The 63904-nt window shown below is 42.4% G+C and overlaps 1 long non-coding RNA gene across 1 annotated transcript; it reads left to right on the top strand.

Moving 5' to 3' along the window:
- The first annotated feature begins 13290 nt into the window (after positions 1-13290).
- On the top strand, positions 13291-33120 carry LOC130284737 (uncharacterized). Its single transcript, XR_008847129.1, has 3 exons — positions 13291-13357; positions 23150-23252; positions 33044-33120. It is a non-coding gene; the product is annotated as an uncharacterized LOC130284737 (long non-coding RNA).
- Positions 33121-63904: the final 30784 nt, after the last annotated feature.

The raw sequence follows: 63904 nt of genomic DNA, 5'->3' as shown, positions 1-63904 counted from the left end.
GCAGCAAGGATCGCAGTCAGGGGCAACGGCAGGAGATCTGGAACACAGGCTAGGAACACACAAGGAAACGCTTTCACTGGCACAATGGCAACAAGATCCGGCGAGGGAGTGCAGGGGAAGTGAGGTATAAGTAGGGAGTGCACAGGTGATAACACTGATTGGGCCTGCTGCGCCAATCAGTGGCGCAGTGGCCCTTTAAATTGCAGAGACCCAGAGCGCGCGCGCCCTAGGGAGCGGGGCCGCGCGTGCCGGGACAAGACAGACGGGGAACGGGTCAGGTACGGGAGCCTGGATGCGCATCGCGAGCGGGCGCCTCCCGCGTCGCGAATAGCATCCCGGCTGGGAGTGATATTGCAGCGCACCCGGTCAGCAGGTCTGACCGGGGCGCTGCGAATGAGAGGATGCTGCGAGCGCTCCGGGGAGGAGCGGGGACCCGGAGTGCTCGGCGTAACAGTAGTGCACACAGAGACATCACTGATGCCCTGTGCGTGCGCCCATAGAAGAGCGGAGCGGAGCAGTGAGGAGGACGCGCGCGCATGGTAAGTCACCAGCAGCACGTCATCTTCATTGTTCCGACCACTGCTCCTCTCAGGTCCTGTGACATACTGCTATGGCCCATAGGCCATAGCAGTAGATCGTGACCCCGGACTGGAGGAGCGGTGATCGGAACACTGAAGTGGGGCAGTAAACAGGCAAACAGCCTCCAGCCATACACTTTATATGGCTGAAGGTTGTATGTTTGTGGGGGAACTATACTGAACCTAATGTGGGGGACTATACTGCACCTAATGTGGGGGAACCATACTGCACCTAATGGGGGGAACCATTCATATTTCCCTCAGAGCTGTGATTGGCTGCCACCATCCGGCCAATCCCCACTCTGGGCGGAAAATATGAATGAGTGATATTCTATTCACATCACTGGCCGGATTACAGAGCAGAGATGCGAGTGCTGCATAGATCTGCTCCGCATCTCTGTTATATTATGGACGATCGCATGCGGGTGTCAGGAGTGACACCCGGAGCGATCTGTTTATTAGTACAGGAACTACTACTCCCATCATGAAACAGTGTGTTCCATGCTGGGAGTAGTAGTACTACCTAAAAAAAAAAAAAAATGTGAAAAACTGCTGTCACGCCCCCTCACATAGACTTGCATTGAGGGGGGCGGTCATGATGTCATGTGGGGGGCGGGGCTATGACATTGCAAGCTCCCAGCACCGGCTCCAAGTTTGTTTCAAACGCTGAGCAGCGGAGTCCCCCTTTAAGTCGTTAAACACAGCTCAGGCAAGATAAGAATGTTAGATGTGCGTGTATAGTTTTTTGCTAAAATAATGTAACTGGTTTTCTTCGGGGGGGGGGGGGGCGCCGACACATCGCCAGGGGCACAAGGAGCAGTAAGTCGCCTCTGTATGTAGGACCAACACTGCACCCTGTCTTTGGCCCCTTTCTTCGTAAAAATTTAACTCCGTTCCCCCACTTGATGACTTTTCTGTCCACAAGATGGCGTCCTGCTTCCTCCATAACATTACACTGTGCTCAAGCAAAGAGCAATGGGACTGGCAGAGTGAAATGTATGGTCACATGCTTCTCCACAGGAGGCCACCTTAAAGACAGGTAAGTTGTCCAGCCAGTACATAGGCATGGGGAAATTAGGGAGTGGAGCTATATTTTTACAACAAACATAGCCACAGGCTACCATAATAGCGAGAAGGTGCTGTGGCACACCAGTTGAAAGACGCGGTCCTAGTAAGGCCAGTGACGTAGCAGGGGCCCCCGCAGCCAGCCGTCTAGGTAGGGGCCCCCAGCCAGCCTGCTGCTTTTTTTTTTTTTTCCTTTTTCCTTTTTTCCTTTTTGTCTTCTAAAAATCATAACTCTTATATATTGGGCTTGTTTTTGTGTTACCAATTTTCCTTTGTAATGACAGCACTCATTTTGCCATAAAATGTTTTGCGCAAACAGAAAAATATTATGTGTATGGGGAAAGCAAAAAGAAAACTGCAACTTTGCACGTTTTGAAAGGCTTCGTTTTTCTGCTGTACACTTTATGTTTTCTTTGTTCTGTGGGTCAATACGATAAAAAAAAAATCTCAAACTTTAACAAAATGAGTATGTTTAAAATCTCTCTATGTTGACTCCTATACCTTTCTCATTTTTCCACACACATGTATGAGGGCTTATTTTTTGCGCCGTGATCTGTAGTTTTTATTGGTAGCACTTTTGCATAAATGTAATGTTTTAATCGCTTTTTATAAAAAAAAAAAAAAAATTTGGAATGTGATGTGACAAAAAAGCAGCAAATTTAGACTTTTTTTTAATGTTTACAGCGTTCACTGTATGGGATATTTAACATTGTATGTTGATAGTTCGGACATTTACGCATAATTTAAAAAGAAAATTTAATTGGGGAGGGTCTTTTTCAAATTTTTTAACAGTTTTTTACACTTTTTGTTACACTCTATGAGGTAGATTTATCAAGAGATTTAGAGGTGTTTTTTTGCTTACAAAAGTCACAGACTCACACGTGCGCCTAAGCAATTTTTTGTGCGATTTTTGTGTGTAAGCAAAAAATACCAATCAACCCTACCTATAGCAATTTTCAGTTTTCACTTTGCAGTGGTCGGGAATTTATCAAGTGCGAAAGTTGTACGTAAGCAAAAAAGTCGCAAGTGTAAGCCAGATCAGACCTTTGACAGCAATTTTTGTGTGACTTTTGTGGGACCTTTTGCGCAGCTCTGCTCCCTGACCACCCGCCCGCATCTATCACCCACCCGCTAGGTATTGCAGAACTACAACCCCCAGTATCTGGGGCCTCCTCATTGAGTCTTGCAGAGGGACCCCCAAATTTATTGTTGCCCCACTGGACATGCCCCCCCTCCCACCACACACCAATCACCTCCCACCACCACAAGGGAGAGACACCCCCCCTTCCCCCGAGAGGATTTCTAACAGTCTTTGAGCTTTTCATTAGCACTTTGGATAGGGAATAAGATGTATAAAGCTGGAATAACCCTTTAAATCTATTTATTTAGCCACAAAAAAAAAAAAAAAACTTAGCAAAAATCCTAAGTAAACAACATAAGTAAACACAGATCACAGGCATATTCCCAGCGCCAGAGAATGGTATGAGATGCGGGGATAGTTTTCACAGGCCTATAATCTCCCTTTAGAAGAAAGGAGTGAAGTAAAGAGTGTGGCCCCGCAGTCAGCTCTCACATCCCATCCATTACAAGTCTCTGATGCCCCAATAACAAAGACATTGCTCTCATTCCTGAGCCGCCTTACCTTAGGGCCTTTGTTAGAGACGGATATTGTCAGGTGGAGCACATTTGAGAAATTACACAATCGGCAAACGCGAGCCAGGAAAAATGTTTCTACGCACAAGAATATAGATGTTTTCTAGCAACCAAACCAGAAAATAAAGCATTACTAAAGCCGGGATTCTGAAACATGGTTGTTCTTAAAGAGGTACTCCGCCCCTTGACATCTTATCCCCTATGCAAAGGTTAGGGGATAAGATGTCTGATTGCGGGGGTCCCGCCACTGGGGACCCCGCAATCTCCCTTCGGCACCCGGCATTCCTAAAGAGCGTCAGGTGCAGCGCCTGGGGTTTGACACGTCATGGCCACGCCCCCTCAATACAAGTCTATGGGAGGGGGCGTGATAGCCATCACGCCCCCTCCCACAGACCTGCATTGAGGGAGTGTGGCAGTGACGTCACGAGCCTCCGCCCCGCATCGCCAGTCATCCGGCACGGAGCAAATGTCTGGGTGCTGCAGCCAAGATCGCAGGGGTCCCCAGCGGCGGGACGCCTACGATCAGATATTTTATCCCCTATCCTTTGGATAGGGGATAACATGTCTAGGGGCAGAGTACCTCTTTAAGAACAACCCTGTTTCAGAATCCTGTAATGCTTTATTTTCTGGTTTGGTTGCTAGAAAACATCTATATTCTTGTACATAGAAACATTTTTCCTGGCTCGCGGAGTACCCCTTTAAGCTTATAGGTGTGCTAGTTGAGTTCCAGTGCCTATAGCGACACCATACAGAGGGTGGCACGTCTCTTCTTCCTATTAAACCACCAATTTCACAAACTTTTGAGGGTGGAAGCTTAAAGGGGTACTGTGGAGGAAAAGATTTTTTTAATCAACTGGTGCCAGGAGATTAACCCCTTAGGGACTCAGCCCTTTTTCACCTTAAGTAACATAGTAACATAGTTTATATGGTTGAAAAAAGACCAGAGTCCATCAAGTTCAACCTATAACCCAAATGAGTCCCTACTGAGTTGATCCAGAGGAAGGAAAAAAACCCTCATACTAGAGGTAAAAATTCCTTCCCGACTCCAAATATGGCATCAGAATAAATCCCCGGATCAACGTTCTGTCCCTATAAATCTAATTTACATAACCAGCGATATTATTATTCTCCAAAAATGCATCCAGACCCCTTTTGGACTATTTTACAGAGTTCCCCATGACCACCTCCTCAGGCAGAGAATTCCACAGTCTCACTGCTCTTACAGTAAAGAACCCCCATCTGTGCTGGTGTAGAAACCTTCTTTCCTCTAGACGTAGAGGATCCCCCCTTGTTATAGATACAGTCCTGGGTATGAATAGATGATGGGAGAGATATCTGTACTGTCCCCTGATATATTTATACATAGTTATTAGGTCTCCCCTAAGCCTTCTTTTTTCTAAACTAAATAACCCTAATTCTGATGATCTTTCTGGGTACTGTAGTCCTCCCATTCCCCGTATTACTCTGGTTGCCCGTCTTTGAACCCTCTCTAGCTCCACTATATCTTTCTTGTACACTGGTGCCCAGGACTCAGCCCTGTTTTGCCATCCTGACCACTGTCACTTTATGCATTCATAACTTTAGGATGTTTTTACCTTTTATTCTGGTTCCAAGATTGTTTTTTCGTGACATATTCTACTTTAACATGGTGGTAAATGTTTGTCGTTACTTGCATCCTTTCTTGGTAAAAAATCCCCAAATTTAAGAAAAATTTCGCATTTTGCATTTCTCTAACTTTGAAACTCTCTGCTAGCAAGGAAAGTAGACATCCCAAATACATTATATATTGATTCACATATGTTTACTTTATAATTGCATCATAAAGTTGATTTTTTTTTACTTTCTGAGGACATCAGAGGGCTTTAAAGTATAGCAGAAATTTTCAAATTTTTCACGAAAAATTCTAAATCAGAGTTTTTCAGGGACCAGTTCAGTTTTGAAGTGGATTTGAAGGGCCTTCTTATTAGAAATACCCCATTATAGAAACTGCACCCCTCAAAGTATTCAAACTGACATTTAGAAAGTTTGTTAACCCTTTAGGTGTTTCATAGGGACAGCAGCAAATTGGAGAAGAAAAATCAAAATCTCCATTTTTTACACTAACATTGTTCATGTAACCCATTTTTTTTCATTTTTGAAAGGGTTATAAGGAGAAAAATCCCCTTAAAAATTGTAACCCAATTTCTCTCGAGTATGGAAATACCGTATATGTTGACGTAAAGTGCTCTGAGGGCTCACAACATGGCTCAAGAGGGAAAGAGCAACTGTGGGATTTTGGAGAGTGAATTTTGCTGAAATGGTTTTTGGGGGACATGTTGCATTTAGGAAGCCTCCATGGTGCCAGAATAGCAAAAATACCTCCACATGGCACACTATTTGGGATACTACCTCCAGCCAAATTCTCTCTCCAAAAGCCCAATTGCACTCTTTCTCTTCTGAGCCCTGTAGTGCGCTTGTAGAGCACTTTACATCCACATATGGGGTATTTCCATATGTGGATGTAAATAGAAATAGAAAAGAAATGGGGTTACAAATTTGGGGGGGCTTTTTCTCCTATTACCCCTTGTGAAAATGAAAAATGTGGGGTAACACCAGCATTTTAATAAAAAAAATTAAATCTTTCATTTGCACGTCCAACTTTAATGAAAATTCTTCAAACACCTGTGGGGTGTTAAATCTCACTGTACCCCTTGTTACATTCCGTGTGTAGTTTCCAAAATGGGGTCATATTATTTTTTTGCGTTTATGTAAGAACCGCTGTAACATCCGCCCCTGTACAAATCACTAATTTAGGCCTCAAATGTACATAGTGCGCTCTCACTCCTGAGCCCTGTTGTGCACCCGCAGAGCACTTTATGTCCACATATGGGGTACTTCCATATTTTATTTTTTATTTTGTGTAGTGTAGTGTTTTTAGGGTACATTCACAGGCAGGGGTACAAAGGCAGGGGTTTACAGCGAGTTTCTCGCTGGGAGTTCGAACTGCGGCGGAAAATTTGCCGCATCTCAAACTTGAAATATAGCAGGGCTCTGAAGTGAGAGAGCTCCATGGGGATTTTTACATGCTAAATTAAGGATTTGCACAGGGGCAGACCCGGATGCAAGTGTTACAATTGCCTCCGCCTCCACAAATACCCTACAGAAATGTTTCCCAACCAGGGTGCCTCCAGCTCTTGCAAAACTCCCAGCATGCCTGGACAGTAAATGGCTGTCCGGCAATGCTGGGAGTTGTTGTTTTGCAACAGTTGGAGGCTCCTTTTTGGAAACACTGCTGAGACGTTTTGAATTTTTATGGGGGAGGGGGGGCTTTGTAAGGGTGTGTGTATGTAGTGTTTTACTCTTTATTTTGTGTAGTGTAGTGTAGTGTTTTTAGGTTACATTCACACAGGTGGGGGTTCACAGTGAGTTTCCCACTGGAGTTTATGCTGAGGTGGAGAATTTGCTGCAGCTCAAACTTGCAGCAAAAACTTACTGTAAACCCCCACCCGTGTGAATGTACCCAGTACATTCACCTGGGGGGGGGGGGGGGTGTGCACAAACCTCTCCAGCTGTTACAAAACTACAACTCTCAGCATGGACTGACAGACCGTGCAAGCTAGGAGTTGTAGCACACTGAGGCACACTGGTGATGAAACAACAAGTTAATTTCTGTTACCTAACTCTGTGTTTCCTCACCAGTGTGCCTCCAGCTGTAGCAAAACTACAACTCCCAGCATGCACTGATAGCCAAAGGGCATGCTGGAAGTTGTAGTTATGCAACAGCTTGAGGCATGCATATACAACTCCTAGCATGCCGAGACAGCAGTTTGCTGTCCGGGCATGCTGGAAGTTGAAGTTTTGCAACATCTGGAGGACCAGAGTATAGAGACCACTGCACAGTGATCTCCAAACTGTGGCCCTCCAGATGTTGCAAAACTACAAATCCCAGCATGTCCAGACAGGAAATGGCTATGTGGGCATGCTGGGAGTTGTAGTTTTGCAAGATCTAAAGGGCCACAGTTTAGAAATTCTAAACTGTGGTCCTCCATATGTCCAGGCCACTTACCCAGATCGCCGCCGCTGTGCCGCCGTCACCATGACCACCGCCAGCGCATGACATAACCACCACCGTCGCCGCTGGATCTTGTGAGCTGCACCATTCCCTCCCCTCTGCCCAGACACCCATGGGTGGGCAGAGTGGGGGAACTGAACTTTAACCCCCCTGCCCCCTTCTGAGATTGGTCGGTCGCTCCTGACCGATCATTCTCAGGGATAGGAGGGGTGGCCCCCCTTCCACCTATCTCCTATCCTTTCAGGGAGACCGGGGTTGTGTCGGACAGCCCCGATTCCCCTTATTTTCCAGGTCACCGGAGACCCGTATAACCCGGAATTGCCACAGATTTGTGGTGATTGCAGATATGGGGGGTCTCAGGAGCCCCTTCGGCAATGTTACGGGATGCCTGCTGAATGAATTCAGCAGGCATCCCGGTCTGGTCCCCGCCTGGCAAGCGGCGGAGACCAGAATTCCCACAGGTATACAGGTACGCCCTGGGTCCTTAAGAATAGGTGATGCAGGGCGTATGCATACGCCCTGTGTCCCAAAGAGGTTAAAGAGATGTGTAAATGACTTCGATTTAAAAATCTTAATCCTTCCAGGACTTATCAGTTGCTGTATGCTCCAGAGCAAGTTCTTTTCCTTTTGGATTTCTTTTCAGTCTAACCACAGTGCTCTCTGCTGACACCTCTGTCAGGAACTGTCCAGAGCAGGATAGGTTTGCTATGGGGATTTGCTCCTACTCTGGACAGTTCCTGACACAGACAGAGGTGTCAGCAGAGAGACTGTGGTCAGACACAAAAGAACAACTCAACTTCCGCTGGAACATACAGCAGCTGATAAGTACTCGAAGGATTAAGATTTTTAAATAGAACTTTCTGGCACCAGTTGATAAAAAAGAAAACAATTCTACCGGAGTACCCCATTAAATATAGTGCTAGCATCTGCAGGATCTTGCCTGGTGGAAGGAGCATACAGGAAAAGCCCCTGCTTTTACAATCTTGTACTTACTGTACAGTGCTGAAAAATAGGCAGCTGTTCATTCACAAACATTCTTGAGCAGGGGGACCTTGTGAGCACTGCAGGATTTCAGTCCCTCGCGGTGTAGTGTGTTTTCAATTGTTTTCTTGGTGACTGTGGTCCCAGCTGCCTTGAGATCATTGACAAGATCCTCCCGTGTAGTTCTGGGCTGATTCCTCACCGTTCCCATGATTATTTATACTCCACGAGATGAGATCTTACATCGAGCCCCCTAATGAAGGAGATTAATAGTTATTTCATGTTTCTTCCATTTGGTAATAATGGAACCAACTGTTGTTAACTTCTCCCCAAGCTGCTTGGCGATGGTCTTGTAGCCCATTCCAGCCTTGTGTAGGTCTACAATCGTCTCCCTGACATCCTTGGACAGCTCTTTGGTCTTGGCCACGGTGGAGAGTTTGGAATATGATTGATTCCTTCTGTGGACAGGTGTCTTTTATACAGGTAACAAGCTGAGATTAGGAGCACTCCCTTTAAAAGAGGGTCAAATAATGTTTTCCCTTCACTGTACACTCTTTTCAGACGGTGCTTCTACCCCAGACCATGCTCCACATTTCTGACAACACAATGCTTCTGAACAGTTTTTAGTTAGTTGCTGTACTTCATTGCTGCAAAATACAATAATGACATGTTGTGTTGCTGCCAAGCCAGTTAGTCTTTCTATGTATCACCAGTATTGTACATCATGCTCTTCATTCTGAGAATACAGAAGAGGAGAATGACCGGATCGCTTCTGTTCTCCTTTCAAGGGGTACTCCGGCGCTATGAAATCTTATCCCCTATCCAAAGGATAGGGGATAAGATGCCTGATCGCGGGGGTCCCACCGCTGGGGACCCCCATGATCTTGCACACAGCACCCGTTAGAATCAGTCCCCGGAGCGTGTTCGCTCCGGGTCTGATTACTGGTGATCACAGGGACGGAGCGTTGTGATGTCATGGCTCCGCCCCCGTGTGACGTCACACTCCGCGGGGCACGACATCTGCCACGCCCCCTCCCATAGGTTTGTATTGAGGGGGCGGAGCATGATGTCACACGGGGCGGAGCCGTGACATCACAACGCTCCGTCCCCGTGATCGCCGGTAATCAGACCCGGAGCGAACAAGCTCCGGGGACTGATTCGAACGGGTGCTGCATGCAAGATCATGGGGGTCCCCAACAGCGGGACCCCCGATATCAGGCATCTTATCCCCTATCCTTTGGATAGGGGATAAGATTTCTTAGCGCTGTAGTACCCCTTTAAGTGTCAGTGGAAGCTCAGAAGTTCCTGATGATTTATGCTCTGCCATTCTGAGATCTACAACGAATACATTGAAAGCCAGATTTATTCTACCTGTAACCTTTTAGTTGTGTTGCAAAGTGACTTCCCCTGATCTTTTCTGTGTGATAAGAGTGGTGAGCGCCGGCGCCAGCCCACCAACATCCATGGCTCAGTAAAAAGCAAACTGGCTATTTATTATATTGTGGACTGTAAAGCGATAACATGCTCCATATTGCTGCCCCGTCCCCACTACTCTATACTACAGAACTACTACAATCAGGGACGTCAGGCATGGGTCACTGGACATGTTTGTTCAGCCTTTGGCTGTTTATATAGTTTATACTACCAAACACCAGGACTCATCTGGAATTGTTCAGATGGAAAGTACAAGAGAACATTAAGTAAACCTGTGACTGGAAAGTTAATGCATTCCCTGATGAAAAAAAAAAAAATCTTTATTGTTCCAGCAAACAAAGTGGGGGATTCATTCATATTTCATTTTAAAAGCATTTTTTTCAGTGGGCCCACATAAGACACAGGTAAACATATTTAACTCCAAATACAGGGATCAAGAAATGCACCACAATGTGTCGCACATTCTGCTTTTGCCCAGGAAACCCTGCGGCAGTAAGCAGCAGCAGCACTGGATCGATGGAAGATAAGTATAATCTTTGTTTTAAAACATTTTTACTCCACCCCCACAACCTATAACTTATCTCCTATCCTTTGGATGGGAGATAAGTTATCTTTCACTACAGAACTCCTTTAACTACTTTTGGAACCATTTAGTGGGTTAAAGCAGGTGTACATTTTTTTATGTATGTTTTTTAACGGGTCAGGAGGTCAGGTATGCTTAAAATAAATAGATAGATAGATAGATATGAGATAGATAGATAGATAAACCAAATGAGAGCAGCACATCCCCAGACAAAAGGTGCACGGGTGCCGTCAGCCAGGAATCAAGGTCCAGGACTCCACTTAAATAGTTCCAAGAAGGCAGCAACAACTCCAGTTAAAGTGCAAAAAAGCGGTGTTTATTCACACAATGTGCAGCGACGTTTCGGTTTGCTCACCAAACCATTTTCAAGCAACAAATGACATGACTGGTGGGGTTTTATGGTCACACAGGACCAATAACATCATTATTCAATAAAGTGCATATATAATTCACAGTGTACAATAGCATATAAAAAGTGCAATGTGCATACATATAGGGAATATACATACATATTCATGTGCAAAACATTATATATAAAAGTGCATATCATATTAAAAAATATATATTCCCATTAATTAGTGATCAATTGCAGCTGTGTATTCATATCAGATGGGCGGGAGGGGGAGGATCCACTCACCATTCTTGTTATGCAAGCACTGTATTCCATAAGAATAAGTAGATACAAAGGCAATACGTTTGTCAACTTTTTTAGTATGTCCCCCTGTTGTCAATAAAGAAGACCTCTCCAGTGGTAGTACCTTCTCTTTGCTCTCCCTAACTACCCGGTATGGGTAGCCCCGTTTTTTGAAGTCCTTCATCATTTTATTCAGCGCTGGCTCAATTTTTTCATCCTCACTAATTATCCTCCTTGCTCTAACCATCTGACTGGTTGGCAAGGAACTGATCATATTTCTGGGATGGTGGCTATCGTATCTAAGTGTGAAGTTAACGTCTGTTTTTTTTATGAATAAATTTGAAACAAGTGTGTCATGTTTAATGGAAATAGTGGTGTCTAGAAACTGGATCGATTGGTAAGATGCTGTAAGAGTTAATTCAATTCCAGGTATCATCTTATTAAGGTCCTCATGGAACTGATTTAACTGTTCCATATTCCCTAGCCATATCAGGAAGACATCATCTATGTACCTCCACCACTTCAGCACAAGGCCGAAGTGGGGAGATACATAGATGTGTCGTTACTCCATGTATGTAACAAATAAATTGGCGTAGGTGGGGGCCACGTTGGTCCCCATGGTGGTCCCCACCTGTTGGATGTAGAAGATATCGTTAAAAGTGAAGTAATTGTTGGTCAATACTACTTTTAAGAGATCAATAATGAATTCCTGTTTGGAGATTGAGAAATAATCTTTAATTGTGGACCTGACAGCCTGTACACCCCCCTCGTGTGGGATTGAGGTGTACAGGCTGACCACATCAAATGATGCCAATATGGCGCCCTCTGGAATTGTCAAATTTTGTAGTTTTGTCAAAAAGTCGCCTGTATCCCTAATATATGATTTAGCAGCATATACATAGGGCCTAAGAATGTTGTCCAAAAAAATAGAGATATGACTGGTTAAGGACTCCCTGCCAGACACTATAGGTCTGCCAGGGGGGTTCACTAAGGTCTTGTGAATTTTAGGTAATAAATACAATTGAGGTGTTATAGGATGTTTAACGATAAGGTAATCCATTAATTTATTACCTTATCGTTAAACATCCTATAACACCTCCCTAACTACCTCAGGTAGTTAGGGAGAGCAAACAAAGAGAAGGTAGTACCACTGGAGAGGTCTTCTTTATTGACAACAGGGGGACATACTAAAAAAGTTGACAAACACATTGCCTTTGTATCTACTTATTCTGACGCATGGAATAAAATCACCTCCATCATGAGGAAGCACTGGCATATTTTGGGTAATTGTCACCAAAATGTTCCCGAATTTGCCAATCCTCCCCTCATGTCATATAGACGCACACCTAATTTGCGTGACAAGGTAGTAAAATCAGACGTCTCTCATGCATAAACTGCTCCTATATGCAAAAAGCTTCCGACTTTAGACATCCCTCCACTTTGAAAACATATAGAATAAATTTCTATTTAACTTGTGACACTGATTACGTCATATATGTCCTTAAATGTCCATGCAACCTCTTATATGTAGGGGAAACTACATTAAGTGTCAAGATTAGGATCAACCAACACAGATATTCAATTAGAAAGAAAAGAACAGACTTACCGGTACCATGTCATTTTGTAGAAATGGGACATAGTGAGAAAGATTTAACGTTTACAATCATTGATCATGTACCTCCATCCAAAAGAGGAGGAAATCGCACCGCCGCTCTCAAAAAAAGAGAGCTGTGGTGGATTTATGCATTAGATACACTCAAGCCTAAAGGTCTTAATGTCGAATTTAAATTAACACACAAAATTTATAATGCCTAATTATCCAAGACTTAGTTTCTGTATTGATAAGGATTTTATTATGTACAAGTTTTTATAACACATTTTCTTTTCTCTTGTTTCTACAGATGGTGCTGAGGAAGGGATGGACCACTCAAATATTTTATTTATTCACTGTTTCCTTAAAAAATTCTCGTTTATGCTAACTTATTGATTAGGTTGCCGGGCAGGTAATGTCTTATATCATATAAATTATTTAATGGCTATTTTTCTCAATATGCGTCGCATGGCACATTTGCACCCGGTGTTTGTCGCCTAAGGCAACGTCACCGGTAAGCTTTGTGTGGTTTCGGCATGTGCGACATTGAATTGCTGCACTGCCGTTATGCCCTGTGCAGATTGCAGACGTTAGAGATTGCTGCCTGGCCAGTTTATGCATTTGCCCTTATGCAAGGACGCATGTGCGCCCTATACTGAAGCGTCGCCTGGCAACCCAGTCATGTGATCGGCCTCGTTTTGAGACCAGTTCCGGTTCTTGCTGTAATGTACCGGATACGCTACAAGATGGCGTCCTCATGGAATACAGTGCTTGCATAACAAGAATGGTGAGTGGATCCTCCCCCTCCCGCCCATCTGATATGAATACACAGCTGCAATTGATCACTAATTAATGGGAATATATATTTTTTAATATGATATGCACTTTTATATATAATGTTTTGCACATGAATATGTATGTATATTCCCTATATGTATGCACATTGCACTTTTTATATGCTATTGTACACTGTGAATTATATATGCACTTTATTGAATAATGATGTTATTGGTCCTGTGTGACCATAAAACCCCACCAGTCATGTCATTTGTTGCTTGAAAATGGTTTGGTGAGCAAACCGAAACGTCGCTGCACATTGTGTGAATAAACACCGCTTTTTTGCACATTAACTGGAGTTGCTGCTGCCTTCTTGGAACTAGATAGATAGATAGATATGAGTTAGATAGATAGATATGAGATAGATAGATAGATAGATAGATATGAGATAGATAGATAGATATGAGATAGATAGATATGAGATAGATAGATAGATAGATAGATATGAGATAGATAGATAGATATATAGTAGAAGGAGAGCAGCACCCAAAAAAAACAAAAATTCGGTGCACGCAGAGTCCAGACCCGGGTCAGGGATCCATGTGTAAGCAGAAATTGGAAATATCCGCAGCACACTGAGTAGTAAAATTCAAACAAGTTTTATTCCATCATAGTGGGGGTGTCCAGAACAATGTTTCAACCAGCTCCCTGGTCTTTTTCAAGCTCAGTATACAATGTGCACAACACACAATTTATAGGGGTACTAATCAAGTACCAAGATAAGTGTCAATCAAAGCATAACATCAAATACAGTATAGAAAAGAATCACTCACAAAATTACGATCAAATACATCGTACAAAAATAGTGAAAATATGCAAATCAATCCATCATTATTTCAAAAGTGTACATAAATACTGTGCTATGTGTACCAATACCTTAATAGGTATCTGATTGTATAAATCAGACACCTGTGTAAAAATTAAAAACAAAGCAGTTGCTAGGGGAAGCTCACTCACCCGGACAAACTCTGGCTTGTAAACAAAGAAACTGCGCGTGCGCGGCGGCCCACGTCGCCGTGCATAGCGCAACATAAGAGGTAACTTCCTGTTGTTGTCTATGGGCGGATTCAGAGCACGTCCACTCGACAACTTCCGCTTGCATGGGCGTAATCAAAGCGCGTTCGTTAGCATGGCAACGGACACCAACCTCCGAGAGCAAGTCCCGAAAGAAGGCATCAGCCACGCACGCGCAAACGGTCCAGTCTACATGTATGGACAGATATGGGAACCTAATAGCCTTAATGAAATAACAAAATCCCTCATAGAGAATAGCACGAAAATAAAAAATAGAAAATAGAAAAGTATATATAATATCTAAAAGAATTAAATAAGTAAAAATAAAAATAATAATAAATTATAATATTAAATAAAAATTAAATAATAAAAAGAAAAAGAAAAAATAAAAAAATAAAAAAATAATGATTAATGGTAAAATAATGTGAAAACTGATAAATGGCATATTCAATAGTCCGAGGGTGTCCTAGATACATTAAGAGTGGTGATACCACTGCCTGGCAAAACCTGGGTTCGATATTGGCGCATGCCAAACAGCACAGTTGTGACGGATGGCATACACCATTGGGTTCGTGTCCCATCTCACCCAATTCCTTGGTTGATGATATGGACACATCACCTCTATATCTCCCAGTGGACCCTCCAGTCACATTATGCCCAGGTACCCACACACTCAAGGTCCAATAGCAATGGACCAAAACAAGTAAAACCCTTCTAAGGACTGATAGCACCCAGTACTTCACACAGAGTTATAGGGATAAAAATAAAAATAAATAATTATAAAATATGAAATAAAAAATAAAATAAAAATAAAAATAAAGAATAAAAGTAAGAATAAAATATAAAAAATAATAAATTGAGAAAACAGATAAATGAAAAAAAAACAATAAAACATAAAAATTAGAAAATAAGATGGAATATTAAGATAAAGTAAGTAATAGGGGGAGCCTAAAGTATTACTTACTTTATCTTAATATTCCATCTTATTTTCTAATTTTTATGTTTTATTGTTTTTTTTTTCATTTATCTGTTTTCTCAATTTATTATTTTTTATATTTTATTCTTACTTTTATTCTTTATTTTTATTTTATTTTTTATTTCATATTTTATAATTATTTATTTTTATTTTTATCCCTATAACTCTGTATGAAGTACTGGGTGCTATCAGTCCTTAGAAGGGTTTTACTTGTTTTGGTCCATTGCTATTGGACCTTGAGTGTGTGGGTACCTGGGCATAATGTGACTGGAGGGTCCACTGGGAGATATAGAGGTGATGTGTCCATATCATCAACCAAGGAATTGGGTGAGATGGGACACGAACCCAATGGTGTATGCCATCCGTCACAACTGTGCTGTTTGGCATGCGCCAATATCGAACCCAGGTTTTGCCAGGCAGTGGTATCACCACTCTTAATGTATCTAGGACACCCTCGGACTATTAAATATGCCATTTATCAGTTTTCACATTATTTTACCATTAATCATTATTTTTTTATTTTTTTATTTTTTATTTTTCTTTTTATTATTTAATTTTTATTTTTTATTTAATATTATTATTTATTATTATTTTTATTTTTACTTATTTAATTCTTTTAGATATTATATATTCTTTTCTATTTTCTATTTTTTATTTTCGTGCTATTCTCTATGAGGGATTTTGTTATTTCATTAAGGCTATTAGGTTCCCATATCTGTCCATACATGTAGACTGGACCGTTTGCGCGTGCGTGGCTGATGCCTTCTTTCGGGACTTGCTCTCGGAGGTTGGTGTCCGTTGCCATGCTAACGAACGCGCTTTGATTACGCCCATGCAAGCGGAAGTTGTCGAGTGGACGTGCTCTGAATCCGCCCATAGACAACAACAGGAAGTTACCTCTTATGTTGCGCTATGCACGGCGACGTGGGCCGCCGCGCACGCGCAGTTTCTTTGTTTACAAGCCAGAGTTTGTCCGGGTGAGTGAGCTTCCCCTAGCAACTGCTTTGTTTTTAATTTTTACACAGGTGTCTGATTTATACAATCAGATACCTATTAAGGTATTGGTACACATAGCACAGTATTTATGTACACTTTTGAAATAATGATGGATTGATTTGCATATTTTCACTATTTTTGTACGATGTATTTGATCGTAATTTTGTGAGTGATTCTTTTCTATACTGTATTTGATGTTATGCTTTGATTGACACTTTTCTTGGTACTTGATTAGTACCCCTATAAATTGTGTGTTGTGCACATTGTATACTGAGCTTGAAAAAGACCAGGGAGCTGGTTGAAACGTTGTTCTGGACACCCCCACTATGATGGAATAATTCTAGATAGATAGATAGATAGATATGAGATAGATAGATAGATATGAGATAGATAGATATGAGATATATAGATAGATATGAGATAGATATGAGATAGATAGATATGAGATAGATAGATATGAGATAGATAGATAGATATGAGATAGATAGATAGATATGAGATAGATATATATGAGATAGATAGATAGATAGATATGAGTTAGATAGATAGATATGAGTTTGATAGATATGAGATAGATAGATAGATAGATATGAGATAGATAGATAGATAGATAGATAGATAGATATGAGATAGATAGATATGAGATAGATAGATATGAGATAGAGAGATTGATAGATATGAGATAGATAGATAGATAGATATGAGATAGATATGAGATAGATAGATGAGGTAGATAGATATGAGATAAATAGATAGATAGATATGAGATAGATAGTTATGAGATAGATAGATATGAGATAGATAGATAGATATGAGATAGATAGATATGAGATAGACAGATAGATAGATATGAGATAGATAGATATGAGATAGATAGATAGATATGAGATAGATAGATAGATATGAGATAGATAGATAGATAGATAGATAGATAGATATGAGATAGATAGATATGAGAAAGATAGATATGAGATAGATAGATAGATAGATAGATATGAGATAGATATGAGATAGATAGATATATAGATAGATATGAGATAGATAGATAGATATGAGATAGATAGATATGAGATAGATAGATAGATAGATATGAGATAGATATGAGATAGATAGATGAGGTAGATAGATATGAGATAAATAGATAGATAGATATGAGATAGATAGTTATGAGATAGATAGATATGAGATAGATAGATAGATAGATAGATATGAGATAGATAGATAGATATGAGATAGACAGATAGATAGATATGAGATAGATAGATATGAGATAGATAGATAGATAGATATGAGATAGATAGATAGATAGATATGAGATAGATAGATAGATAGATATGAGATAGATAGATATGAGATAGATAGATATGAGATAGATAGATAGATAGATATGAGATAGATATGAGATAGATAGATAGATATGAGATAGATAGATATGAGATAGATAGATAGATATGAGATAGATAGATATGAGATAGATAGATAGATAGATAGATAGATAGATAGATATGAGATAGATAGACAGATAGATAGACATACACAAGAAGATGACTTGCTGGTAGAGGCGAGCGGTGAACATCTGCTGATCACAGACTTGCATGCAGCAGCATAACTTTAACCTTTTCCTTCTCTTAATTGTACAATGATCGTGCGTGCAACAGCAAGAAAGATTAATCTTTATAAGTCCATTTTAATGAATTTGATGGTTTAAGATTTAATTAAAAGCATTAGTGTGAAAGTACAAGAAGCTGTGTGTGCCTTTCCCTGCATACACCACTTTTAATAATGCATCTATAAAATGGTGGCAGTAATTTAATACTATGGCTTTTGGGTTTGTAACAAAACAGGATATAATTTCCAGTGTGTGCCTAAGGTTTAGATGCGTTGACTTAGAACAGATGTATATAGGCAGAAGTCTTGACAGGCCATATGTGACCCATTGCACTCTTACAGGATACTTATATTTATGTTTTCACCCTCATAGATGTGTCCTACATATAGGGTCCTACATATAGGGCAGGATGACTTATTTTGTTCATTCTTAGCTGCGTTCTCTTTAATAGGTACTTTGCCCTTAGACATCTTATGCCCTATCCTCCCTGCTGCACCCGGCCTTTGTTTAGAGCGTCAGTTGCAGCGCCCCCTCAATGCAAGTCTATGGGAGGGGACGTGTCATCCCGATCCTCTGTCCCGCATTACCAGTTATCCGGCATGGAGCGAAGTTGACTCTGTGTACCGGATGCGGGACCCCCGCAATCAGACATCTTATCCCCTATCCTTTGGATAGGGATAAGATGTCTAGGGGTGGAGTACCCCTTTAATGGTGAAGTTACATTGCTAGCGTACATTCTCCTCTGTTAACATAAATAGGATGTACAAAATAGGGAGAAGGAGCCAATGTACTCCCAAGTGGTGAAACCTCCACCTATCAGACGTATATCTATATATATATACTATTCTTGGTAGATAAGCTATAAATATCTAAAGTGGGGAAAACCCCTTAACTTTGATTAGTCCTACCAATATCTACATTACACACTGTTTCTAAAATCAAGTCATTTTACTACGAACATTGGACACTATGCTGTTTTAGGCATTTCTATGACCAGATATAGCTTCACACATGCTTAAAGGGGTACTCTGCTCCTAGACATCTTATCTCCTATCCAAGGATAGGGGATAAGATGCCTTATCACGGGGGGGTCTGGCCTCTAGGGCCGGGGTGCTGGGCCGGAGATCAATGGGGTCCCAGCAGCCGGACCCCTTGATCAGATAACTTATTCCCTATCCTTTGGATAGTGGAGAAGATGTCTAGGGGAGGAGTACCCCTTTACCTCTTTCAAGATCATGTTTACTTTTTCTTTTGCAATTTAGTTTTTTCCTCCTCAACTTCTAAAAGCTGCAACTTTTAATTTAACATATACAGAGCCATATGAGGACTTGTTTTTTGTAGAACCAATTGTACAATATAACAAAACCTTTTTATTTTACCTTACAATATATGGCCAAACTGAGAAGCAAAATTATATGTGGAGTGAAAATAAGAAAATTTTGATGCAAGTTCTACTTTTAACAAATAAAAAAAAATTCTTAAAAAAAAAAATGAACTTTTTTTTTTTTGCACTATAATTTGCTGATATATGTTGTGACCAAAAATCAGCAATTTTGGCATAATGTATTTTGTTTTTTGTTAACGTGGTCCACCATGCATATAACGCTATATGTTAATAGTTCATACAATTATGCGTGCGGCGATACTGAATGTTTATTTTATTTTGTTTACTTTTTTAGATTTGAAAAATAGGAAATGAAGTTAACTAGAGGAAGTTTTCTTGAATATTTTTGAAAACATTTTCTATTTATGTATTTTTATTTACACTTTTTAAGTCCCTTGAGGGAAATGTTATAAGCAATCATTAGATTGCTTATAGTGTTCCATGCAAAACTGGACTACAAAGAAATGGAGGGCTCAGCTCTTGTGCTTGGCGGGTGCTATTGAGTGCAAACCATGAATTACAAAACAAAAAAAAAGAGAGATTATTAGGTATGAGAGAATCAAATATGACAATTCCGAATTCATTACAAATTTCAGGAAAAATTTGATTTGCAATGAATCCGAATATTGCTCATATTCGATCATGCGAATCGCTTCATTAAACTCCATTTAGTGAGGATCCACATGTGAGGACATGGGGCAAGAAATCCTGGGAAGGCGGGAACAAGGGTTGACAGGATGACCCTGAATCACCTGCAGCATGCAGCCTATCAGCAGTTAGCCACCCCTGTGATGTCGCAGCACTATATAATCAGCAGCCATCTTGCAGCCAGTCACTTCAGACATTTAATTGCAGAGAGAGGGAGAGGGACAGGCAGTGCTATGTGTTGCACAGAAAAGCATTTTTACAGCAGCGATTCACCTCCCAGTCACATCAGCGTTCCATTGCAGAGAGGGACAGAGAGCAGTGTGTTGCACAGAAAAGCTTTTTTACAGCAGCGATTCACCTCAAGCCCAAATTCAGCCTAGAAGCACTGATAGGGAAGGGAGTGAGATTGAGGAAGGAAATGCAATTTTGGGTGTAGTACACAGTGACTGTGTGCTGCAGCACTGGTGTGGATAACAACTGAAAAGTTAATAGTAGCCAGCCAGTTAGGGTGAGCAGAGTACTAAAAGCATATTGTCCTCTATTAAGTGTAACCTGTGAACACATCTTAGTGGTGTACCATTTTGTTCCTGTTAAAGTCTTAAGGTCCTCGATACTGTGAAAGGCCAGGCAAAAGTACACACCTGCTGGTGTTGTAGACAAATACTGTTTTAAGCATACTGGAGCGCATTGTCCTCCCCTCATAAGTACATACCACATACGTACATCTAAGTGGTGTACTATTTTGTTCCTGTTAAATTCTTAAAAAATATCTTTAATCTTTTCAATTGTGAGGCCCATGGTCTCGTCAGGCTGCCGCCAACTCCAGGCTGTGTCATTCAGCCACTATAAGGTCTCCTCATGCTGCCGCCAACTCCAGGCTGTGTCATTCAGCCACTATATGGTCTCCTCATGCTGTGACCAACTACAAGCTATGTCATTCAGCCACTATATGGTCTCCTCATGCTTCCGCCACCTCCAGCCTGTCACTGTGCCGTCATGTGGTCTCCTCATGCTACTGGCACATTAAATAAAACTTTTAAGGCTCATCTATTTGAAATCTTCAATTCAAATGTTAAAAAACTATCTTTAATCTTTTCAATTGTGAGGCTCTATGGTCTCGTCAGGCTGTTGCCACCTCCAGGCTGGGTCATTCAGCCATTATATGGTCTCCTCATGCTGCCGCCACCTCCTTGCTGTGTCATTCAGCCACTATTTGGTCTCCTAATGCTGCCAACACCTCCACGCTTTGTCATTCAGCCACTATATGGTCTCCTCATGCTGCCAACACCTCCATGCTGTGTCATTAAGCCCCTATATGGTCTCCTCATGCTGCCAACACCTCCACACTGTGTCATTAAGCCACTATATGGATCCTCATGCTACCGCCAACTCCAGGCTGTGTCATTCAGCCCCTATATGGTCTTATCATGCTGCCACCAACTCCTCTTTTTTTTCCATACAAAACATGGATCAGTTCAATCTGTGATGATGTCGGTCATTTTAAGGATTAAATGACCGACATCATCATGATCGAGGATATTAGGCATTAGCAGCACCTGTCATGTATGGGATCGACTCCGTAGTCTGCACCGTATGGCTGTTGCAAAAGAGTTAATCTCATAAGAGTTATTATGACTATTGCTAATATTGTTGAATCGCTCACAAATTAATTGGTAAAACTTTAAAAGTAGTAAAATATTATTGGATTTAATTAAGGTTATGACACTTTAAGGTGTGTCCTTTGGAGTTGTATGATTGATTACTAATATTTATTGTGTTTTACTTATACAAATATACAAAATGTTTACTATATTTAAGAAATGTCAGGGGCTTGTCCCACAATAAAATCTATTTTCTTATAAATGAACATGTTTTGGGAAATAAAGTTATTTTACTAGCTTTTAATGATCTTTCATACATTCATTCTTACCTTCTGCTTCTGATGCAAACTGCCTTGTCTTCCTTAGCCAATCTTCCTGATCAAGACACTCTAGCTAGGAATTCAGCCAACTATATCTCACTCCCAGTACATCTTCTTGACTCTAACCCCTCCCACATAGTGGAAGAGAGATAGTGTTGACTGAATTCATTTGTAGAGTGTACACAGGCATAGGAAGTCTGTTACTGGATGTACACCAGACAGGAAGTTGTGCTAATGAAGACAACAGAGCGGGAAAAGATTGCATCAAAATAAGTAGGAAATGTTATAGACCACAAAAAGGGTGTAAAATAAATTTATCAATTTATGTTAATTTATTAGACAGTTGAAAATAGGTTTATCGCCAGCCAGCACCTTTAAAAGAGACCTACAGATAAAAACACGCCCTTTAAAGGGGTTATCCAGGAATAGAAAAACAGAGCTAATTTCTTTACAAAAAAAACTCCCTGTCTGTCTCAGGGATGGGTGTGGTTCTGCAACTCAGTTCCATTAAAGTGAATGGAGCCAAGTTGTAATGGCACACCCAACCTGGAGACAGACATGGAGCAGTTTTTGAATGAATTTAGCTCTGTTTTTCTATTCCTGGATAACCCCTTTAAATGGTTTTCAGATGCATTGTTGTCAAGAAGGCTCTGTCTGAATGGGTATAATGAAATATGACCTAGCTGGCATGACTAGTGGTGGTTATATGCCTATAGGGGACATTTGAGCATTGTGTTGTTTACAAAAAAGGAAGGTTGTAGCAGCACACTTGGTCAAAAAATTGAGGCTCTTAGCGCACTTTTTGATCAAAACGTGAGTGTTATGAGTTTTAGACTCATAATACATGTTAGGGACCCATCCGAAATGAGGCCACCTCCGAGTGGTGGATGGGGGGACACTTTTTGATCAAAAAGTGCGCTAAGAGCCTCCATTTATCTGCCACAGCAGCGTGTACCCGTGTATCAGGTAGTTGTGCTGGCTATTTTGTGTGGTTTTTTTTAGCATTGTATTGTTATCAGAATATCTCCATAGGCTTTGGTTATGTAAACTCAAGTGATCACGGCTCAAAGTTTTTTTTTCTGGTTGGGTTTATTTAAATAGCAATTTTTCGGGATACTATGACTAGACCAAGAATTTCCATGTGCGTAAGCTACTAAGCACTTCTAATAATTCAGTCCTTATGTTTTCTTTCAGAATAGGGTAAGGATCCACTGTCTCATTGGTCCATATCGTCCTTTGGTCCATATGACCAGAAGAGATCTCATAGAACATAGGTGTTGTTGACACACCATGATTGGTTAGCATGTTGGTGTACCGTATAAGGAAGGGTATGCACACAGACTCAAAAGGGGGCTTGAGCCCATGCCCTTTTAATGCACCTGCCCTTTAATGCCCTCACTGATCGGGACCTTAGTGGGGTGATGTGTGTCCCATTCAGCTGACATGACTGCTGGAGGTCCCCTGCCCCCCAAAATGTGTCTGCACATCCCAGCGTATAAGCCATATTGACAACACACATCATGGAAGTAGACATTATTACTGTAAGGTTTACACAGTGTTAAATTGATACTCAACATGAAATAATAGTATATGTGTTCTCATGTTCGTATAAAAATTTCCTTAAGAGGATAAACTTCTCTGACTGGTATCTCAGCAATAAATAAGTATTTACAGACTAAGCTTTTAAGGCCCAAATTATGCCTTGCACTGCAGTATTTATCCTTTACAAGGAGGTAAATACACAGGAGGGGTTATTACATTCGGTTTATGCACCTGTTTTACCAATTTTATGTTAGATTTTCTATGTATGAATGTAAATGAGGCTCAAATATGTTTGTGTTTCTGTTCTTTATTGAACCAAAGACACATGTTACAGGGTCTATTTTATTATTATGCAATTTCAGGGATGTTTGTAGCACTGGGCACCAAAGGAACCTGTCACATGTCAAGTGCACCATGTATATAACAATGGCTCATACCATTTGAATAATATAGTACATTTTTAGGCTGGATAGTCTATGTTTAGAACATGGAATAATTGGCTTACCAATTGCCAAATTTTGGTCCAGTATTTGGTGCTAGAAGTTAAACTTAAAGGGGTACTACCGTGCTGACAACTTATCCCCTATCTAAAGGAGAGGGGATAAGTTGCCTGATCGCGCGGGGGTCCCCAGCACGCAGCACCCCGCTCTCATCAGGCCCCAGAGCGAACATCCGCTCCGGGTCTGATGACGGGGCCGGTGATCGTGACATCACAGCTCCGCCCCCGTGTGACGTCCCGCTGTCTCGCCCCCTGCCATACACTTACATTGAGGGGCGGAGCGTGACGTCACATGGGGGCGGAGCCGTGACATCACAATACTCCGGCCCCGTGATCGGCAGTCATCAGACCCGGAGCGATGTTCGCTCCGGGGCCTGATGAGACCGGGGTGCTGCGTGCGAGATCGCGGGGGTCCTTTAGAAAGGGGATAAGTTGTCACCACGGTAGTACCCCTTTAATCCAGTTTTCTTGACATCCACATCATGCATAGCCATAACCTCACTGTCAACAGAAATGTAAAAAGTCTAAAAAGTCTTCTCAAGAAGGAAAGGCTTTAAAGGGGTCTTCTTAACCCCTTAAGGACACAGCCAATTTTCACTGTAGGACCCGGCCATTTTTTGCACATCTGACCACTGTCACTGTAAGCATTAATAACTCGGGGATGCTTTTATCTTTCATTCTGATTCCGAGATAATTTTTTCGTGACATATTCTACTTTATGTTAGTGGTAAAATTTTGTCGATACTTGCATAATTTCTTTGATGAAAAAATTGAAAATACCTCATATGTGTATGTCAAGTGCTCTGTGGGTGCACTAGAGGGCTCAGAAGGGAAGGAGCGACTGTGGGATTTTGGAGAGTGAGTTTTTCTGAAATGGTTTTTGGGGGGCATGTCACATTTAAGAAGCACATATGGTGCCAGAACAGCAAAAAAAAAAAAAAACATGGCATACTATTTTTGAAACTACACCCCTCAAGGCCCGTATCAAGGGGTCCAGTGAGCCTTAACACACCACAGGTGTTTGACGACTTTTTGGTAAAGTTGGATGTGTAAATGATTATTTTTAATTTAAAATTTTTACAAGGGGTAATAGGAGAAAATGCCCCCCTAAATTTGTAACCCCATCTCTTCTGAGTATGGAAATGCCCCATGTGGGGACGTCAAGTGCACTGCGGGAGAACTACAATGCTCAGGAGAGAAGGTGTCACATTTGGCTTTTGGAAAGCAAATTTTGCTGAAATGGTTTTTAGGGGGCATGTCACATTTAGGAAGCTCCTATGATGCCAGAACAGCAAATAAAAACACATGGCATACTATTTTGGAAACTACACCCCTCAAGGAATGTAACAAGGGGTACTGTGAGCCTTAACACCCCACAGGTGTTTGACGACTTTTCGTTAAAGTCGGATGTGTAAATGAAAAAAATAATTATTTCACTAAAACGCTGGTTTTTCTCCACATTTTACATTTTTACAAGGGGTAATAGGAGAAAATGACCCCCAAAGTTTGAAACCCCATTTCTTCTGAGTATGGAAATACCCCATGTGTTGACGTCAAGTGGTCTGCTGGCGCACTACAATGCTCAGAAGAGGAGGAGCGCCATTGAGCTTTTGGAGAGAGAATTTGTTTGGAATGGAAGCCCCCATAGTGCCAGAACAATGGACCCCCCACATGTGACCCCATTTTGGAAACTACACCCCTCACAGAATTTAATAAGTGAGTTACATTTTTCATTTTCACGGACAACTGTTGCAAAAATCTTTCAGACACCTGTGGGGTGTAAATGCTTACTGTACCCCTTACATTACATGAGGGGTGTAGTTTCCAAAATGGGGTCACATGTGGGGGGTCCATTGTTCTGGCACTATGGGGGCTTTGTAAACACACGGGGCCTTCAATTCCTGACAAACTTTCTCTTCAAAAGACCAATGGCGCTCTTTTTCTTCTTGGCATTGTAGTTTGCCCGCAGAGCACTTTACATCCACATATGGGGTATGTTCTTACTCAGATGAAATGGGGTTGCAAATTTTGGGGAGGCTTTTTTCCTACTCTCCCTTGTGAAAATGAAAAATTTAGGGTAACGCCAGCATTTTTTTTGGGTTATGTTAGAACCACAGTAAAATCAGCCACCCCTGTGCAAATCACCAATTTAGGCCTCAAATGTACATAGTGCGCTCTCACTCCTGAGCCTTGTTGTGCGCCCGCAGAGCATTTTACGCCCACATTTGGGATATTTCCGTACTCAGGAGAAATTGCATTACAAATTTTAGGAGTCTTTTTTTCCTTTTACCACTTGTGAAAATAAAAAGTAAAGGGTAACACCAGCATGTCAGTGTAAATTTTTTTTATTTTTTTAAACTAACAGGCTGATGTAGCCCCCAACTTTTCCTTTTGATAAGGGGTAAATGGCTAAAAAGCCCCTAAAATTTGGAGTGCATTTTCTCCCAAGTACGGAAATAACCCATATGTGGCCCTAAACTGTTTCATTGAAATACGACAGGGCTCCGAAGTATGACAGCGCCATGCGCATTTAAGGACTAAATTAGGGATTGCATAGGGGTGGACATAGGGGTATTCTATGCCAGTGATTCCCAAAAAGGGTGCCTCCAGCTGTTGCTAAACTCCCAGCATGCCTGGACAGTCAGTGGCTGTCTGGAAATGCTGGGAGTTGTTGTTTTGCAACAGCTGGAGGCTCTGTTTTGGAAACACTGCCGTACGATACGTTTTTCATTTTTATTTGGGGGGGGCAGTGTAAGAGGGTGTATATGTAGTGTTTACCCTTTATTATGTGATAGTGTAGTGTAGTGTTTTTAGGGTACATTCGTACTGGCGGGTTTACAGTGAGTTTCCCGCTAGGAGTTTGCGCTGCAGGGAAAACTTCAAGCAGGAAACTTACTGTAAACCCGCCTGTTTCAAAACTATAACTCCCAGCATGTACTGACAGACTGCATGCTGGGAGTTGTACTTTTGCAACAGCTGCAGGCACACTAGTTGGAAAACCTTCAGTTAGGTTCTGTTACCTAACTCAGTATTTTCCAAGCAGTGTGCCTCCAGCTGTTGCAAAACTACAACTGCAGGCATGTACTGATAACCGAAGGACATGCTGGGAGATGTAGTTATGCAACAGCTGGAGGTACGCAACTACAACTCCCAGCATGCCAAGACAGCTGATTGGGCATGCTGGGATTTGTAGTTTTGCAACATCTGGACAGTTACAGTTAAGAGACCACTGCACAGTGATCTCCAAACTGTGGCCCTTCAGATGTTGCAAAGCTACAAATCCCAGCATGCCCAGACAGCAAACTGCTGTGTGGGCATGCTAGGAGTTGTAGTTTTGCAAGTTCTAGAGGGCCACAGTTTAGAGATCACTGAACAGTGATCTCCAAACTGCAGCCCTCCAGCTGTTGCAAAACTACAAATCCCAGCATGCCCACACAGCAAACAGCTGTCTGGGCATGCTGGGAGTTGTAGTTTTGCAAAATCTGGAGGGCTACAGTTTAGAGACCACTGTATAGTGGTCTTAGACTGTAGCCCTCCAGATGTTTCTAGGCAACTCACCGGCTTCCGTTGGATCCAGGAAGCCGCATCGCCGTCATCGCCTGCCGCCGCCGCCGGTCCCCTTTAGTTTACCCGTTCTGCCCCGCCTATTGTGGGTGGGCAGAACGGGGAAACCGTCCTGCTATTGGTCGTCATTTCTAGACAACCAATAGCAGGGATAGGAGGGGTGGCCCCACTGCCACCTCACTCCCGTCCCTTCAGGGTGATCATGGGTGTCTTGGACATCCCCAATCCCCCTTATTTTCCAGGTCACCATAGACCCAGGCTGTATGACCCGGAATAGCCGCAAATCGCCGGAGTGATTTCACCAATGATTTGCGGCGATTACCGACATGGGGGGGGGGTCTTATGACCCCCTCTGGGCATTTGCACGGGGTGCCTGCTGATCAATATCAGCAGTCACCCTGGTCCGGTCCCCGCCCAGCGTGCAGCGGGGACCAAAATTCCCACGGGCGTACAGGTACGTCCTGGGTCCTTAAGTATCAGGGTGTCAGGACGTACCTGTACTCCCTAGGTCCTTAACAGGTTAAAAGTTTTATTTATTTATTTTTTTTCAAATCAACTGGAGCCAGAATGTTAAACAGATTTTTAAATTACTTCTATATAAAAATCTTAATCCTTCCAGTGCTTACCAGCTGCTGTATACTACAGAGGAAGTTGAGTAGTTTTTTTCTGTCTGTCCACAGTGCTCTCTGCTGACACCTCTGTCCATGTCAGGAACTGTCCAGAGCAGGAGAGTTTTGCTATGAGGATTTGCTCCTGCTCTGGACAGTTCCTGACATGGACAGAGGTGTCAGCAGAGAGCATTGTGGTCCAACAGAAAATAAATTCAAAAAGAAAATAACTTCCTGTGGAGCATACAGCAGCTGACAAGTACTGGAAGGATTAAGATTTTTTTTATATAGAAGTAATTTACAAATCTGTTTAACTTTCTGGCACCAGTTGATTTGAACAAAATAGTTTTCCACTGGAGTACCCCTTAAATATTATGGCTTTCCGATAGTTGTGGTACACATCGGTGGGGGGGGGGGGGGGGGGAATTTATCAACGGATTTATATGTCTTTTATTGCGAATGTTGGACACATTTTTTGGCACATTCTCTCCACTGTCATTTTGTAAACTTGCGAGGATTTTGACGGCCCTATGTATGATCTTTGCAATGGTCAGTAATTTATCATTTGTACCAATTGTAATTTGGCGCTAATTTGCCTGTTTTTGATGCAAATCACCACCAACAATAATTCTGACATGTAAAACATACATACCAAAAGAAAAATATATATGCGCCAAAGTTACAAAAGGACGTGCGCCAAATTATAAATTTGGCGCATGTCCGTAAAAAAAAAAAAGTAAAAAAAAAAAAAAAGGGGTAAAAAGAAACTAACAACAGGTAAAAATTATAAATACCCCCCATTATATCTGCTGCATGTGCTTGTGGTAGGATATATATATATATAGTCCATAAAAAGCAGCACATCCAGATAGAGATAAGGTGGGTGCAGGCACAACAGAGCCTTGGTGCTCCGGTTCTCCTTAGTAAGTAATAGACGTAGGCAGCACATCAAAATAGTGAAATCAAAAGGCTGTGATTTTATTCCATGATGTAAAGTACAACGTTTCGGCGATCTCTCACCGCCATTTTCAATGCCATTTATACTGTTCAGAGTATATAAATATAAATATAAATATATATATATATATATATATATATATATATACCGTATTTTTCACCGTATAAGACGCACTCTTTCTTCCCCAAAACTGGGGGGAAAAAGTCGGTGCGTCTTATACGGTGAATACACCCCTATCGCGGCGGTCCCTGCGGCCATCAACGGCCGGGACCCGCGGCTAATACAGGACATCCCCGATCGCGGTGATGCCCTGTATTAACCCTTCAGACGCGGCGATCAAAGCTGACCGCTGCGTCTGAAGGGAAAGTGACACTAACCCGTCTGTTCAGTCGGGCTGTTTGGGACCGTCGCGATTTCACCGCGGCGGTCCCGAACAGCCCGACTGAATAGCCGGGTTAGTGCTTACAGGACACCGGGAGGGACCTTACCTGCCTCCTCGGTGTCTTCTCCGTTCAGGGATCCCCTGTATAACCGTCGCTCTCCTTCCTCGTCATCACGTCGTCGCGTACCTGCGTCGGCGTGCGTAGCGACGTGATGCTACGCAGAGAGCGAGGATACCCGGCCGGCAGCAGAGACGTTCCGGGTAGACGGGGACACGGCGACAGCGATGGAGCGACATCCAGGGCAGCGGTGATGTCGCTATATATCAACTGGCTCCGGAAAGTTAAACAGATTTGTAAATTACTTCTATAAAAAAAAATCGTAATCCTTCCAATAGTTATTAGCTTCTGAAGTTGAGTTGCTGTTTTTTGTCTAACTGCTCTCTGATGACTCACGTCCTGGGAGCTGTCCAGCTCCTATGGGGATATTTTCCCATCATGCAAGGGATATTCTCCCATCATGCACAGCTCCCGGGACGTGACATCATCATTAAGCAGTTAGACAGAAAACTTCAGAAGCTAATAACTATTGGAAGCATTAAGATTTTTTAAATAGAAGTCATTTACAAATCTGTTTAACTTTCCGGAGCCAGTTGATATATAAAAAAAAGGTTTTGCCTGGAATACCCCTTTAATACAGTGTTTCCCAACCAGGGTTCCTCCAGCTGTTGCAAAACTACAATTCCCAGCATGCCCAGACAGCCTTTGGCTGTCCGGGCATGCTGGGAGTTGTAGTTTTGCAACAGCTGGAGGCACCTTGGTTGGAAAATACTGGTTTAATATATTGCATTTCTTGTTTCCAAAACAAATAGAGGCGCCTCGGCTTAAACAGATAAATAAATACCGCAGGCAGTCCGGGGGTTTGTCGCTTCTTGGCGATACGAAACGTGCCCATCGCCCTTCCATTTGTGTGTCGATACCAGCGGGAAGCATAGCCCGACACCTGTTGTACCCCTTCTGTCCTCATTTAATTAAACCCCCCCATGATGAAAGATCAATGCTTTCTAAATGCGGAGAAGTGCAGGTTGTTCCCGCAGCTGTTGATGTGAAGAAGCCGCAGCAGGAGCCTAATAAAATTACAGCTACTAACGTTCCCCATAATACAAATCAATACGCATGGAACCTGACGAGATCTTTCAGGCTTCTTACGAATTCTCGACTCTGTATAGGATGGAAAACAATGGCTGCGGTGGGAGGATAAGGCAAATCATACATACATATATATATATATATATATATACACACATATATATATATATATATATATATATATATATACATACACACATATATATATATAATTTATTTAAAGGGGTTATCCAGGCAAAAACTTTTTTATATATATCAACTGGCTCCAGAAAGTTAAACAGATTTGTAAATTACTTCTATTACATTTTTTTAATCCTTTCAGTACTCATGAACTTCTGAAGTTAAGGTTGTTCTTTTCTGTCTAAGTGCTCTCTGATGACACCTGTCTCGGGAACCGCCCAGTTTAGAAGCAAATCCCTATAGCAAACCTCTTCTAAACTGGGCGTTTCCCGAGACAGGTGTCATCAGAGAGCACTTAGACAGAAAAGAACAACCTTAACTTCAGAAGCTCATAAGTACTGAAAGGATTAAGATTTTTTTAATAGAAGTAATATACAAATCTGTTTAACTTTCTGGAGCCAGTTGATATATATTAATATATTTAAATATATATATATATATATATATATATATATATATATATATATATATATTAAAAAAAAGTTTTTGCCTGGAATACCCCTAATTTATTTTATCTTTTATTTATTTATTTAGTTATATTTTTAATTATGTAATTAATTAAATTAATACATTTTTATTTTTTATTTAATAATTTATTTGTGATATTTATTTATTTATTTTTAATTTATTTGTCGCAAATGCAGTAATATGATTTGTAATAAGTGATATGCAGTAAGTCCGATTAGCTTCCAGGATGCCGCCCGCAATGCAGTGAGCCATTAGGAGTGTTTCGTTTTTCTACGGACTCGGGGAACGCATTGTGCAGCCCACTCATACCAACCACCCCTTTACCCCCCGTTTGAAAGTGAATGCTGCTTGCACAAGCTGCAAATAAGCTAGTGGAAAAGGAGGGAGAAGGAACGGCGCTCTTATTTATTCTTAAGGGCTCCGGAGTCAAAGAAATAATAAAGTTTTACAGTGAAAACTTAGTGTGCGCGTGCTAATAAGGCAACACGGAGCGTTATTGCTAGTCGGCAATCATATTTTATAGCATTTCTAAACTTATGCTGATAATGCTTCTATATGCTCCCCAGTAGGTCATGCAGCTTCTTTGCATGAGTTTTTATGGGTCTAGACTCTGTATTTGGCTCACAAATCCCTCTGTTCTGCTGCTTACTTATTCTGATATTCACTGCTCAGGAAGGGGCGTGTCTGAGGCAAGCACTGAGCCCACCCTCACTCACCATGCATTCACTTCCTCCCTGACTCTGCTGTGTTGTGCTTTGTCTCTTTATTCAATCACTGCAGGCTGCTCTGTAACCCCCTCCTCTCTGTTTCCATGCTGCAGTCTGATAGGACAGGAGTGAGCACAGAGGAGTGCTAGTCCTGCCCTCACTTACTGGACTTTGTCCTAGCCTATGCTTAGGCTGGGATAAAGATAATTCTGAAGCAGGATTATGTTCTGGATGCTATGTTGACCCCTAGTGGCCTTTTTTTTATAAATTAATTTATGTTAATGTTTTGTCAAGATGTACAACACATAAAATGTTTTTGAATTTAACAGTGCCTATTTAATGCCAGTGGTCTCCAAACTTTGGCCCTTTAAAACGGTTATCTAAGAACATTGGGGGTTGTAGTTTGGATACAACAGACTTAAAGGGGTACTCTGGCGCTTAGACATCTTATCCCCCATCCAAATGATAGGGGATAAGATACCTGATCGCGGGGGACCCGCCGCTGGGGACCCCCGTGATCTTCCATGCTGCACCCCGTCAGAATCAGTCCCTGGAGCGTGTTCGCTCCGGGTCTGATCACTGTCGATCATGGGGATGGAGCATTGTGACATCACGGCTCCGCCCCGTGTGACGTCATGCTCCGTCCCCTCAATGCAAGTCTATGGGAGCTGTCACGCCCCCTCCCATAGGCTTGCATTGAGGGGGCGGAGCGTGGTGTCACAAGGGGGGCGGAGCCGCGATGTCACAATGCTCCGTCCCCGTGATCGACAGTAATCAGTCCACGCGAACACGCTCCAGGGACTGAACGCTCCAGGGACTGATTCTGACGGGGTGCGGCGTGCAAGATCATGGGGGTACCCAGCGGCGGGACCCCCGCGATCAGGCATCTTATCCCCTATCCTTTGGATAGAGGATAAGATGTCTAAGCGCTGGAGTACCCACTTTAAAGGGAATGAGTGGATAATTATAATTTTTTTCTTTTTATGATAGTGATTTGTATTTGTTGCTTCTGTTTTTTATTTTCTGATTGTAGATTTGTCGAATTCCATTTGCTGTACATAATTATGACCTGCGGTTAAAAAGGGCATGTGACCATTCGAAAACAAATGAGAGGTAACTATCATTAAATAATTAAATATATAAGGGTACACAGATCACACAAGTTTTTATAGTTTCTTGATACACCCTCCTGTTCCCGAGTTATCTGGATTTATAATTTGACAATTCAGTGAATAGTCAGATGGGTGAGAACATAAATTTAAATAGCTTATGGTGCGCTGATCACACACCTTTTTACACCTTTTTTGTTCCTGAGATATCTGGGTTTATATTTTGACAATTATTTAATAGTCAAATGGGCGTGAACTTTAAAATTGGGGGTGATTATCAGATGATGGGCGGGGTTATACATCCAGGGAGTGTGTATTTTGTGCATTGAGGGGCATGTTTGTATAATACACACCCCCTGACTGTGTAATCCCACCCATCACCCATTTTTAAAATTATGTTCACACCCATTTGACTATTAGACAAAATATAAACCCTCATATCTCATGAATTCTAATGGGGTATCAAGAAAATGTTAAAAGTTTTTTGATCAGGGCACCATAAGCTATTTAGTGACAAATTTTTTGGCTACAGGGGCTCTTTAACATCATTTAGAGACATGCTGTTTAGCAGTTTCATGGCTCCTAGGAACCTAAAGGTGACTCATTGACTTTTACAGAAGAGTGTTGTGGGCATGCTCTGTGACCTATGCATAGGTCACTGTACAGAGAGGGGGAGGAGGAGAACTATGATAATCCCCTGTAGTCAATGGTGGATCATGTGTTACCTATATAAAAGTGTCACCTGTAACCCTGCCAAGTCTAACAATGCTTTTACTTTCTTGTTATGCCACTTACAGCTCCAAACCCCATTTTAAAGAAATAGGGGGGTTACTATTTGGCTGACCATTTGAACTTTTCACTAAATAGTCAGATCAGCAGGAACTGTATTGCTCAACTGGGTGTGATTGGTATATATATATATGTTTTTTTTTGTGTGTGTGTGTGTGTGTGTGTATGTGTGTGTGTGTATATTAATTTGCAGATTGGGTAATTCATCTATGTAAATATTGATTACAAGTTATATTTTAGAAAGGGGGTATTATTTTCTGCAGTGAGTTGATTCTTGTGAATGACCTTCTATAGGACATCATTGTTTCCTGTGTTAGTGGGTGTAAATGGTCTAAAAGTGTAATCTGGAACCTCACCCCCTTAGCTTCCCAATCACACCCCTTAGCCTCCTATTCAAACCCCCTAAGCCTACTAATTCCACCCTCTTAGCCTCCTAATAACACACCCTTAGCCTCTTTATCATACCCCCCTTAGGCTCCTAATCACACCCCCTTAGCTTCCTAATCGTGCCCTTTAGCCTCCTAATCACACCTCCTCAGCCTTGTAATCACACCCCCTTAGCTTCCTAATCGTGCCCTTTAGCCTCCTAATCACACCTCCTCAGCCTTGTAATCACACCCCCTTAGCCTCCTAATCACACCCTCTAAGCCGTCTTATTACACCCCTTAGCATTCTTATCACACACCCCTATCCTCCTTATCACACCTCATCCTTTTAATCCCACCCCCCTCATCCTCTTAATCCCACCCCCTCATCCTCTTAATCCCACCCCCTCATCCTCTTAACCACCCCCCCCTCATCCTCTTAATCACACCCCCTCATCCTCCTTATCACACCCCCCTCATCCTCCTTATCACACCCCCTAATCCTCCTAATCACACCCCTCATCCTCCTAATCACACCCCCTTAGCCTTCACACCCCGTTTTGCCATAAAGTTCCTCTTTAAAGGGGTTGTCCAGTCCTGAAAAATGTATCCCCTATACTAAGGATAGGGGATAAGTTTCAGATCATGGGGGGTCAAACCACTGGGGCCCCCTGCGATCTCCTGTGCGGGAAGGGGGCATGTTGACCACCGCACGAAGTGGCGGCCAACACACCCCCTCAATACAGCTGTGGTGTCCCGGTACCGCATCTTATACGGTATCTATGTATGTGTGGGTCCCCATAGCCAGAGTCCCTAGGACGTAGGGATCCCTGTTGTGTAGCCTACCCCTTGTCGCCTCTATTCCAACTAATACCCTAGTAAGTTATGTAAGGATAATGTAAATATAGTATATATATGTAGATAAATGGTTAATTACCTGTTCCATAGCGTTGCACGACCTGCGGGTCACGTGACAAGTTAAACTCTATGGTATTTTGCTTAACCCCTTAACGACCACGGACGTAAATGTACGTCCTGTTTTGGCGGGACTTCCCGCACCAGGACATACATTTACGTCCTGTGTATGACAGCGAGCATCGGAAGGGTGCTCACGCCATACACGGCAGGTTCCGGCTGCTAGCAGCAGCCGGAGACCCGCTGGTAATGGCCGACATCCGCGATCGTGCGGATGTCCGCCATTAACCCCTTCGATGTCGTGATCAATACAGATCACGGCATCTGCGGCATTGCGGCACTTTGATTGGATGATCGGATCGCCCACAGCGCTGCCGTGGGGATCCGATCATCCAGCATGACAGCCGGAGGTCCCCTCACCTGGCTCCAGCTGGCTCCCGGGGTCTTCTGCTCTGGTCTGCGATCGAGCAGCCCAGAGCAGAAGATCACCGATAATACTGAGCAGTGCTGTGTCCTATGCACAGCACTGCACAGTATTAGCAATCAAACGATTGCTATAGATAGTCCCCTATGGGGACATAAAAAGTGTAAAAAAAAAAAAAAGTTGAAAAATGTAAAAATAAAAAGTAAAAAAAAAGTGAAAAATCCCCTCCCCCAATAAAAATTAAAATTGTCAGTTTTTCACATTTTACCCCCAAAAAGCGTAAAAAAATGTTTTTAATAAACATATTTGGTATGACCGTGTGCTTAAATGTCCGAACTATGCCGTAAACGTAAAAAATTTAAAAGTCCACAAATCCTGCTTTTTTGTCACATTTTATTAAAAAAATTTATAAAAAATGATCTAAAAGTTTTATATATGCAAATGTGGTATCTAAAAAAAGTAAAGATGATGGCGCAAAAAATGAGCCCTCATACCGCCCTATAGACAGAAAAATGAAAAAGTTATAGGTGGTCAAAATAGGGCAATTTTAGATTACTGATTTTGTACAAAAAGTTTTTGATTTTTTTTAAGCGGTACAAAAATCTAAAAGTATCTAGCCATGGGTATCATTTTAATCGTATTGACCCACAAAATAAAGAACACCTATCATTTTTACCGTAAAGTGTACAGTGTGAAAACAAAACCCTCCAAAATGTGCAAAATGTTGGTTTTCATTAAAATTTCCTCCTTAAAAAAATATTTTTTTTGGTTCGCCGTACATTTTATGGTAAAATGAGAAGTTTCATTACAAAGTACAATTGGTCACGCAAAAAGCAAGCCCTTATATGGGTCTGTACATGGAAATATAAAGGAGTTATGGATTTTAGAAGGCGAGGAGGAAAAAAACGGAAACGCAAAAATAAAATTGGCCTGGTCCTTGAGGTGAAAATGGGCTTGGTCATTAAGGGGTTAAGGACCTTTGGAGGCCCTGTGACGTATGCAATCCCATTACTCTCTGTAATGGTGAGTGTGAGAAGTTCGGATGTATCACAAGCACTTAAGTAAAGTTGTTCAAGTTCAATCTCCTTGTGGACCTTCAGTCATTTCATGCACCTATCGTTACTGGGAAGGGCGGCGATAGGTCGGAGCATTGCCTCAGCATAACAGCCCCCAGCCTGGCGTCACGAACTATAGGGTTAACATTAACTCCTCATGTACCGATACCATACCACCACTATCATACACCCCCCAAGGGCTACCACACAGCGCTATGGCAGAGCCAGAGATTGCTGAAGGAAGCGCTCCGGCTCTGCCATAGCCGCTGCTTCGTGCGGTGGTCAACATGCCCCCTTCCACAGGAGATTGCGGGGGGCCCCTGCGGTTGGACCCCACCAACAATTTGAAACTTATCCCCTATCCTTAGGATAGGGGATAAGTTTTCAGGACTGGATATCTACTTTAATGACTGGTTGTTTTCTGGTGACAGATTTCCCTGTAAGATATATCAAAGAAAAAAGCATATATAGACCCAATAATGAAAAAATGTATTGATACATAAAAGCACAAAAAGTCACAGACATTTAAAAGCATATAAAATATGAAAGCAATATCAAAGATGCAACTCAACAGCCCCCACCAGACCCCCTTCCTGCCTTTGTGATCACTGAGTTGCATCTTTGATATTGCTTTCATATTTTATATGCTTTTAAATGTCTGTGACTTTTTGTCTCAATAAAGTTTGATAATCTTTTCATTATTGGGTCTATATACGCTATTTCTTTTGATATATCTTAAGTAAATTGGCGTAGGATCGCGTTACACCTTAGAGGATCTTTTGGTGTTTAGATTTCCCTTTAAGCTGAAGACATTTAGCCTCATCATGTACTTATGAAACTTAGCAAATTCACAATAAAAAGTCATAGAAAGTATTAAATAAATGCAAATCCTAGCAGAGTTTTCTAATTAAATAAATTGCAGAGTTCAATTACATCTGAATCTGCAAAACCTTCTAAAAATATTTTGATGATAATTCTTTTTTAATCAGGGAGCGAAATGTGAAGAGCAAGACCAAGATGGGGAGGGGGAGGGGGAGGTAACAAAGCTGAATTGTTTATAATAAAAAAAAAATGTGGATTAAAGAAAAATATATATAAATTTACAAAGATCTACATATCATTCTGCTCCTCCTCCACTGTGTGCAGGTTCAAGCCACCACAACTAGCACAGTAGAGCAGGACCAACAGCTAAGTGTCTTATTGTGAGGGAGGGGGGTCCGATCTATGGGACCCCCCACAATCTCCAGAACCAGGCCTAGCTCTACCTACTGACTCCACCTTCCAAGACTAACTGGTCTTGGCAGTGATATGCCGCTCAGTTAGTCACAGGGCTGCAGCAGTGTCCCGCCCCAGCCAGTGATCGGCTGAGCAGGCTATCAATGCGAAGACTAATATGTCTTGGAAGGTGGGTTCTGGAGCACTCAACATGAAGAGCTTGGCCCCATTCTGGAGGTTGCAGGGGGTTCCAGTCATAATCAAACCCTTATCCTCTATTCGGTGTACAAGGATGGGGTCTATCACTTGCCCTTCTCCAAAAGGAGAGAGCCCCCACAAACCTTTCTTTTTTGTCCAGAAGGCAACTGTGAGGGTCCAGAGTCTAATTCCCCTTCACCAAAGCTAGGATGGGACCAACAAATGCTTTTGGCTACCCGGGTGCACCCAAGCTCAACCAGAAAGCCAATACAAGGCATCCCTGCTGAAACTGGGACCTGGGCCTGCAGGGAGGGGAGTAACCAAATAGCCAAACAGATCTCCCCTAGACCTCTAGGAGGGAAACCCAAAAGTGTACTGCACCTGCAATAATCCTTGTGACAAACAACACACGAAGTCAACACAATTACAAAAAATGTATAAACCAGATGTGCGAAATGCAGCTCTGACATCTGTCTGGATCTATAAAAATTCCTCTTAACAACGAGCGGCCAGGAAGTTAGAGGCGTGTGCTCGAAAGGGTAAATGGAAGTGCGTGCAAAGTGCTTTCACTTAGTGGCCAAAACCTTATGGCTAGATTCCAAGGTCTGGGTTACCCCAGATCCCATCCCTCCACGTGATTCTCCATTCTGACTTGGTGGTCTGCTACATCACCAACTAACAGAACATACACTACACATGATCCTAGTGTTGGCTCACTTGCCGAATGACAGGAGGACCTAGTTACTTAAAAGGGTATTCCAGCTTTATACATCTTATCCAAAGGATAGGGGCTAAGATGTATGATCGCAGGGGCCTGCCACTGGGGACCTCCGTGATCTTGGTGCAGCCCCCAGCATTCTGTCCTGGGTGCTCCCTCCAAGAAGGGGATGTGACATCACGGCCACGCCCCCTCCATTCATGTCTATGGGAGGAGGCATGACGGCCGTCACACCATCTCCCATAGGGATGAAAGGAGGGAGTGTGGCGTTATGTCCTCTGAGATGGGGATGTGACATCATGGCCACTCCTAATGATGTCACGCCACATCCCCTCCAATCATGTCCATGGGAGGGGGCGTGGCGGCCACATGCCCCCTCCCATAAACATGAATGGTAGGGGCGTGGCATTATGTCACTAGGGGCCATGGCCATAACGTACGTCATGTCTCCGTCTCAGAGGCAGCGCCTGGCACGGAATGCCGGGGGCTGCACTGAGATTGCGGGGGTCCCCAGCAACGGGACCCCTGCAATCATACATCTTATGCCCTATCCTTTGGATAGGGGATAAGATGTATAAAGCCAGAATACCCCTTAAAAAACTGAAGGCCTGAAGATCAGGGCTCGAGTCCTGCAGGAATGCATGGGAACAGAGTCCCTTCACTTTTTCAAGCAGGAACACAGTTCCCATTAGCATGATTCCTGCAGGAACAGCCCTTGAACGGAAATCTTAGGTGAGTTCCCACACTTTTTTTGACCTCTGATGATGATCCAACAAATATAGTGGTGCTCCTAGTCTTTACTCAAGACGCAACTTAGAGGAGAGAAAGCTGCTTGAGAAACCAGTGCGAATGTCCCATTACCTGCAGACTGCGCCCTGTTAATTAGAAGTGACAAGAACAATGAATTAGCAACTTAATAGCAACTTGTTTGGGGCCTTGATTCAGATCCTGACATATTGGTCATTAGAGAATGTTCCCCTATGGCTCGCAATGCATCTCCAGCCCCCGAGCTCTGCTTAATACACAATCTGTTATACGTAAAGCATCCATCACAACCGGCAATGAATTGTGCTGATGCTCTGCACCGGCTCTGCCAAGAGACGACAGTCCAATATGATAGATACACAGCTAATAACCAGTCGATAGCATTGTTTAGGTCGCTGTCTATCACCATGCCATTGTGGAGACTAATGAGATGATAACATGTGATGAATGGGACTTACACTCCGCTCTTAGTCTTCATCCCGCAGGGAATTCTCTAGTATTACCGCTGACCTTTCAGATCTTAACTTTATACAACGTGAATACAATTAAATCAATTTGTCATAGATTTGCATGGCAGCGGCTTGTTCTGAATTCAATTAAACCCTGTCAGGATATCGCACCGGACGTTCAAGTATATACATAAATCTATTCCCACCGAAATTATTATTTGATTGAGGGATGGCGGCAAAATATACAATTAGTCAGAGAGCGACTTGTGATTGCATGTTTTCAATTACAATGGTGGCCATGTGTACTAATGCACTAGTGACTCACAACGCATGTCAAATGGGCAATAGGCGGTAAAACTGAATTTATTATAAATCCTTAAAGGAGTACTCCGGTGGAAAACATTTTATTTTTTTTTTAAATCAGCTGGTGCCAAAAAGTTAAACAGATTTGTAAATTACTTCTATTATAAAATCTTTACCCTTCCAGTACTTATTAGCAGCTGTATGCTACAGAGGAAATTCATTTATTTTTGAATTTCTTTTTTTGTCTTGTCCACAGTGCTCTCTGCAGACACCTGATGCCCATATCAGGTACTGTCCAGAACAGGAAAAAATCCCCATTGCAAACCTATGCTGCTCCGGACAGTTCCTGACATGGACAGAGGTGTCAGCAGAGAGCACTGTGGACAAGACAAAAAAGAGATTCAAAAAGAAAAAAATTTCCTCTGTAGCATACAGCTGCTAATAAGTACTGAAAGGATTGAGATTTTTAAATAGAAGTAATTTACAAATCTGTTTAGCTTTCTGGCACCAGTTCATTAAAAAAAAAAAAAAAAAGTTTTCCACTGGAGTACCCTTTTAAAATTAATATATTCAAGTACATAACATACCGGGGTTGTGAGATATTTATCTCTGGTCCCCAAGGTGCTCTGTACATCCAACCTTCTCTATCCCTAAAACCACAGAAAAAAAATAATTACCAAGTGGAAGGTATGACAGGTAAGCCTCCAACACCCGACGTTTCGCTCCAATGGCTTCTTCCGGGGTGTCACGCCCTGGAAGAAGCCATTGGAGCAAAACGTTGGGTGTTGGAGGCTTACCTGTCATATCTTCCACTTGGTAATGATTGTTTGCCATTTTTCCTCTGTTGGATGCTTTGTATCTTTTTGCCATTAGAGTATATTTATTAAGCACTTAGCATTTTTCTACGTTGGGGCATTCTTTATTACTACTACTACTTGTAGTGACATGTAGTGACATGTCCAGCATGCCCAGACAGCCTAAGTCAGTGTCTCTTGCTTTTGTTTCAATACAAAAGAAAAAAGTAGTTATACTCACCTGTATGATCCCCACGCTGCTGTCCAGACGATGCGTGATCCCTGCTGATCAGTGATTCCTGCTTTTTGTCTCTACACACACAAAAAAAAAGCTTCTGCCCGATCCCCATGCTGCTGCCCATTAATCACTGGCTATAGAGGTGACCCAACTCAAACAAAGACTCTTCTTCCTTCTGAGCGGGCATTTCTTGTGTGTTGAGAGAAAAAGCAGGAAAGGGGGATCATCAGGGAATGGGCCTCATCTGGACAGCATCAGTGTGGGAATCAGTGTGGGTAAGTATTACTTTTTTTTCCCCCAAAAAAGTGGCAATAAAATATGTTGTCAAATCATTTCTTTAAGTACCAGATAGAGATGGGCGAATTTGATTCTGCCAATTTGCTGAATTTTCCCAAAAAATGTGGTTTGATCCGAATATATTTGCGGCTATTCGCTATTAAAAACAGCTCTTTCCATGCTACAGAGAGCCTCAATAGGGGTGTAGAACACTTTACCTTGCCATAACACGCATAGAGAGTGTGCTGTGTTAGTGAAATAATACTGTTATTCAGTATGACATGCAGATTACAGGCTTCGCTATTAGAATCTATGGTTGCTTGCAGTCTATGAATGGGGAGTGCTTCCTGTGATGATCTAAATCGGCTCCATGCATGCAGTGATGCGGGATTGAGGTCAATGGATTTCCCCTGTGCTGATCTGTATTATCAGTAACGCTGATTAGTGATCACACAGTCTCCGCTCTCTCTATAGCCAGAACGAATGCAGGTTTGAGGTGAATGGATTCGTCGCTGTAAAGATCTGTATTGTCAGTAACGGTGATAAGTGCGCACACACAGTACCTGCTCTCGGACATGCCCATCTTCGGCAATAGCTGCTGAATATATAGAGCTGTGACATCACAGGGCTTGCTGGCTGCTGATAGGCTGCATGCCGCCATGTGATTCAGGGTGATCCTGCCTACACGCCTTCCCAGACTTCCTTGCCCCATGTCCTCACACGTGTAGCCACCATTTTAGCCCCTGGTCTGCACACAATCTAGTGAATGAAGCGATTTGTTACCACAAAGCGCAAGGAAATTCAGATTCGTTCAGAATCAAATTTTTCATGAAATTCGGAACAAATTCATGTTCGTCAGCTTCGATTCGCCCATCTCTAGTACCAGATTAGGTGGAATATCCACATGCTTGTCTTTATATATGTTTTCATATTTTTTGTACTGTGACCTACTTAACCGAACACAGATCTAAAATCCTAAAACTTTAACAACCACAAAAAGTTGCTTTTCCAGGAAAGGGGCCATCTGAGTCATGCAGGACTTCTTCACGTTTCCCTCAGGAACTTTGTTTATTAGATGGTTTTGAAGTAAGCTTGACAGAGCTTGTTAGTGTTCCCCGGGCCCAGCGACCACAACAAGCCTTAGGCTACTTTCTCAGGACTCTGGAGACCTACACAGAATCTATCAGCCTGTTTCCCCAACATCGCATTATGCAACCATTTTTAACCTTAAAAGCCTCCACTAGTTAATTTTTTTCTCCGGCTATAAAAATAGAAGGAGACGTGTGTTTCGACAAAGGACAAATCCAATTCAAAAGGGCAAAGCTGGTTAATGAGAGTTCTTCGGCTTAATACGACTTCCCTTCTTTACAGTTTACTGCTAAGGTTTGATCTGTAGATATGGGCCCCGGGGCCGTACATCCTGCTCAGATAATAATAATAAAGATAGATTTATATATAAGGCACTTTCCCCTTGTTTAGTAGCTATGGCATTTGTACCGGCATGAAGTATTCACGAAAAATGAAAGGAGTACTGCAGCCATAGACACTTATATAAGTGTCTGATCGCGCATTACCACTGGTCTGTGCGCGTGTCCTCGACCGCACTGAGGTCGATGACACGCCGCCTCTATGCAGCTCTATGGGAGCGACGGGGATCATGAACGCTGCATCTCCACCTCTCCCATAGAGATACATGGAGTGGTAGTGTCGGCTGTGGTGTCATTCACGGGAGAGCCACGGCCCTGTACAGGAAATCGCGAGGGATCCCAGCGTTCTTACCAGACACTTATATGGTGGCCAAGTACGGGAGTTGCTACCCCGTACCCTTGCGGCCCTGTCGGGCAGCCTCTCTGCAGTGTCCCCTCATGTACATATGTTTTGCGATTTATTATGCTGTAAAGTGTGTAAAGAAGTGTTATAACTTTAAGAAATGTTCCCATGTTATCTTCAGTTGTCATGTGAGTCGTCATGTGATTGTTACCCAGGAGGTATTAGTAACCAGGTGACTTAAGGGTGACCAATGGGATCCCACCAGAGTCTCCCCTGTGGTGTCCCGGTACAGGACCTGGTCCTGTCCCTTTGTCTAAAGTCCCCTCAGCCAGAGTCCCTCCATGTCAATAGGGCTCTCCTGTAGGGTTAACCCCTAGTCGCCTCATATAAATTGTATTTAATGTATATATATATATATATATATATATATATATATATATATATATATTTTTTTTTTTTTTTTTTTTTTTTTTTTAAAGGGGTTATTCAGGAAAAAACTTTTTTTTATATATCATCTGGCTCCAGAAAGTTAAACAGATTTGTAAATTACTTCTATTAAAAAATATTAATCCTTTCAGTACTTATGAGCTTCTGAAGTTAAGGTTGTTCTTTTCTGTCTAAGTGCTCTCTGATGACACCTGTCTCGGGAAATGCCAAGTTTAGAAGCAGATCCCCATAGCAAACCTCTTCTAAACTGGGCGGTTCCCGAGGCACGTGTCATCAGGGAGCACTTAAACAGAAAAGATCAACCTTAACTTCTGAAGCTCATAAGTACTGAAAGGATTAATATTTTTTAATAGAAGTAATTTACAAATCTGTTTAACTTTCTGGAGCCAGATGATATATAAAAAAAAGTTTTTTCCTGAATAACCCCTTTAAAAAAAAAAAAATAAATAAAAAAAAAATAAAAAAAAAAAAAAAAAATATATATATATATATATATATATATATATATATATATATATATATATATAATTATTATTATATTTTTTTTTTAAAGGGGTTATTCAGGAAAAAACTTTTTTTTATATATCATCTGGCTCCAGAAAGTTAAACAGATTTGTAAATTACTTCTATTAAAAAATATTAATCCTTTCAGTACTTATGAGCTTCTGAAGTTAAGGTTGTTCTTTTCTGTCTAAGTGCTCTCTGATGACACCTGTCTCGGGAAATGCCAAGTTTAGAAGCAGATCCCCATAGCAAACCTCTTCTAAACTGGGCGGTTCCCGAGACACGTGTCATCAGGGAGCACTTAAACAGAAAAGATCAACCTTAACTTCTGAAGCTCATAAGTACTGAAAGGATTAAGATTTTTTAATAGAAGTAATTTACAAATCTGTTTAACTTTCTGGAGCCAGTTGATATATAAAAAATAGTGTTTTCCTGGATAACCCCTTTAATATGTTATATAGGAATACCTCTGTATATGACCTTAGAGGTCATGTGCCTTTAATTAAATTGTACTATGGTTTAAGGACCTTTGGGTCATGTAATACTCAGAGTTTACTGGGTCAGGACTGACAGGTTCTGCTGACCAATGAGCTTTGTGCCACCCCCTTAATATATAAGGGGCTGCTGCCACTAGATTTGCTCTCTTTGCACTCTCTTGTTCCTGGCAATTAAAGCAAGCACATTTCATCATATCTTTAGCACCAATTCCAGCAAACCTGTGAGGAACCTGTACCACAGTTCTCTCTCTCTCAAAAAACTGTTATGTTCCATGCCGTTGCATAAAATATACAGTAAAGTTACTTCATAAAATCTGCTGTGGACATTCCGTTATTTCTCCCTGACATTTGTGGGACGGTTGGCAGTAGGACCATTACATTGAGGAAACTGCACCCTGGCATCACCACAATTAAGGGTTAACACCAATATACCCTACACTATCACCGTAACACCCAAGACCACCACACCCCCATAAAAGCCCTGGCTGCTCTCTCTTTTTTTGCTAAGCTGAGGTCCAGTGCAGTCGAGTCTAGGAGTCTGTCTGGAGTCATAGAAGCCTCAAGTCAAGTCTGCAGCCACAATCACAGCATTGTCAGTCACAAGTCAGTCAAGTCAAAGTCATCTGTCAAGTCAACGTGGCCTGCGCTAAATTGTCCCATTCTACTACAAGTCCCAGCAAACCCTTAAATGGGCACTGTCACCAACTTTATTTTTTGATATGTTGTAGTACTTATGTACTACAACATATCTCTAATATACTTTTATTATTTTTTTTTTCATTAAAATGATTTAATTTACATTTAAAAACCGACCACTAGGGGTCTCCCTCCTAGTGGCCGGCTGCAGCCTGGCGTGACGTCACGCCTGAAAAAGGACTGATTTTGGAGTGGCAATCAGTCCTTTTTCAGTTAGGCTGCACTCGCTCCCTGCCTGTCAATCAGACAGGCAGGAGGGAGCGCATTGGCTCCCCGGCCACTGGCTGGGAGGCCACTCCTCCCGCACATCGCCACTGCCTCGTTGCCGCCGCTGTCCCTGCATGCCCGCTGACGGACTCTGCAGTAACTGTAAGTGTAATGAGGGAACGGGCTAACGCCGCAGTGCCGCTTGTAACTAATAGTTTATCTACACAGGGTGCCTCCAGCTGTTTCAATACTACAAATTCCAGCATGCCCTGACAGCCAATACATGTCAGGGCAAGCTGGGAGTTGTAGTATGTAGCACTGGTCCAGCAGGGATATGGCAGAGGTTTTTAAATTCTCCAGCCGAACCCAGCAAACCCCTAAACTGTGATGTAAATTCCCCCTTAAAAAGTGTTGCAGAAGGCAGCAGAAATGATCCAGAGATTGTTCATACAACCGGGGCCGCACTATTGTCAAGCCTTGTAGTTTGGTGGCTCAGTGGTTAGCACTGTTGCCTTGCAGTGCTGGAATCTTAGTGTGGTGGCCTAGTACAGGAGTTGCACCCCTGTACCCTTGCTGCCCTGTCAGGCAGACTCCATGTCAGTGACCTCTGCCCCCCCCCCTCCTGCACTTGTGTCCCTGTATCTTATGTATCATCTTAAGTGCCTATGTTATTTAGCGTAATGTACATATATTGTTGTATGCCTTTAAGTATTATTGTCATGTGATTGCAACCAGGGAAGGTACCAGATACCATGTGACCTACAGGGTGACCTATGGGACCCATCCTGAGTTTCTCCCATATAAGCCCTGGGTGGAGCTTCCTCTTGCTCTCTTTGAGTCTTTTCTAAGCTACAGTGGGGTCAAGTCCTGAGAGAGTGTCTGGTGTCCTAAGAAGGCCCAAAGTCTACCACGCAGCAATGGATCCACAAGTCTGCTGCCCCATAGGTGAAAGTCAAAACGTGGTAAGCTACAAACGGGGTGAAGTCTGTCTAATCCGTCCATGTCAAGTAAGTCCAAGTTAATCTGTTGCAAGTCAGCGTGTCCCTGCATCAAATTGTCCAAGTCCACTATAAGTCCCAGCAAGCCATGTGGTCTCTGAAGTCACTGGTCACCTCCTTGGGCCTAACCAAGCTGTATAGACTGTTACATCTGTCTGACTCAGTAAAGCTGCCGTTGTTCCGTAACTTGGCGTCGGAGTCATTATATTCCCCCGTGCCTAGCCCAGGATCCAGCGGTACACCTTTGGGTGGTGTAGAGGATAAACCATGCCCTGGCGTCACAAACACAAGAGGTGAATGCCTTCTTCCCCTAGGGTAATTCCATCTGCCCTCATCACACCCTCACCACAACTTTTGGCGTCACGAACAGGATACGGGTGTGCGCCTTATGCAAAAAGTGCCCCCCCTATTTGAACTGTATCCGGTGTTGCCGAAAAATTTGCACGCAGATGCAAACAAAAATTGTGCCAGAAAGTGTACAGGACGTCAGTGAAAAGTGTTTATTCCGAGGTGCTTGTGAAATAGAGGGGGAGGTGAAGAAAAGACTGTAATTTATCATTGTGAATTGTCTGACCATGTGTAAAATTAGGTCCAAAATTATGCTACGTAACAAAGTATTGCCCGTACCTGAAAGGGTTAAAGATGTGCCAAAGAAGCGCGCGAAAATGTCAGCGTCCCACCCCTGGGCGTGGAAACCATGTTGCTGTATCAAATCCAAAGTGGAACTGTAAAGATCCGCCCCTTGTTGCCAGGGGAGCGGAAGTCAGCACTGCACCTCTGACGCACTTCTGGCCGGTGGCCATTTTCCCGAAGTCCTGTATAAAACACACAGCGCCGCTGGACCTCTTCAGTTTCCTGGAAGTCTGTGAGGGGAGCAACATGGCAGAACAAGCAAGCAAGAGGTTGGAGAGTCCCAAGATGGTGCCGGAGGCCCGGAAAGTCATTGCGGCACACATGTTTCAAGAGCTGGTGGATCGTCCAGAGAATCTACATCGGGGCCGAAGAGGCCTACCTCAAAGTCCCGCTGCCCGAGGGCAATAGAGAGTGGCTAGCAACCCTGGTGCAAGGTACGCCGGCATCATCCAGAGGAGATGCCAGTGTTGCTGTCCTCTCATCGCCAGACCTGGGAATCCTGGGCAGATATCCACACGGAGGAGTTGAAAGTGAGTACCACGGCTGAGGCCACATTCTCTACCCCTCCATCTACCCCCAGACCAGAGCAAACTCCCCAGGTACAGAAGTCTGCAGCACGCCCCTTGTCACCACCGCTGCCCCGTGGCTATTTGGTGTTGAGCCGCAAATAGTCCGTGATGTACATGAATACCTGCCAAAGTTTCCTGAGTAGCTGTCAAAGCTTCCTAAGATGGCTGTCACCACTCCCATGTACACCCCAAGTTGAGGAGCAGCAGTATCCAGTAAAAATGTGCCCAGGCCTACTTCTGTTGCTGAGGAGGTTTGGTCTAACCAGCGGGCACCAACAAAAGTGCCTCGGCCTACTCCTGCTGAGGAGGAGGTTTGGCCAGCCCAACAGGCATCAACATCTGTTCCCCCAGTAGCACAAGCTGCTGCTGTGCAAATGATGGTTACCATCAGCCCCACCATCACTGAGTCTACCCTGTCCCCCGTAAATTGGAACACCCGAGTTAGTCCATTGGAGAGGGCACAGTCCCATGGTACCCGTTATATGTCCCAGCCTCGGAAGCAGTCTGGGATGGCAAATTCCCAGGCTGAAGCATTTGTATGTTATGTCATTGCTGTTCAGTCGAGAGACTGTGTTTTGTGGAAGAACCACTGGTTTTTCAGGTTGATGCAACGTTTAAGAAAAGTGTCTTGCGTAAGTTCATGTGCCCGGCTTCTAGCCATGATCCCTTACTGGGAACTCTAAATGTACCAGAACTGTGGAGCGGAACAAATAAAAACATGTATATAAATATGTATGTATGTATATATATATATATATATATATATATATATATATATATATATAGATATAGATATAGATATAGATATATATATATATATATATATATATATATATATATTTATTATATATTATATATTTATATATTATATTTATATATTATGTTTATATATTATATTTATATAATATTTTTTATTTTTATTTTCCTTCGGAGTAATATATATTGTTTATTCTTTTTGCACAATGCAATTACCGTCATTTTTGTCAGATTATATTGTTTAAGACACATTGTAATAAAATGTAAATAACGTATTTATACAAAAATTGTCTGAAGTGCTTACTGTCTTTTCTGCCCATGGCAATTGTATAGGAGGTATCCTGACCCTGTCATGAGAAGCGTATCCACTACCTCACTGCCATGACAGTTATCAGCCAGGTACAGAGAGTAATGGTAACTTTGTATAAAAGTTATCAATAAATAGCTATACTAATATCTAGTCAGTATAGAATAAATAATTCTAGTGTTGTTTCATGTACAGATAGTCAGTAAAGTACATAGCATTTTGTGTATCTAAACTAGTCAAATGTCATGTCTAGTCAGGGCTGTAGCTAACCAGTCTAAATAGTCAGTCCATAGTCAGTAATGTCTAACCATTTTCCTGTCCATCTTGTACAGAGTACACTTGTGGCCGGAGAGTTATCCAAGAAGTGTAAGTAACACGTACAGTGACAGAGCTACTGTGTATATAGGTAGCATTCTATGTGTTGTCAAAATAAAAAATGTGTGCATTTACTTGTATAATGTTATAGGGAGAAGTAGCTATAGCCGAAGGGCCCCATTAGCAAAGGCATTCAGGTAGAAAGCCTCTGACAGCCCGATCCGGAATCATCCTTATTTTCTAGTATGCAGTTGCAAGTCCTAAATATCTCACATTTCATTATCCCAGTTTTAACCCCTTAAGGACCCAGCCAATTTTCACTGTAGGACCCGGCCATTTTTTGCACATCTGACCACTGTCACTTTAAGCATTAATAACTCTGGGAGGCTTTTACCTTTCATTCTGATTCCAAGATCATTTTTTCGTGACATATCCTACTTTATATTAGTAGCAAAATTTTGTCGATACTTGCATCATTTCTTGGTGAAAAATTCCAAAATTTTATGAAAAATTTGAAAATTTTGCATTTTTTTAAATTTGAAGCTCTCTGCTTGTAAGGAAAATTAATATTCCAAATAAATGGTATATTTATTTACATATAACATATATCTACTTTATGTTTGCATCATAAAGTTGACATGTTTTTACTTTTGGAAGACATCAGAGGGCTTGAAAGTATAGCAGAAATGTTCCAATTTTTCACATTTTCAAAATCAAAATTTTTCAGGGACCAGTTCAGTTTTGAAGTGGATTTGAAGGGTCTTCTTATTAGAAATACTCCATAAATGACCCCATTATAAAAACTGCACCCCTCTAAGTATTCAAAATGACATTCAAAAGGTTTGTTAACCCTTTAGGTGTTTCACAGTAATAGCAGCAAATTGAAGGAGAAAATTCAAAATCTTCATTTTTTACACTCGCATGTTCTTGTGGACCCAGTTTTTGAATTTTTACAAGGGGTAAAAGGAGAGAAATCTTCCTAAAAGGTGTAACCAAATTTCTCTCGAGTAAGCAAATACCTCATATGTGTATGTCAAGTGCTCTGTGGGCGCACTAGAGGGCTCAGAAGGGAAGGAGCGACAGTGGGATTTTGGAGAGTGAGTTTTTCTGAAATGGTTTTTGGGGGGCATGTCACATTTAAGAAGCCCCTATGGTGCCAGAACAGCAAAAAATGGCATACTATTTTGGAAACTACACCCCTCAAGGAACGTAACAAGGGGTACAGTGAGCCTTAACACCCCACAGGTGTTAGACGACTTTTTGTTAAAGGGGTTATCCAGGAAAAAAACTTTTTTTTACAAATTAACTGGCTCCAGAAAGTTAAACAGATTTGTAAATTACTTCTATTAAAAAATATTAATCCTTTCAGTACTTATGAGCTTCTGAAGTTAAGGTTGTTTCTTTTCTGTCTAAGTGCTCTCTGATGACACGTGTCTCGGGAAACGCCCAGTTTAGAAGCAAATCCCCATAGCAAACCTCTTCTAAACTGAGCGGTTCCAGAGGCACGTGTCATCAGAGAGCACTTAGACAGAAAAGAACAACGTTAACTTCAGAAGGTCATAAGTACTTAAAAGATTAAGATTTTTTAATAGAAGTAATTTACAAATCTGTTTAACTTTCTGGAGCCAGTTGATATATAAAAAAAAGTTTTTTCCTGGATAACCCCTTTAAAGTTGGATGTGTAAATTATTTGTAAACAGTACACCAGGTCTTGGAGGAGCAGGAGCGCAGTCAGGGGCCTTAAGCTTCTGTATAGCTGCCTATGGAGCCAGAACAGTGGGACTCCCCCTCAAGGGGCGTTACATGGGGTACACTAAATAACTAAAATGGGGTACAGTGGGACATAAAATCATAAAAAAGGTTATGTTCCCAGAATGATGACCCAGAGCATAGTCAAAATGAAAAAAATTTGCCCACCCCAAACCCTATGCTCTGAGTCATTCTGGGAATGTGATGTGTGTGGCCGTCCCTAACCTGTTGCCTCAAATGCGCACCCCGCTCAGGTGGAAAGAGAGACAACATAAAAAAGTCCCCGATGATAGTGACTCAGTGACCCATGACCCATTTTTTAAAAAAATACCCCCAGAGGTCTTTTCAGGTGTTTTTTTTTTTTTATAAAAGATTTTTGGGGGCAATTTAGTGGTTTTATGGGGTTAAAACTTGGAATGTACTCTGGAGTTGGTTCAATGGGGTCAAATTATGGGAAATTAAAATGAAGAGATTAAAATTTTGTACTGCATGTAAGTGTGATACTCCCTGAAGCAGTTTTTAATGCAGAGGCCCGGATGGTCGGGGCAAGTGTCACTTTGAGTGGTGGTGTCCTTCCTTATCCCCCTCTTGTTACACACTGCATTTTTTCTGGGATCATCCCTTCTTTCCAGTGTAGGGGACTTCACCTGGAAAGTGTTGGCCTGGGATGATCCTGGCACCTATAACTTCAGTTCCTTGGGAACTCCGGCCTGCTCTTTCCCAGTTGCCAGAGATCAGGACCTTTAGGACTTCCTCTTGGAACTGAAGGTATGTCCCTGTGTTGCCAGTGTGCATTTCCTACAACAGAGGGTGGAAACAATGGCTGGTCGGGGCACTTGAGACGTGGCACCTACATCTCACGGCCACACGAGCCCTGTGGGGGCTGAACTGGAAGAGGAGGAGGAGGGGTAGCGTGACAGGAGAGGAGGAGCAGGAGCAGGATGTGGTGCTACAGGGTGATGAGGAAAATGAGACAGAGGACCCAGACACACTGTGGCCATGTGGTCTCCTCATGCTGCTGGCACATTAAATAAAACTTTTTAGATTCATCTATTTGAAAACTTAAATTTAAATAAAAAAAAATATATTTAATCTTTTAAATTGGGAGGCCCTATGGTCTCGTCAGGCTATTGCCACTTCCAGGCTGGGTCATTCTGACACTATATGGTCTCCTCATGCAGCTTCCACCTCCAGGCTAGGTCATTGTGCCGCCATGTGGTAAGCGCTGCAGAATCTGTAGGCGCTAAATAAATAAATAAAATAAATAAATAAATAAAAATGTGGTCTCTACAATCTGCTGGCACATTAAATGAAACGTTTTAGGTTTATCTATTTGAAATCTTTAATTGAAATAAAAAAAATATATATATCTTAATTTTTTTCAATTTTGAGGCCCTATGGTTTTGTCATGCTGTTGCCACCTCCAGGCTGGGTCATTGTGCCACCATGTGGCCTCCTCATGCTGCTGGCACATTAAATTAAACTTTTTAGGTTCATCTATTCAAATTCTTCAATTCAAATGTAAAAAAAATATCTTTAATCTTTTCAGTTGTGAGGCCCTATGGTCTTGTCAGTCTGTTGTTACCTCCAGGCTGGGTCATTCTGCCACTATACGGTCTCCTCATGCTGCTGCCACCTCCAGGCTCTCATTGTGCCGCCATGTGGTCTCCTCATGCTGCTGGCACATTAAATAAAAATTTTTAGGTTCATCTATTTCAAATCTTCCATTTAAATAAAGATATATATATATATATATATATATATATATATATTAACCTTTCAATTGTGAGGCCCTGTGGTCTCATCAGACTGTTTCCACCTCCAGGCTGGGTCATTATGCCACTATATGGTCTCCCCTTACTACCATCAATTCCAGGCTTTTCAGTTGTGAGGCCCTATGGTCTTGTCAGGCTGTTGTTACCTCCAGGCTGGGTCATTTTGCCACATTATGGTCTCCTCATGCTGCTGCCACCTCCAGGCTATGTCATTGTGCCACCATATGGTCTCCTTCTGCTGTTGGCACATTAAATTAAACTATAAAAATTTTAATCAATTTAAAATCTTCAATTAAAATTTTAAAAAAATATCTTTAACCTTTTCAATTGTGAGGCCTTATGGTCTCGTCGGGCTGCTGCCACCTCTAGGCTCTGTCAATGTGCTGCCATGTGACTCCTTGTTATATTGGGTTTTGTGGTCATACAGTATTAGTATTTTATAAATTTTTTATCTTTCTCTAATATTACAAGTATTTGGATAATATGAAACCTTCAAGCGTGACAAAGATTTTAAAATAGAAGAAATCTGGAAGGGGGGAAAAAAACTTTTTTACAGCACTGCCATTGTATTAGCAAAACTTATACAATGAAAGCGAAGAACTTTTTAAAGACCTGGAACTTTATTAAATCAGTGGAAAAAAAAAGGGCCAGAGGACAAATCTCTGCGTAGGTGACACTCTGAAAACAGGATGCATGTGTCTTTTATGGACCAATTTAGAAGATATGTGATCTAGACTGAAATTTATGCCACCCTCATTCCCTCTGTGTTCTTTTTAGTTGGCAGACTTATCATTTGCATACAGGTCTGGAAAGTTTTAAAAAGCTAGGATTAGTTAGAGAAATTTTTACCGAGTTCTGTGGAAATGGCACCTTGAAGCTGGGCAATTTGCCATTCTAGCAGATGGGCGTGAGTGCAAATGGATAAAGCATTTCGCAGAATGCCAAGAGCTTAACTGTGGTCCTTATTTTTTCAGCCATACAGTCCCTTAAAATTAAAATAACTCTTAAGTGGCCACTAACATAAAATATTAAAGGGAATGTCAACATTAAACAGGTTGGAACTTAATTTTCTAATAAATATTAGAACATACAAATAAGGAGGATCAGACCTCAAGGCAGAGATGGCCAAAATTGATGGGATAATTGGAAAAATAAATATATAATATAATACTGGATGGTTAATGGTTGGGTTGGGAATAAAAACTGGAGATGTAACTGGTAGATGTTTGAAACAATTCATACAATAGAAAATGCAATGTTAAAATGTAGTCCAGTCTCTGAGCAGGGCCCTTGCTGCAGGGACAGTACACTAGATGGTATACTATGTAGCAATTGTCACGCCAAGCGCTCCGGGTCCTGCTGCTTCCCCGGAGCGTTCGCGGCGTGCTTCTGTTTGCAGCGCTCCGGTCGGCACCGCAGACCGCGAGCGATGCTTCCTTGTTCTCGGAGGGGACGCGATCCGAGGTGAGGGACGTGCCCGCTCTTGGATCGCTTCCTGTGTCTCTCACCAACCACGTCCTCCTTCACTGCCCTCCCGGCGCGCGCGGCCCCCTCTCTAGGGCACGCGCGCGCCGGCTCTATGAAATTTAAAGGGCCAGTGCACCACTAATTGGTGCCTGGCCCAATCAGTTCAAAATATATAAAAACCCACTTCCCCTTCCTGTCCTTGCAAGATCTTGTTGCCCTAGTGCCCTGAGAAAGCGTTTTGTGTATCCTAAGCCTGTGTATCCAGACCCTTTCCGTTGCCCCTGACTACGAACCATTGCTGCCTGCCCAGACCTTCTGCTACGTCCGACCTTGCTCTTGCCTTGTCCTTGTTTACCGCGCCTGTCTCAGCTGTCAGTGAGGTTGAGTCGCTATCGGGTGGAACGACCTGGGGGTTACCTGCCGATGCAAGTCCATCCCGCTTTGCGACGGGCTCTGGTGAAAACCAGTAACCCCTTAGATTCCGTTCCCCTGGTACGGCCCACGCCATCACCTCACTGACACAGAGGATCCACCTCCAGTGTCCTCTCCGCATACCAGTCCGGATCCTGACAGCAATACATGCATAGGACACAATAGAATTGATTTAAAATAGCAGATAAATCGCTCTATTAAAAAGTACATCTGCTGTGTACACTATATAATCGGCGCTCTACAATATTCAAGATGGGATAAAGTTGCAGCGCTGGTGTAGTTTAAAATATTGTATCCATATGGGTAAATTGTTGCAAAGTGAAACAGTTAGTAGTAGATTTGAATAGTCAGATCAGATTCCTGCCTAGTTATGCCAACCTATTAATGTCGGCATGGGAGGAGTCTTCCATCACTCCCCACCTGGGCATGGGTCTGGTCCTTTGGCGATACTATATAGACAATATCATTTTAGTTTGGGAAAAACCTGTTTAGGATCTGCTATTATTCATTCAAAATCTTAATTCTAACGACTGCAATCTCAAATTCACCACATCCACCAACTATAGAAACAGTAGAATTTTTAGATTTCATCATATCGAGCACATACCACAAACCCACTGAAAAAAACAGTTTTATTTTATTTTCCAGCTGCCACCTACCCAGTTGGCTCCTTAACCCCTTAAGGACCGGGGGTTTTTCCGTTTTTGCATTTTCGTTTTTTGCTCCTTGCCTTTAAAAAATCATAACTCTTTCAAATTTGCACCTAAAAATCCATATGATGGCTTATTTTTTGCGCCACCAATTCTACTTTGTAATGACGTCAGTCATTTTGCCCAAAAATCTATGGTGAAGCGGGAAAAAAAATCATTGTGCGACAAAATTGAAAAAAAAACGCTGTTTTGTAATTTTGGGGGCTTCCGTTTCTACGTAGTACATTTTTTGGTAAAAATGACACCTGATATGTATTTTGTAGGTCCATACTATTAAAATGATACCCTACTTATATAGGTTTGATTTTGTTGGACTTCTGGAAAAAATCATAACTACATGCAGGAAAATTAATACGTTTAAAATTGTCATCTTCTGACCCCTATAACTTGTTTATTTTTCTGTTTATGGGGCGGTATGAGAGCTCATTTTTTGCGCCGTGATCTGAAGTTTTTAACGGTACCATTTTTGCATTGATAGGACATATTGATCACTTTTTATTCATTTTTAAATGATATAAAAAGTGACCAAAAATGCACTATTTTGGACTTTGGAATTTTTTTGCGCGCACGCCATTGACCGAGCGGTTTAATTAATGATATATTTTTATAATTCGGACATTTCCGCACTCTGTGATACCATATATGTTTATTTTTATTTTTATTTACACTGTTTTTTTTTTATTGGAAAAGGGGGGTGATTCAAACTTTTAATATGGGAGGAGTTAAATGATCTTTATTCACTTTTTTTTTTTCACTTTTTTTTTTGCAGTGTTATAGGTCCCATAGGGACCTATAACACTGCACACACTGATCTTCTATGTTGATCACTGGTTTCTCATAAGAAACCAGTGATCAACGATTCTGCCGCATGACTGCTCATGCCTGGATCTCAGGCACTGAGCAGTCATTCGGCGATCGGACAGCGAGGAGGCAGGTAGGGGCCCTCCCGCTGTCCTGTCAGCTGTTCGGGATGCCGCGATTAGCCGCGGCTATCCCGAACAGCCCGACTGAGCTAGTCGGGAACTTTCACTTTCACTTTTAGCCGCGCGGCTCAGCTCTGAGCGCACGGCTAAAGGGTTAATAGCGCGCGGCGCCGAGGCGGGTCCCGGCTTCCCTATGACGCCGGGCCCGCCGTGATATGACGCGGGGTTACTGTGTAACCCCGCGTTATATCAGAAGAGCAGGACCAAGGACGTACCGGTACGTCCTTGGTCCTTAAGGGGTTAATATTCCAGACGGTCAATTCAGAAGGATCGAACGCAATTGTACGCACACATCACAATACGAATTAGAAGCACAAGAACTGACAGTCAAATTTCAGGAACGAGGATATCCAACCAGACTCTTGCAGACAGCACAACAAAAAATTGCACAGCAAGAAAGAACAACCTATCTCGAAAACACCCCCAAAAACAAACCACCGGAAGACGACACTATACGACCCATTCTACCTTTTAACAACCAACATAAACAAACAGAAACAATTATCAAAAAAAAAAAAAACTGGTTCTATTTACATCAAGACAAAACCATAAATTCTATAATACCCCCTACCACACCAAAGCCCCAAACCTTAGCCTTGCAGTTGCACCTACAGTACAGAACTCACACAAAACAAAAAACGACACATGGTCGTCGACCAAAGAATTGCAAATTAATCCATTGTACAAAAAGCATAATATCAGCACAGTCTACAGTTAAACATTTCAATTAGAAGATCGAGGATCTCATCACCTGAAACACTAAACAAGTTATATATATTTTACAATGTGACTGTAACAAACAATATATAGGGAGTAGGGCTGGGCGGTATACCGGTTCATACCGAATACCAACACTTTTGAGCTGCACAATATGAATTTTTCCCATACCTCAATACCGGTTTGGCCCCTCCCCCTTGGGAATGAATTATCAGCCCGCTGTTCTCCTCCTCCCCAAATCATGTTACCCGCCAGCGCTGTTCTGCTCCCCCCCCCAATTAATTATCAGCCCAGCGGGGTACTACTCACATATGTCACCCGCAAGCACTGCCCTCCTCCTCTTTGTTTGGGGGCCGCCGGCGCTGGAACTCTATACTGTACGCCAGTGGTCTCCAACCTGCGGACCTCCAGATGTTGCAAAACTACAACTCCCAGCATGCCCGGACAGCCAACTGCTGTCCGGGCATGCTGGGAGTATAGTTTTGCAACAACTGGAGGTCTGCAGGTTTGAGACCACTGCTGTACGCTGTATCCCTATGCCCGAGCTGCAAAAGATAAAGAAAATAAACTTTAACTTACCTACATCGGCTGCACGCTGGGGACGGGAACGTCTGAGAGCCGTCAGCCTATCACCGGCCGGAGCGATGTCCTGTAAGGAGCTCTGGCCGGCTTCTTACATGACAGTGGGCTCAGCCTATCACTGGCCAGGGCGGGACATCGCTGTGGCCAGTGATAGGCTGACGGCTCTCAGACGTTCCCGTCCCCAGCGTAAGGCCGACGTAGGTAAGTTAAAATTTATTTTCCTTATCTTTTGCAGCTCAGGCATAGGGATACTGCGTACAGCAGTGGTCTCAAACCTGCGGACCTCCAGCTGTTGCAAAACTACAACTCCCAGCATGCATGGACAGCCGATGGCTGTCAGGGAATGCTGGGAGTTGTAGTTTTGAAACATCTGGAGGTCCGCAGGTTGGAGACCACTGGCGTACAGTATAGAGTTCCAGTGCCGGCGGCCCCCAACAAAGAGGAGGAGGGCAGTGCTTGCAGGTGACATATGTGAGTAGTACCCCGCTGGGCTGATAATTAATTGGGGGGGGGGGGAGTAGAACAGCGCTGGCGGGTAACATGATTTGGGGGGGGGTGAAAGAAATACCGTTATATACCGTGGATCCGCCATAAGTTACAAAAATACCGTGATACACATATTTGGTCATACCTCCCAGCTCTAATAGGGAGAACCAAAAGAACACTAAAGACCAGGATATCAGAACACATATATAACATTAAAAAGGGCAACGACCAACATCCATTCTGCTCACTTCATCAAATACCATCAGAAAGATCCATCACGACTTAAGTTTATTGGTTTACAACACATGAAAAGAGACTGGAGGGGGGGAAGACTTTGTAGTAAAGATGTCCAGGGCAAAGATGTCCAGAAAATGTATGAATTTGAATCATTAGGCCTTAATTCAGAAATGGAAATCTTTGGTTTTCTGTAACTCCCCTGTTGGGCTCTGGTCCATTTCGTGTCCAATACCAGGCTGCGCACTCAGCACTTGGACAGGACCTGGTCCCTAGCCCACAGGGTCCACCTAACATTTAGTTATCACCCATTAGAAACATTACTCTCATTTTTACATTTACATTTTTTATATTTCATTATTATCATCATTTATATGTTTTTCATTACATTATTAGTATTTTTATTTTATTTCATTTTTTCCGAATTCATCATGCACTTAGTGTACCATTCCAGTTTTTCCATTCTTGAAGTTTATAAACCCATTCACACATTTGCTTCTGTTCTTTTTTACTGGGTTCCTTGACCCTTTCAAGTTTTATACCACTAAACTAGGAGACTTAGCTGGTAGTTGTATGTCCTAATAGATATTATGAGCAACCCATAAACCTGTCCAGAGGAAAAGTTGCTGAGTTGCCCATAGCAACCAATCAGATCGCTGCTTTCATTTTCCAGAGGCCTTTTAAAAAAATGAAAGAAGCGATCTGATTGGTTGCTATGGGCAACTGGGCAACTTTTCCTCTGGACAGTTTTGATAAATCTCCCCCATAGGGGGAGATTTATCAAAACTGTCCAGAGGAAAAGTTGCCCAGTTGCCCATAGCAACCAATCAGATCGCTTCTTTCATTTTCCAGAGGCCTTTTCAAAAATGAAAGAAGCGATCTGATTGGTTGCTATGGGCAACTCAGCAACTTTTCCTCTGGACAGGTTTTGATAAATCTCCCCCCTATGTGTATTAAAATACAGTCACCATTTATGTTACAAAGGCTACTAAACACTAGTGATGAGCGGCATATGCCATATTCGAATTCGCGATATTTCGCGAACATGAGGAGGAATATTCATCCCATATTCGTGAAATTCGAATATTTGTTATATTCGTGATGTTTTTTTGCATTGCGAAATATCGCTATTGCGAATGCGAAATTAATAGCGAAATTTCGCTCGTCTGCGCATGCGCGCTATAACATCATGCGAGGGATGCTGCTAGGGACGTTGCTAAGCTCTGACAACTGTGCTTGCAGAACTCTCATTGGCTCACAGGCATAAGTAGGGCGGAATTTCCACGAATATTCGCATGCATAAACCTTTCGCCTCACAGTCTCATCCCTGGGTCTTTAATGAAATGATACAAGCATCGCATTTATCAGTCAAAGGACTTCCCTACAATGGGGGAGATTTATCAAAACCTGTGCAGAGGAAAAGTTGCCCAGTTGCCCATAGCAACCAATCAGATCGCTTCATTCATTTTTCACAGGCCTTCATGAAAATGAAAGAAGCGAGCTGATTGGTTGCTATGGGCAACTGGGCAAGTTTTCCTCTGCACAGGTTTTGATAAATCTCCCCCAATGTGCTCAGTTTTTAAAACAATTTGAAAAAAAGACGAATATTCGCAATAGCGAATTTTAATCGCTAATTTCGTAATATTCGCGAATATGCGATATTCACGACGAATATTCGAATTGCGAATATTCGTGAGCAACACTACTAAAAACCAAATACCACTCCTAATCTGTTTGTGGATTCCATGAATCACGTTGCCCCCCTTTTCCAGCATCCAGGGGCCAATTAAAATGGCCCCTTATAAAAGACCACACTTTCAATATGAACACCATACTGCCATTGAAAAAGGGGGCTCTCCCCGAAACACATCTGCCTAAGCTTAAAGATCTACCAGGTCTCATTTGCCACCGCATATTCATTGATGTATATTATTCTACGGTAGCAAGCGCTGCAGTCCCTGCCTAAGTGGACCACCGCACAGCGAATACGCGTAGATCCCGCACCACGAGGGCGCTGGAAACACATAAGTGTACCCTCACTGCTGTGATCCATCATCTCCGCACATTGCTTGTGTGACACAGGACGCCGCTCTGTGCTAGTCCCCCCTATGGACCCTCTAACCACCGCCTGCCGGGTCCCCACCGTTCCGCACGCAGACCGTGTATACTTTTTAATAGAACAATTTATCTGCTATTTTAAATAAATGTTATTGTGTTATACCCACGTATTGCAGCATAGTATCCCATCTAGTGTACTGTCCCTGCAGCAAGGGCCCTGCTCAGAGACTGGGATACATTTTAACATTGCATTTTCTATTGTATGAATTTTTTTTTAAATAAACATCCAACCTACCAGTTATGTCTCCGGTTTTTATTCCCAACCAACCATTAACCATTCAGTATTATATTATATAACATATTTATTTTTCCAATTATCCCATCAATTTTGGCCATCTCTGCCTTGAGGTCTGATCGTCCTCATTAGTATTTTCCTCTTAGTTGACACTACGGGTATAGTGTTATTCAGTACCCCGGCAGAGATTCTACAAACATATCAGTTCATTTAGTGTGTAGCTTCCCAACCTCTTTTTATAAATATTAGATCATATTTGTAATAGAAGGAGCTGATGAGGTTACTGAATACTGTTTATGCATTGGGATCAATGATAATGCAGTATGCAGTAAGCTCCTAAGCTCCCCCTAGAGGCAACTAAAGGCAGCCAGATTGTAACCTTTAACTGTATGTCCATGCTTTATGAATTTAATGTCAATGATGTATATCCGGATGATATACAGTAAGGCTATGAAAAAAAAAGAACAACAATTTTTGAGTCCTAGAAATTAAATAAAAGAATATAAAAAAAATATTCAAATAAAGTTCTATAGCTGCTGTAGGATCCCAGAATTGGTTCCATATATATAGAAAACTATATTTAAAGGGGTACTCCCCTAGACATCTTATCCGCTATCCCAAGGATAGTTGATAAGATGTCAGATCGCGGGGGTCCCGCAGGATCTACCATGCAGCACCCACCTTTAGCGGCTTCCGGAACCGCTGGAGGTCCTCAGGCTGAGTCCATCTCGACCACGAGGACGGAGCATAGTGATGTCACGGCTCCGCCACCATGTGATGTCACGCTCCACCCCCCTCAATGCAAGTCTATTGGAGGGGCGTCACGCCTGTCATGCCCTCTCCCCTAAGCTTGCATTGAGGGGGTGGAGCCGTGATGTCACAATGCTCCGTCCCCATGATCGGCAGTAATCAGACCCGTAGTGAACACGCCCCGGGGACTGATTCTAACGGGGTGCGGCGTGGAAGATCACAGGGGTCCCCAGTGGCGGGACCCCTGCGATCAGGCATCTTATCCCCTATCCTTTGGATAGGGGATAATATGTCTTAGCGCCGGAGTACCCCTTTAAAGGGGTACTCCGGTGGATTTTTTTTTTGTATTTTTTTTTTTTTTTTTTTATCAACTGGTGCCAGAAAGTTAAATAGATTTGTAAATTAGTGGAAAAGGAATAAATTATATATATATGCAACCAATCCTCAAAGGTATACAAAGGAAAGAATATTAGGTCTAGTATGGTACAATATTATAATATTTATTAAATAAAATGCAATATATTAAATTAAACAACTGGAGTCTAGCACAGGGCCCTTGCCGGGCCGTTGCTGGCAGTGCCCGCCAGAGGATGCGCTGAGCAGATGTCGATGACGGAGCTTTACGTGGTAACTGTGGTGATTTCCAAAAGATAGATGGCTGCGGTCTGGCACAGATTGCTCCCGGCCTCGAATGTGATGATGTCCGCGGCTGAAGGTGGATGTTAGCAGACAGTATGGATGAGCTGTGGTGTCAGCATCCACGTGTGTCAATGTCTTTGGATGCACGCGCTGTAACAGTGGTACTGTAATGGGGAGTTTCCAGATGTTGCAAGTAGTTTGATCAAGTATAAAGACAATGGCCCTTATTTACTAAGAGTGTTGTGTAGGTTTATTTGTGGGTTTAAATTCCCTACAATTTATTTTCCACGGTATTTACTAAGGTTTCCCTACATTTTCCACTTTCCCTACACTTTGCTTTTTTACACATGTTCTGATCTGTCTGGTTTTCCTCAGCTCAAATCCACCACATTTTATGTGGAAACCTTAGTAAATACGTTGGGATTTTGTGAAAATTTTGGGAACACGACCCCTTTTCTGTGACCACACCCCTTTCCCGACGACCACTCCCCTTTTTTCGGGGTTTATTCTTTTTGCAAAATGGAGAGTTAGTTGATCTTTTTCATTTCAGGCTCAATTTCAGACGCAAATTCTGGCGCAGACAGAATTTCAGGCGCAATGCGCCCGAAAATGGCGCACGACCCGACAAAACATATCGGGTTTGCAATAGTAAATGAGGGCCACTGTTTGTGATAAATGTCCTTTGCACAATTGAGGGGGTAATAAAACCAGGTTAGACACATTTCAATACCACCGGTATTTTCTTCAGTAGCCAATATAGAGTCTATTGGTGACTGTTGCAAAACTACAACTACCTTTGAGGATTGGATGCATTATATATATATATACAGCGGTCCCTCAAGTTACAATATTAATTGGTTCCGGGACAACCATTGTATGTTGGGACCATTGTATGTTGAGACCATAACTCTATGGAAACCTGGTAATTGGTTCTGAAACCCCAAAATGTCATCCAGAAATACGAAAAAGTGAGGAATAAAGAAAAATAAGTAGATAACTAATATAGATAAAGCAAATCCTTCCATATAAAAGTAAGAAATATCTGCTGGGAGCTGTAATCACTGTCTATTTCAGTGTTTCCCAGCATACTGGGAGTTGTAGTTTTGCAACAGCTGGAGGCGCCCTGGTTGGGAAACACTGGTCTATGTAGAGGACAGGAGCTTCTTCAGGGTCCTGTACAATACACACAATGTCCTAAAAAAGTAATACAGTGGTCCCTCAACATACGATGGTAATTCGTTCCAAACGACCCATCGTTTGTCGAATCCATCGTATGTTGAGGGATCCGTGCAATGTAAAGTATAGGCATCTGTACTCACCTGTCCCCGTCGCTCCGGACCAGGTCATCACCGCTCCCGATGCTGTTCCAGGGGCTCCCGATGCTGTCCCGCTGCTCTGGTGTCTTCTTCGCGATCCTCCGGCTTCTTCCGCATCTTCTGCAGGGTCAGGGCCTCGCTTTCTGGTGACGTTATTACGCTGCTGCGCCGGCGCGGCGTGCGTAGTGACGTAATAACGACGCCGGAAAGCGAGGCCCGGACCCTGGAGAAGATGCGCAAGACACCGGAGGATCGCGAAGTGGACCCGGAGCATCGGGAATAGGTAAGTGAACCTGCTGGGGCACATTACACTGCTATCCGACAGCAGCTTAAGCATTTTGCGCTGTCGGATAGCAGTTAATGCGATGGCCCGACATATAAAAGCATCG

The sequence above is a fragment of the Hyla sarda genome, chromosome 8 (assembly GCF_029499605.1).
Source record: "Hyla sarda isolate aHylSar1 chromosome 8, aHylSar1.hap1, whole genome shotgun sequence".
Lineage (NCBI taxonomy): Eukaryota > Metazoa > Chordata > Amphibia > Anura > Hylidae > Hyla > Hyla sarda.
The sequence above is the reverse complement of the archived record's forward strand: the minus strand, read 5'-3'. Positions and strand labels throughout refer to the sequence as shown.